The following is a 72089-nucleotide window of genomic DNA, read 5'->3' as shown; positions in this document are numbered from 1 at the left end:
ATTCACTAACTTTATGGTCGCTTTCAACAATAATTGTTGTTATACCCACCACATTGTCATTTTGTACTAAAAGTATATAAGGAAATCTCGTGTTAATTTATATCATTACGATTCCCACTGTACCCACAGTGTCATTTTGTCAAAACACAAAAAATTCATAATCGATACAAAAGGGAAATCTAATACCAATGCTTAACATTACAATTAGACTTTAAGCCTGTATGTTTTTGTCTATCTATTGTCGCTCACAATTAAAACTCAATCGCCCGATGTTTGTGTGTATGTGCTAGCATTCTTACCTTTACAGGGAACTTTGCATGCAAGTGTTAGCAATCTTATCCTTTTCAGGTGTTTGTGTATGTGTTAGCACTCCTACTTCTTTCCATTATTAGTAGAGGTGTGGGTGTTGGTGATTCAAGCTGCGTGTTGGTTAATACGGGTGGCTGATGGTCAGTTGATGAGTGGAATCTGGACAGGAAATATTGGTTGGCAATTGTAGGTGTTGATAGTTTAAATGGTGCGTCGGTTAATAGATTTATATGTTGGTCAGTTAAAGTAGTGTTAGTTAGTCCATGTAGGTGTTGGCCAGTCAATGCAGTTTTTACATTACCATTCCCCTTTTACCTATAATCTCAGTTTTATACCAAAATTATGAGAAGAAAAAAATAATGATTATGGGCACCAACGGGAATCACATGTTAATTTTTGACATTATCATTTCGCTTGTGCCCATAATCGTTGTTGTACTGAACAAATAAAATAAGGGCACAAAAGGAAATCCTATGTTAAGGTCTAGAAATCCTAAAATATAGATAGTCTTGGATTAGCTGTAACCTTGTTATAACTTTGTGTATTTAGCGTTCATGAAGATGACGTCTTTAAACTTCAAAATCACCTAGACCAGTGGTTCCCAAACTTTTTAGAGTCAACGCCCCTTTGGTTCAAGAAACGGACCCCCAACGCCCCCATCTACATCTATTCCTATATTATATATATGAAGTAATGTTTCATTGTAATTTAATCACATAGGCCTATTGGTATAGTCACATAGTGGTTATGAGCACAAGTAAGGAATGAAATAACTAATATACTGGGAAAATGAATGATTAACTGTTTTTAAACTCTGAGGAGTAAAATACAAAAACAAAATTATTTCAAATCAAATTTTAAAAACATATTTTGTCAGGATGTACTTTCTTCAAATGATCAATCAGTCTGGAAGGCTTCATCGCTTCATTAGAAAATACCTTTTCACAAACCAGACACACTGGCAGCTGCAAGTTCTTTGGTGATGGTATAAATCCATATTTCAGATAAGTTACATTACATTGTCTACATTTCTTCTTTGCTTTTTCATTTGTCGCCATGGCCAATCGAAAATTGATGATAAAATATAACGACTGTAAAAATATTACAACGTGCCAGTCTGGTATTGAGCCAGTCTACACTCTGCAGCCCTGCATCACAGGAAGTACTACCCCAGGACAATGATCTAGCGCGGAAGATTCCATTACAGGGGTAGGACAGGTCAATAAGGGTGCGCACAAAAGAGCACGGCTGATACAAGCGCGGGCTTATACTGGCTTTGATTCAAAAAACAACGCGGTTAATTAATGATAGCGCTGGTTTATAACGGCGAGCATAAAAAGCGTGTCAAACAGAAAAAATAAATGATCAAAAGGGCGAGCATAGAAGCTGTATGACTGAGAGCAAAGACGAAATGAGGTATTTCCACCACCAGGTTCACGTTTTTCTCTTTTTGCCCCTACCGTCCCTTTGCCTCGTAACGCCCCCCTGTCGCCCTCATACCTCGTACCGCCCCTTTATATAATCCCAACACCCCCAGGGGGGCGTTAACGCCCACTTTGGGAATCACTGACCTAGACGATTTGAAATCATACGTTTTGAAACCTAGAATCGTCTTAGAAATTAAAAAGAAACAATATTATCATTAGTAATATATCACCGTTGCTGGACTAAAACTGTAAATACCAATATGCGATTCAATTTATTTCCAGACCTCAATAATAATAATAATAATAATAATAACGATGACAAAAACGACGATGATAGTTATAGTCTCCATCTAACTTGTAACCACTTCATAACATGTACCTCTGAAATTATTTAAATGCATATGCATATTAATCAGGTAGTATTTATTTATTTGGCTTTATAACTTTCTTTTATTATCCGTTCTTTTTTGCCTGTAAATGCTTTTTTTTTCATTAATGTTGCTCGATTATATAGCCTTGTCCGATTAATTTATCCCCTGTACTTGTTTTGCACGGGTACGTCTATGCATCTAATTTCTCCCATGTACTCGTTTTGTACGCGTATCCCATGTACTCGTTTTGTACGCGTATGTCTGTGCATCGAATTTCTTCCATGTACTCGTTTTGTACGCGTATGTCTATGCATCTAATTTCTCACATGTACTCGTTTTGTACGCGTGTCTATGCATGTAATTTCTCCCCTGTACTCGTATGTCTATGCATCGAATTGACTTCATTCCTACTCTTTACTCGTTCGGTACGTGTATATGCATCTATCTATTTAACTTTATTTTCCAATTTCGAATGTTTTCCTTTATTTCATTATCAATTTAAAAGCAACTTACCCGATACTAAATCGATGACAATAAAGAGAGACGACAAGAAAAAATATGTACGGGTCCAAAACCTAGCGATCTCCATGATTCTGTCGATATATTTTCATCCTGACATGACGTCATTCGATCCTTTGAATGGCCAGTTCTCCTGTGCACTATACAGAGGTGAAATTCAAAATAAAGAAAATAGTCAATACAACACATGGAAAACAACTACATTTTAGCATAATATACACTTTTTTTTTTTGCAACTAGGAGAGGCATCGTTATGTTTATGAATAATAGTGTGGGGGTTCTAGAATAGTCTTTGTTGTCAATTTTGTCAGGCGTACATGTAACCAGTTTTGGTTTGTAAAAGTTGAAGAGTTGATATTCAATGTAAGATACTATAATGTCACTGCCAAACCTTTGACCGCAAACAATGGTGGGTTTCTTCTTTTTTTTTTTTTTTTCTTCTTTCTTGCTACGGACAATTTCGATATCAGCAATATTGAAGGGTTTCACACACGTCTCATTCTTTTTCCCCCGCAGAACCTAAGCCATGCTCGTCGTACAAAAGGGCGTACTATTTAAGTACTGAATTAACAAGGTTGGGAGGGACCTCTCCGGAGGCCTGAGTGGTTAGATCTTGCTCCTCGGATGTGGGAGATCGCAGGTTCGAACCCCAACCTGAGTCATACCAAAGACATAAAAATTGTACTAGCAGCTGCCTCGCTAGACAGTGTTAGGTCAGGACGGCCTGGTGCCAGGATAATGTTGTTTGGTGTGACATGATGCTACATGTCTGCGGCATCATGATCTATGCTAGACAGCATTATAAACTGTCACACTGCAGACATCGTAGCGACATGACTGAAGCATTGCAAAGGCTACGTTAAAATCCTAATCACTCACAAGGGTGGAAGGCTCAACCATGTCACTGGTTCACGTTTACCAAAAGTACAAAAGGAGGCATACTGCAAAATTTAGTAAACAAGATCGTTATCATCAAAATCGTTACAGTTTATTATCACGAGTCAACGAAGCATTTATATAAACATCCAATTGTTTAAAATAAGCTCTCGTGTGACTGAGTGACTTGTCTGCAAAAGGAAGACTTTTTGACACGGTTTTTTTTTCTCCTTGATATCTATGAGGCGCCGTAGCGGACAAAAGCTGGTCCACTGAGAAAGTTGCAATTGAAATTTCAATGTCGTATGTCGAGAAATCAATTATCACGTGTTGGATAAAACTGCATGTCCTTCAAGTTCCATTTTCTATATCGAGACTTTAGATTTTATATGTTGAATTATACAGTGGTGGTTTAAAGTTATATATCCTATGTCAACGTTTTACAGTGTATATTTTGCATTACACAGCGGTGATTGAAATTTCAGTGTCATATGTCGAGAATCCCTAATTCACACGTTTAATGTAACTGTGATGAAAGTTCCATTTCATTTGGCGAGCATTTAGACTTCATCTGTTGAATTTCACAGCAATGAGAAGCAGCATCCTTGTTTAAAAATAACGAGGTTCGTTCACGAGAGCGACCTCTAGCGAAGAAATTCATAATAATTCTCGACCTGTGAATGGTACGTTTCAAACTGTAACTGCGTGAAATGTAATGGCGCCTCATAATTGAATACACAAATGATGCATTTTAATACTCGATATCATTTTGAATTGTTCAAGTGGACATTGTGTAATATTACTTTTAACATCAACACATCATTTCACCATATAAAAATAACAATTCTGACAAGCACAATACAATGTCAAATCACCACTGTGTAATTCAACAACTGAAACCCTCGATATATGGCATCAAAATTTCAACAACCACCGTGTAATTCAGAAAATACAATCTAACACCTCGACATTGGACATCGAATTTTCAACCAGCGCTGTGTAATTCAACAGACGAAATCTAAATACTCAACATACGAAATGGAGCTTTTAACATAAACTCGTTGAATCAATACGTAAATTAGGAATTCTCGACGTATGATGCTGAATTTTCAACCACCGCCGTGTAATTCAAACGACACAATCCCAAACCTCGACATACAAAAATAAAACTGTCAACCACTACTGTTTAATTCATCAGATACAATCAAAAATCTCGACCAAAAAATGGAACTTTAAGGACGAGCATTTTTGAGACAACACGTGAAATTGGAACTCTGGACATACGACATTAAAATTTCGACGGCAATGTTTTGACTGGACCAGCTTTTGTCCATTACGGCGCCTCATATATATCGTTATCGCACATCTTTCATGTAAACCAAAGGCCAATGTCAGAATAGCACAACCATTCAATTAATTCTTAAAGACGACATTCCACATTTGCTACGTATGTAATGGTATAGCTTACGTCGTGGTTTATGGGAAAATTCAGGTTGCCTTATAAAGTCTCAACATTTTAAAAGGAGAAGGAAACGAAAATTTCTCCAAGAATAAAACAAAAACAAAAACACATTAATATTGGTTTTACAAAGATTGCCGATTATTTTCTAATGAACTGACGCGTTCAAAGCATGGTAACGAGAATAGCCTTCATCGCGATCATTTTCATTTTTTTCTGAACACCAGGCAATTCATAAAAGCTTCCAAGCTCGAGTTCTGATTCCAAAAGTTTTCACTTCAAATTTCAAATTGTGTTTAGTAAGCAAGCCATACATAGTTAAATAGATGATCATCAAGTTATCCTTTTCTTTAAATATTTTGAAAGGCTAGAAATAGGACACGAAGTTTGCATTACCCCAGATTATAAAAAACGACATTCCATAATCCTAGACTTTAATCTCTATTAGCAACAATGCTACATACTGCTTTAAATATTGTGACATATAATTATTTTATTGATTAAATAGAGATATAATACGATTCATTAATTTAGAATTCCCTGTTACTTGAATCTGCCACTGAGGTGGCTAAATAACTTTCTGCTCCAGATATATTTTATGTTGACAAGGTTTCTTCTTAACGTCGTTATCGTATTATCGGCCTGTAAAGTGAAGGTGATGGTCACCGAAAATTGCAAAAAAGGAACTGTACATTTTTTACACGACGAAAATCGACATTTAATATAAATATCACAGGTCATGTTCTATTTGGCTCACATCTGGCTCATGTAACAACGTAGTTTGCATGAAACTACCTTTTTAAAAAAGAAACAACCTTTATAAAATTTATTTGTCACAGCATTAACGAAGATCCCAATTGAATTGAAATTTGTAGGGCCTTTATGCGATGTGTACAGGGGAAATATTGATTTTGAACGTTTAAATTAAGCCATTGTCATTACCCATCGTCATCACAGCCATCATCAACACCACGTCCACAACACCATCAAGTTTTGCTGAATGTTGTAGAAAATATATTCAGATGCATGTATGATACACAACCACTCAGATGGCCCAAGTGGTTAGAGAGTTTGCCTCGTATGCGGGAGGTCGCGGTTGCGAACACCGACCGAGTCATACCCAAGATTTATAAAAATGGCACTAGCATCTGCCTCGCTTGGTGCTCATCATTAACAGGTGAATGTTAGGCCTGTTGTCATGACAATGTGACTGGGTGGGAATATCATGCCACGATAAATTGTTAAAGCTTAAGTTAAAAATCCAAATCTCACACTCACATATGCTACGCAAATTAGAAATGTGTTTTTGTGACCAACAAGACGAACACTATTCCTGTCGACTAAAAGGTACTCTTTTCTATTCATGGCAAGCAACACGAAAGCGATTCCAGTCGACTAAAGGTACTCTTTTCTATTCATGGCAAGCAACATGAAAGCGATTCCAGTCGACTAAAGGTACTCTTTTCTATTCATGGCAAGCAACACGAAAGCGATTCCAGTCGAATAGAAGTATCTTTTGGTTATAAATACCACTTCTGAAAAGCAAGTAGGACGTGAATCTTCAGAGAAGATTTGAACTTGAAATGACGGTTTATTTGCGAAACAATACGGGGCAGGACTTCTATACTTACGTCAGATTGACCTTAACAAACATTAGTATAGACCAGTTTCTTTTATTATCATCTTACCTTAATAAACTTGCGATAGTTCATTGCAGCCTTTTGCCAAAGGAAGAATGTGACAGATAACCATTTGTAGGGCCGTTAATTAAAGTCTCGTATATTTGATGAAAAAAACGCCCAGGGTATTTACTTGCATTTTCCAGAATACGGTAGTAATTTATACTAGTAGACAAAATTGATTAAAAAATAATAATACGGACAGGTTGTGAATAATAATAATAATGATAATAATAATAATAATAATAATAATAAGAAGAAGAAGAAGAAGAAGAAGAACAACAACAACAACAACAATAACAAAAGCAACAACAACAACAACAACAACACAATAATACTACTAGAAGCGGAACGAAAATCAACGTCTTTTGGATGACGATAACAACTATGACAACACAAAATTAACTTGAGATCGAAGCTATCGCCAGTAATATAAATTTTAATTACACAAAATTTGAAACTCCATCTGCCTGTAGGTGAAGTTAGATGACAATATAAGGATTATAATACATTTTATATAATAATTTATAATTTATATTAAAAAAAAGTCTGAAAATGTATTTGATCCTTGGTTATGTCCTTTTCCTTTACTATCATTATACATTTCGTTTCCTGACCCTCGTATTTCCTTCTTCTTTTACTCATTGGAAAAATACATATATTCTTTATTATCTCATTGATTAAAAACGATGCACGGATCTATATATTAACGATAACGATAAATACGACCGATCAAATTTTTTTTTAAAATGTTCAGTTTGAACCTAGTGTTTTTGGAAGAAGAAAAAAGATAGCCACGATATGTCCACACCGAACACCTCAAAAATTGGCAACGAATTTTTAGCTTGTATAAAAAAAAGACGATATGCATTAACATCGGAAAAAATCGAGTCTGCGGAATACGTACTATATAAACTAAATGACTGATTACTGACTATATGAACTGAGTGACTGATAATTGTTAACTTTAAGGGAGAATAGAGAAGGAAAGAAAAATGCATACATTTGTATAATCTGAAATGTTTTAAGTTTTTAAACTTTTCTGCACGATATAATATTTGTAAATCATTGTATATGCTGTTATTTTTTTATTCTTGTATTTTTGGTATGTGTATGTACGCGCGTGAGTGCATTTCTGTGTGTGCATTTATTAGCTGGAAAATGAACTATTAATGAGTTGTATTAAACAAAGTAGCCGACTAATAAAACTACTATAAGCAGCATCAGCAAATAAATAACAAATCTTGACAAAGTAACAAATCTTGACAATGCAAAGTAACAAATCTTCACAAAGTAACAAATCTTGACAATGTAAAGTAACAAATCTTGACAATGTAAAGTAATAAATCTTGACAATGTAAAGTAATCAATCTTGACAATGTAAAGTATTAAATTTTGATAATGTAAAGTAATAACTCTTGACCATGTAAAATAATAAATTTTGATAATGTAAAGTAATAAATCTTGACAATGTAAAGTAATGACTCTTGACAATGTAAAGTAATAAATGGTTTTTCAAAGTTAGAAGATATTAACACATCTCTGACTTTAAAACACATTAAAAATCAGTAGAATTTGATGATCATCACTTCCCATGTACCATAGCACGTGAAAATAAATAAATAAATAAATAAATAAATAAATAAATAAACCTGTCTTAAACTAATTAATGACAACAGTTTCAATAACTTCGCAAATTGCGAATAATTATATCAATGCATTCGCGTGTACGTGTTCGTCTTTCTATACTAACCTGGCAACCCACCAACCAACCTTCCTACATAAAAATCTATTTAATTAGCAGACAGTTACCGGAACGATTAATAAGCATTTGTCTAATTTTGAAGAATGTATCGTCCATATATAATATTTATTTGCACACAAAAATTATAAGAGGTATTTTAAAATGAAATTGAATACAATCACGTTTAAATATTGCTCGCCCATAATTGTTATAAATTATTGGATTCAACCAATATCTTTATTATTATACTTATATTATCATAAATCCCAGTAATACATTAATGGTCATTAGTTGTTTTTTTTACGTATATCAAAAAGTGATAAAATAAGGGGGAAAAGGAAAATGTAACCAACTGCATATTTTAAAAATGTACGCCAAGTAGTTCAACATTTTCTGCTTCACGGGTGCCGTTGGTTATTTTTCTAAGATCCAATGTAGAAATCGTTTAATATTTTTTTCTTCTTCTGGAGCTAAAGCCAGAAGAATAAACTAATATCAGTAAATATAAAAATATAAAAATGGAGACTATTATCAATAAGTATAAAAATGGAGATTTGTTCTTATTTTGACATCAAGAATAATTAACATATATCATACTTACATTTTATTCGATATACTGTCAATTCCACAGATTCAAATGTATAAAGTCGAATCTTTAATGCGACAAATTTTATGTCTGATCGGTTGTTAACAAATTTGACTACCGTATATGCTCGTACTTAGGCACACACGGCTACTAATAATGTAGGGTAAGACAAGTTATATCATAGTGTGCTTACATATCAGAGTCTATGCTGTTCCCGTCATTTATAATTTAAAGCGTTGTACTTGATCTGCAGGTGCGCTACGACAGGCCGATATTAGTTACTGCTAATCGCAGTTTGATGAGCGTGTAATTAGGTAAAACGGTGTATTATGTCATAATCATTTCGCTCAGGTAGTTTTCAATACTGACGAGAATACATTTAGATCAAAAGAATCAAGCTATGAATTGACAGCTGACATAGCAATTGATTGTTGGGAAACCCAGAATACCCCGACACCACGATCAAGTGATCCGATAGCGTGCACAGAACATGCAAAATAAGGAACGGTCAAAGCAGCGTGGCATCTGAGGTGTGGTGGGGATTATTTCATTTGATTCTTTATTACTTTAATGACACATTTCCATTCCATCTGTCGGAACTAGAGTTCAGACTCGGGTTCGAAGCGCTGCTAAGCGAGTACGTTACCACTGCACCTATTTTGAATTTCACTTCAATTTAAATTTAAATAACCTCACAACCACCGCCACTCTTCTGAAACACCAATTAACGATGAAGACAATGAATACGACAAAAACAAAGAATAAAAAGTCAGATTCTCAACTTGCTTGACAAATTTGCAACAGCACCAGGCGCTCATTCATGAGATTTGTAACGGTCACGTGACACCACTGTTCTAGAGCTAGATAGAAAATTGGACAACCTAGCAAATATCGGGTACCAATTAGTCTGGCGGTCGGAATTTGGCGGATTTTTAAAGACGTAAAATTTTTGGAGGCCTAAATTTTGATGGAGTTAACAAGATGCAAGATATTATTACAAGCCAGGAGTCTTGCCTGACCGAGCGGTGTCAAACCCTGGCGCGATTCCTGCTAAAAGTTTTAAGTTTAGCCCAAATTTCCATAGACTTCCATACAACTTCAGTTGTAAATTAGAAAGCCCGACATGTCCATTCTATACATAAATGTTACTCTAATCACTGAAAGACCACATATCTCACAACCTGTCAAATATATATCAACTGCACATGTGCATGTTTTCTCTTCGTTAGGTTTCCGTACCGCCAGCAGTTCGCGCCGTAGAAACTATACAACTGTCCCCATACACTGGAACTATTTTAGTTACGCCACCTTAAGCCAGTCAATCCACGGTTTCCAGGCACATTTCGCTAGTACAACTGCATCACATTTGCCACCACGGCGACATAATCGGTATCTTTTAAGTCCCTTCTTGTTGGTTCCATTGTGTAATTTACAGGTTTCCTACCGCAAACACTGCCACTGCAGTCACACCACTAATGTACACAACTAGATTTAAATAGGGACTTTGTTATTCCAGGGACACTCATTCGGTTTTGATCTGAATTCACTACTAGTGAACCACGGCATCATGGAAACTCACTAACACTTCATTCCGTGACGTTTGCTCCTAGTAATTGACTAATTATTTCGGGCAAAGGAATATTTCCATTGCACCGAACTCCAATAATCAGACAAGTAATTCACAAAGAATTCCTTAAAACGGGGCGCTATAACTTAATTTATTACAATATTTTTGCTGAGAACCATGCATGTGTGCATTATTTATACATCGTCATAAGCTATATATTAGTGGGACTGTTTACGTACTCTTTATGAATTATGACGTTAAAAGTTCAATGAAAAACGTGTAGACCGTACACAGATCCGAAAAGGTTGTACACTTTCTGTGTAGTCGAAGGTAGTAAAATGTATCATGATAAAATTACTGAAATCAATTCCTTACGAATGAAGTGATGATATACATTGCTTTTGACAACAGACGAATGTAAATGTTGATGAGTGTACATGTACATTAGCCGAGGGTCGGGTGGTCGGGGGGCAATCAGAAATAAATGAATTTGTAAATTTGATCAATGTTATGCATTCAGATGATTTGGGTTGAGAATTTACCTATACAGTACACACGATTTACCTATATACTACAAACGATCTGTGTATTATCTTTATATCCAGGATTGAGGAATGTACATGATGATTACACATAGTTCAATATCAATTAAAATCAAGTTTCTTCCAAATAACTAAATCCAATCACAGGCTTTTGACTACAGGTGAACATTATTATTTTGTATACAAGGATTCACATCCTGTATTGTTTCTTTCTTTCCTCTCCAAGTAACTACGTTAGGTATAGGGACACAATTTGTCATCTCTTTATAAAACAAACTCTGTTATGATTCAGATCATCAGTGTAATCAGCATAAAATGACAAGATTCCATTCGTGAAGATTTTTGCATCGAAGTATATGGTTCTCATACCTACCGTCGCTATAGCTATGAAGTTAGTGGGTTACATTACAGTGGAGACCATACGAAATATGCGTACAAACACTGGCTTAAACACTTTTCAACTAAAATGGCATGTACATTACTGAGACCCACCTCGACAGTCCTATTTCTTGTTAGGATATCCATGTTTTTCCATATCATTTCAAACGCGATTCATAACGTACGTAACGGTTTATGGGAGTAAAGTTCTTTCTGTATGTTGTGGGTAGACCTCGTATGCAAGTATCTGCTATAATTTGGTAAAATTAAGCGTAATGACACTAAAAAATTACCTACAAGCATGAAGAATGTTTTTGTGCACCCAAAAACCGTCAGCACGAGATTCTCGCCTGACTTGTTTTTATACTGATGATATATTTAACTGACCTCTCAGATGTTTTGTGTATCTATTAACATAAATATATTTTTCCCACCAGTGTCTCTTTCCTTGAAAAAATATAACAAAAAAGCAACAACAACAAAAAATAGCAAAGAAAATAATTAAAAACCTGATGAAGGTGACTGACAGAGGACTTTGGGGCCCCGAGTGGCCCAGTGGTCTAAAGCGCTCACCGTTGCGTATAACTGCTATTTCACCTCTGTCTGCGTGAGTTCGAGTCTCAGGCTCGGCTAACGTTGGTACGTGAGAAAGCCTGCCAGTAGCTTCTCGTGGGTCGGTGGTTCTTCCCGGGGTTTTCCAGGGTTCTTCCTCCACCAATTATACTGGCCGCCATGTATAGCCTATCTTGTGCTTAAAATGACGTTAAACCCTACAACAACAGAACTTTAACGTACGAATTGAAAAAAATCCCCACCCCCCTCCAACAAACGAAAAAATAATCAAGGTGATTGACAGATGAATTTAAAGTATCTGTTGGACAACTGGACGAGACTGATAAAGTTATAAACCTTTCAAATCGTATGTTATAAAGTAATGTGCAGTGATCTACTATTTTTGGCCAAGTGTATTTACGTTTTTCTTTTGATAATTTCGTAGAAAGATTAATGTTTGCCGTTAACTATTGTTACATTCTCATCAAGTCCGTGTAAGATTACTGGTGTGCAACTTTTAAAATGAACATTCGACTCAGCAAAGCCATCTTTATAGTATGAAATATTTTTAAAAGTCTTTAATTATAAATATAATACCCGAGTCCCCTTAACTTACCGAGCCTTACTCTTATATTAAAGATATTCCGTGTGAGAAAAGTAAAGAATGAACTGACGAATCGCCAGGATCAAGAGAATCCGAGTCTGTCTGCCAAAGAATATACGAAAACCTCATGATTTCTCTTTGAAAAGATTAACACTTTATTCGAGATGTATCTTCTGTTGTTTGGGAAACTTCTCGGCAATTTGAAGTTAAACATTAAATTTATATCTGTTATAAAGTGCCACTTGTCCAGGTGTATAAAATTTAAAGCGAAAGGAGTCGAATTAAGTACAACCGGTGTAATTACGTAACTGGTCATTGGTAAGCGGCCAGTTGCACTTTATAATAAACAACAATTTTGACACTTTGCAAAAATAGTGAGGAAGCATCTGAACCGTACACGATAGAAGTCACACAAAAAGCCGTACACGATAGAAGTCACACAAAAGCCGTACACGATAGAAGTTTCACACAAAAGCCGTATACGATATGTCACACACAAAAAAGCCTGTTTACTCGAACCGAAAAAAAAACAGAAGAAAAAAAACAAGGAAGGAAAAACAAGGGGAAAGATCCATAAAAGACAGTTTAAAAGTGAGAGATAAAGGGAGAGAGTGGAAGCACTCAAGCACACGCCATAAAAAACTAAGATAGACAATTACCATGTACTCGGTGTAAACCAACCAAACCAGGGTACAAAAAGATATAATGTTAGACAAGAGCGACATCTCAAACTACAGATCCCAGGGCAGGGGTCGCTCACAAATCGTCTTGACGGGACAATGGAGGGAAACTCGCTTAACAGACTTCTGTCTGAAGGAAGGGGAGTACTAAACTTGGATCCCAGAGCAAAAAACCTGACCCAGTAGGGAAAAAAAAAGAACCTCCACCAAATACTGACTTGTAAAATAGTGCGATAACGCCTTAATGTACTCATAAAGTTTGGAGGGGGCATCTGTAAAGTTCTAACCAACTATATATGCTGGAACGGACCAAGAGTTGCCCACAAACAAGAACATCATTGCCATCCAGTGCACTGAACATCATTGCCATCCAGTGCACAGAACATCATTGCCATCCAGTGCACAGAACATCATTGCCATCCAGTGCACGGAACAGCTGTGCAATCCAGTGCACGAAACAGTTGCGAAAGAAAAACGCAGATATTATTGGTTCCAGCATTACTGAGAAAAGTGTAACTCATATTTTTATTTTCCCGATATATTCAAGGACTGCATCCACTTTAAACCCTATTTTATCTGTCGATTTATTTTCAGAAATACCGAGTTTAGGTGAAGTTACGTTAGGGGCAAATACAATGGCAAAATATATATTTGATGCATGCCTTTCTAATTTCTAATTTAAATCTATTTCAAGAGACCAAAACTTTTAAAGGTTAAAGGTTAAAGGTTATATTTCACGCATTTAATTAAAAGTAAATATGCGACCAATCATGAATTTGTTCTCTCTCTCTCTCTCTCACACACACACACGGTTGTGTGACGGTTCACGGAATGAACCAAACAATACTTCGAGAGAAAGCAGGACATCATCCCCGACATTTCCGAAATCAGCCGAAAATGTTGCGATTGCAGTATTTGCATGGTGTTGTCGTGATCTGAATATTTGCCAGTCCTCTCTGATATAATTCTTCCCGTTGTCTAACCGAACCACAAAACATACTCATAATAAATTAAAACGCTTGGATACACCCTTAGTAAATTAAAAACGCTTCGATTCGCTCATCAAATGCGTGAACTGGCCGAGTAATAAGTTAAACAAATCGGTATAATTACATCTGGGTGTTTTAGGCGGTGTGCATTCAGTCCTTGGGCAAAATCCGATGTATTAGGTCATAAATAGTTAATGTAGCTTGAATTATACATGTCCTGTGAGGACAATGTTAGTATGTTATACTTACATAACTTAATTGGTTCATTACTTGCAATTTCATACTCGGTACACCTTACAATACAAAAATAAGTTTCACGTGGGTGTTCATTATCGTCTTACATCCAACATATATGTACGAACGATTTTTACTCCAGATAGAGGTAAATTTGATAAACACACAAAATATATAAATTGATTGAACAATAATTCATTAATGTTCGTGTCCAAGTACGTTTTAGTCCAACTGTCATACGGGCGAAAGAAGCTATCTATATCCAGTGTGCATAAAGGTGTTGTGATGATTTCCTGTGAAAATCATTGCCTTTTTTGTACGTATGCACTGACTTTTACACTACCTGAACATGATCGTCAGCATAAAATAGAATAATACGAAGAATGCGAGAGAGAGAGAGAGAGAGAGAGACAGTGTGTGTGTGTGTGTGTGTGTGTGTGTGTGTGTGTAAACCTTTTTCAATCGCATACTACTCATGGTGGAAAGTGTGTGGGAGAGTCACATCCGTGAAATCAATTAGCAGCGTATATCTGCTTCTTTTAAGACAATTATACAGACGAGTTGTGATGCATGAATTGAAATTATTTTTGACATGTGGAAACCGCAAAATTCAGTAGCCCTGACAGAAAGTACGTTTTACAGTACTTAATTAGAGAAGCCATTTGTTTTTAAACAATTAAAAAAATAAATGTTACTTAGTATTTAAATTAGACGGGATTTTCAGTCAAAAGCTGTCAAATGCAGCTGAAATTGGCCGTTAATCTTTATTCACAGCTTTTCACTGTAAAATACTGAAACCGTTATTAGATTATAACCATCTTCTCTTATTTGTTCTGGTATTGAATTCAAAGACGTTCCCAGTAACTGAAATAAAATAAAACACAATTAAAGTAGAAAAATGCACTAAAATTTGTTCTTTTACGACCACGAATCTACAATTAACACTACCACGATAAACATAAATCTAACAGGCAATCAAATGTTATATTCATAGAGTTACTGAACGATGAAAATATATACATTCACGCTATTACGCTATACATTCACGCTATTACGCTATGCACACAAGCTAGTACGCTATACATTCACGCTGTTACGCTATCCGTTCACGCTATTACTCTACATTCACGCTATTGCGATACACATTCACGCTATTACTCTACTTATTTAAGCTATTACGCTGTATATTCACGCTATTACGCTATACTTTCACGCTCTTATGCTACACATTCACGCTATTATACATTCACGCTATTACTCTACACATCCACGCTATTACGCTACACATTCACGCTATTACTCTACACATCCACGCTATTACGCTACACATTCACGCTATTACTCTACACATCCACGCTATTACGCTACACATTCACGCTATTACGCTACACATTCACGCTATTACTCTACACATCCACGCTATTACGCTACACATTCACGCTATTACGCTACATATTCACGCTATTACTCTACACATTCACGCTATTACGCAACACATTCACGCTATTACTCTACACATCCACGCTATTACGCTACACATTCACGCTATTACGCTACATATTCACGCTATTACTCTACACATTCACGCTATTACGCTACATATTCACACTATTACTCCACACATTCACGCTATTACTCTATACATTCACGCTATTACTCTACATATTCATGCTATTACGCTATACACTCACGCTATTACGCTACACATTCACGCTATTGTAGTGTTATACGATGTGTGTTTAAAAAGTTCTGAATATTAGTACACCGCAGGCCAAAGTTCATTATTAGTGAACAAGACGTCATCGCATTCTCTTAAAGTACTCTACATGTACCCCTGCACACGTCCTTAGTCTAATTAGCGAATGTCACTTTGTATTCATTTTTTGGTATGTTTTCTATTTAATGGAAAACAGCAATTCCAAATCGTCTGCCCCTCTGCGAATCTTTGATAATTCAGCCAGAATTCATTTGGTGCTCAATCAGGACTCTACAGACGATGTGGCAATGTTTGAATGCTGTGCTCCTTCAGGATGTCTGTCGCGAGGGGCAGATCAATACGCCATGATGTCTTCCGCGTACGGTATTATGTCTGTCGCGAGGGGCAGATCAATACGCTAGGATGTCTGTTGCAGGCCAGATCAATACGCCAGGATGTCTCTCGCGAGGGCAGATCAATACACCAGGATGTCTGTCGCGAGGGGCAGATCAATACGCCAAGATGTCTCTCGCGTAGGCTAGGATGTCTGTCGCGAGGGGCAGATCAATACGCTAGGATGTGTCACGAGGGGCAGATCAACACGCCAGGATGTCAGCCGCGTACGCTAGGATGTCTCTCGAGAGGGGCAGATCATTACGCTAGGATGTCTGTCACGAGGCCAGATCAATACGTCAGGATGTCTCTCGCGAGGGCAGACCAATACACCAGGATGTCTGTCGCGAGGGGCAGATCAATACGCTAGGATGTCTGTCGCGAGGCCAGATCAATACGCCAGGATGTCTCTCGCGAGGGCAGACCAATACACCAGGATGTCTGTCGCGAGGGCAGATCAAACGCTAGGATGTCTGTCGCGAGACCAGATCAATACGCTAGGATGTCTGTCGCGAGGGCAGATCACTACGCCAGGATGTATGTCGCAAGGGCAGATCAATACGCCAGTGCTTTCTTATGGAGTTGACGGATCTATTCGGTACTGGTACGCGGTCGTCTGGTTCGGTCGTGTTCACAATTGTTGGCGGCATACAAATCTTTGACACTAGCTGAATCAGGCATAGGTCTGGACGACAAGGCCTTCAGCACAATGCCCATAAAACTCTCTTGACAGTACAATGACGTCATGCGGTGTCAGCTCGTTTCCTCCGATGCAAACTTCATTATTTTATCCCAGGTTAAGTTATTAAAAAAAAGTGAACCTGTGTTTCATCACCTGTGAATATCTCTATCAAACGTCTGTGGTCACTCCTTCATATCTGGCGAATTGTTCTTGGAAGTTTTCAAATCGTTTTTTTTTTAATCAGCCATCATCAAATGCACAGTACCAGAATTGTTCTCTTTCTCCTTTTCATTGGCATTTACCTATGCTACGTCACAATCATATATCTGCAGGTTGAAAGAAACAAAGAATTATAACAAAATATTGTTTTTTTCAAATACCCCTCACAATGTCACATCATTACGCAACATAAAACTTTTTATTTTTTCTGTTTTGTTTGCTTGCTTGCTTCCATATGTGTATATGAAGGGAAACGTATCAAGAGAGAGAGAGAGAGAGAGAGAGAATTACCTGGGTCTATTGCACGGTCCTGAAACTCTCTGTTGATGATGCCATAGTTTCGGTCTTCTGGTGTGAACCCACCATCTTGACCCTGGGTTTCCTCGGCCGTGGAAGGACTATTTTGTGGGCGGGACCGTGACTCCCCGGAAATGTGGGAACTGCGAGGGGTGATGTTGTGTTGCAGGAGATTGTGCGACTGGGCCATGGGGATCGACCGATGATCCCTAGCGTAGCTGTCCCAGCAAGAGGGTTTTGATGAACCGGTGGGCTCTGGGAGTGCAACTTGTACCGATTTGAGTTGACCCTGAGGTCGGGGTTCATCACGAGCATCAGGTGGTGGTTTACTCTCCACATCCGACTGTAACTTTTCACCCTCTTTAGTATCTGGTTTCTCCAACGAATTCATTCCAATCATCATCTGAGGTCTCACTGATAGCTGCAAAAATCAATCGCCATTAATTTCTTTATCTTGTAGTAAAGGGATGTAATATTATAGTGTACCTTGTACGACAATTTGAAAACTCTTCTTCTGTCTTCTGATATTTCCTCATATCACTGGACAGATGGTACAGCGTTATATCAACAGAAATGTTATTGGCTGTTTGTTTCTTGTTTTAACGGCACTTTGAACAGGGCATATCATGCCAAAGAAATGGAAGCTATGTGCCTCTCCCAAGCAAGCACCGAGGCGGCCGACCTGGTATAGTATCGAACTTGCAAACGTTGGATTCAGATTTCAATGCTCAGCCAAGGGAACTAATGTATCTCCCTTATATCTTCAATAATCTGACAGCATTACCTTTGAACTCTGCACTGGAAACCACTTAGAAAATTTGATGGAATATTTTGTACATTTTAACAATGACAATCTTTACTAGAGTAACAATCTGCTCATATGCTGTAATATAAAAATTACGTATTCTACTTGCATCCACTTTTTATAACCGTTATATGTATTTAATTTCGCACTGTGTGCTTCATCTTTGACAGTGATTGAGGCTAAAGTTTTGGCCTACCAGACTTTTGTCATTTTTTAAAAAAAAGAAGTTTAATTGGATTTAAGATTAAGACCTGGTCTCTTTCTGTGAAATTCCACTGTCTACCTGATTTATTTCAAAAAGCTTTACTTTAATTTGTGTTCAAGACCCGACACTGTTTGTGAACTTAGGTTTCGGAAGCGACCATGTTTATGAATTGGATGGAATTTTCCACTGCAAATTACCCACATCAATGCATTTTGTTGTGCCATAGGTCAGGTGACACTCTGTATATAAAACAGACAAGGTACACAATTATTCATCTCTGTTTGAATATCAACATGCGGAATCACTTTTAGCCGTGTTCAGATATAGTTTGACAGGAATCATTCGGTGGAATTACAAAGTGCTCATTGAATTTTTGAACTAAAACTCTACTTTGGGATTACTGAGGACTCATTCAAAAACATACTGGATTATATCAGCATGGTACATTGAGGCTACTGGTACATGAACTCATTCAAAAACATACTGGATTATATCAGCATGGTACATTGAGACTACTGGTAGATGAACTCATTCAGAAACATACTGGATTATATCAGCACGGTACATTGAGGCTACTGGTATATGAACTCATCAAAGACTACTGGTATATCAGCACTATTCAAGACTATTAGGATTCATTCGGAACATCCTATACTTCTGGACTTGTGATAGAACATTTAGGATTATTTGGGATTTAATTCAAAGTACTGCGCCTTTTGAAATTCTACTATGTATTCCAAAAAAATAAATTATTTATTGATTTTACTAATCTTGGTTTTGCTTCTCTGTGTCATAGTTTAAGACCGCAGAGTCACAACACACCAAAGAAAAGAAAAAACTGACTCGTGTCTTATCGGTAAAAAATGTATTACCATCCTAAATCCAACTTTAATTAGGCTAATTATCAACATAATATTATTTATATTGACTATATATGTAAAATATACACGTCTAGAGATATTACTTACAAATCCAGACACCGGCAAAACCTCTGCCACAGAAATCGGGACTTTCGTATCTATAAGGAAGATGATGATAATGATAACTAACTTTATTTTGGTAAAGTCTCAAATACAGCAAGCATGGTTACTAATGAAATTTAGACTTTAATTTGGTGATGTTGTGAGCATGAATAGTCGATTGGATGGGGAAATGATTAGTGTACATATTGAGAATGCTAGAAAATAGTGTAAATAGACACTACACTCAAAATTTTTAACAATCAGAGTTAAACCAAACATCGTATGGCTTTGCAATCAGCGGAATGCATCATATATCAAGTATACAAAGATTAAATATATTATGTTTACAGTGTTATGAAAATGAACCTGTTTGGTATAGGTATATTGTGTTGAATTACAAATCAAAAGGTCTGTGGTTCGGATCTTGTTAGGGAGGATGTTTTTTCTCTTTCTGTTTATCACACCAGCTCGCCTTAGTCTATACGTCTTCAAGTATGACGGTATAATTTTTATGAATGGATCAAATGAAGGGGAGTATGACATCAAATCGGTACTAAGGGTATGAGTTGATATTACTTTAGATTAATGGGCATGTTAAACAGCAGTGCACCTTAAATCAATGGAGATGGTTTCACTATGCCCTCAGTTTACGCTGCATTCGAAGCTTCCAGCCTTTGACAACATAAGGGATCAATGGGGCGGGGGTAAATCCTAATTTTAAGTAAGAAAATATCCCCATTTATCGTACAAAAGTGACGAATCCTGTCTCTGGTGGGAGTACGTGCACCTAAAACATTAGAGATGGCTGTCCATAGGGACTGACAGATCAAGGAAAACAGATGGGCGTCTGCTAAAATTACACTAAAATAAATTTCTTATCACAAATATAACAAGAGTCCTTCGAAGTCACTGACGCTCTACTGGGTGAGAAGAATTTCCACAATTAAAGGTAAGACCATTTCTTCCTTATTTTCAAATTACAGTTGTGGTATAGATATTGGATGTCAGCTTATTTCCATTTTAATTAAGACGAAATCAGACTCCATCAGAAGTCTTTTGCTATAAACCCATCTCATAATGATGATGAAGGGATGAGCAACATTTCTAAGACAGTCGTCGTGGTAGCTATGTCAGATGTACGCCTGGCACCATTTTTGTTTGGAGCCAGGTAATTGTCATGAGAAATCTACTGGTGGAACCACATATTGATATTAGCCATCTATATGGAAAGGTGATGTTGCTGCTGCTGTATTTTTTTTTAAAGGTTTAACGCCATTTCTTATCACAAGATGGGCCATACATGGCGGCCATTAATATATGTCGAGAAAGAACCTGGGGAAACCCAGGTAAGAACCACCGACGCACTGGAAGCTACTGACAGCTTTCTCACATACGTACACTGGCCGATTACGAGACTCGAACCCATGCAGAGAGCTGTGAGATGACAGTGATCGGTAAAGGCGAGCGCTTTATACCACTAGGCCACCTGTGGCCCTATGGAAATGGTTAGAGATAACGCTATATTAAAGGGTTAGAGATAACGCTATATTAAAGGGTTAGAGATAATGCTATATTAAAGGGTTAGAGATAATGCTATATTAAAGGGTTAGAGATAACGCTATATTAAAGGGTTAGAAATAATGCTATATTAAAAATATGAATCTACAGTCAGGCGAGTAGCAATAGCAAGATTTTCGAGATGGCTAATATACTGGCCCAAGTGGACTTCAGATTAGCACCATTTGCATTTTTCTGGGAAAAATCCACTCGTCTAAATAACTTTCTGTTCAAGCAGAGTTGTGAAATAAAACACTTTTAAGATGACTGACATCGTAACCATATTGGATGTCAGATCGGCACCATTTATAACAGCTAGACATAACATGTCTAGTGGTTAGAGAATCCGCATAGGATGCGAGAGGTCGCAGATTCGAATCACGGCCGAGTCATATCAAAGACTTATAATAATGGTACAAACAGCTGCCTCACTAGGCGCTCATCATTAATAGGTTAGTGTTGGGACTGGTCAGCCATATTGGCATTCAGATTGGCACCAAACATCACAAGAAGTCTTTTAGTTAAACTCCAATGCCGATATGACCATCCAATAAAGAGTAGCGATAACATGATTCTAAAAATGGCCACTGTATAAACAGATCGAAGGACAACGGACAACAAACCAGTACAGCTATAAATTATTCAAATATACTAGAGATAAAATAAATTTAATGAACACTTAATACTTGGAATGCCAATATTAAAAAAAATATGATAAGAAATTACACTCCCATTTAGCATGCCTTCAAACTAGAAAAGACTTAAGATATTGTTTTAAGTACAAAGCCATTTCTCAGCGCAAGATAGGCTATACATGGTGGCCAGTAAAACTGGTGGAAGAAGAACCCGGGAAAACCACGGTAAGACCCACCGACCCACGGGAAGCTAATGACAGCTTTCTCACATCCCATAATGGCGAGCCTGAGACTCGACCTCACGCAGTCAGAGACGATGGCAGTCTTAGGTAAAGGCGAGCACTTTATACTACAAGGCCACCCAGGCCCTGACTTGAGATGTATGAATAGACAAAAATCTAACAGAATCTTAGAGATGTACGAATAGACAAATAGACAAAAATCTAACAGAATCTTAGAGATGTATGAATAGACAAAAATCTAAAAGAATCTTAGAGATGTATGAATAGACAAAAATCTAACAGAATCTTAGAGATCTATGAATAGACAAAAATCAAACAAAATCTTGGAGATTCGTCTAAAAATAAATATTAGTGAGTACAGAGTGTACAGCGACGACACTTAACATCTATACATTCTCAACTAAAACAGATTTATATATGAAGATCAACAGCAGAAAAATTCGACAGCATGTCGATTTACCTGAATGGATTATGGAAAAAAGCTTGAATCAACGTGAAAAACAACGATGGTAGATACGTCTTTCATATCGTGGAATCTGTAAACACACCAACTGATGATGTAAACGGACAATCAATATACAATGCTGTCATTGGTTTCATTTATCTGAAGATTTGAAAATGAATGACATACATCCGTAAATGTGTAAGAAATATTGGAAGATGCAGACTTCAGTGCAATATGCATCAGATGTACAAATTAGAGAGACTGCATTAAATTGGTTAAACTAGCTGAAATAGACACACAAAACATACTGACCCTGTTTTAGTGTGGTGATCCTAATGGCTATGCAGATGGAATAAATCACAATGTTGGAATAAAATACTTTAAGACTGGTAAAATCAGAGATAAACTGCTATCACAGACTGAAATAATGAAATATATCTGTGAAAATGCTTGAAATGGTATTGTCTAGTCTGGCAAAATTCATTTTCCCTATTGTAATAGCTGCTATGTATAGTGTACTTTAGACTAATTCAGGCTGATTTTTTTGCCATAAGGGAGCAGTCATTTTAGTTAGCAGTGTGCTTAAATCATGTAAAATTTCCAAAAGTACAATATCCAAAAAAATATCTTCCATATTACATTAATGTAGCATAGAGGTATGCCAACATTCTCTCCACTGTGCATGTTTTAAATGCCAACTACTTCACCTTACAAACGTCACTATCTCAAAAGTACGTATTAACTGGTGAGCGCCCCCATAAGAAAATTACCATAAAGCTATAACACAATGCAGTGAAATCCACTGATACAAAAAAATTATCAGAAAGCTATAACACAATGCAGTGAAATCCATAGATACAAGAAAATTATCAGAAAGCTATAACACAATGCAGTGAAATCCATAGAAATAGGCCTGAAGGCTCATGAGTAATAATTTTTAAAAAAGAAAAATATCAACATGAATTACTAGTTCTGTGGAGTATTTACTACGATTTTGCATATATTTATTACAACATAGGCTTAAAATCAACTACATATCCTGTAAAATAAAAACAGCCAAACAAATTTCCCTTAGGTTCTGCCTCTACCTTAAACTAATCCACACAAAACCAATAACTACTGAGGAACTGATTGCACTTAAGTGCTTTACAATACATTGAGTAAAATTGCAAAACTTGTGTATAGAGAATTCATACCAAAAAATGCAAACTCTCTCACATTCCTAATCATTTTCACTCCAACATATATACATTACAGGCATAAAAAAGGGAATAATTAGATACAAAGTCAGCAATTATGATCACTTAGCAAACAAATATAGACAACAGGCCTATAATAAATACAATCTGAATCACAAATATCCAGAATACGTTCATTCATTTAATAACTTATTCAGTTATGACAGTCATATGTTCATCAAGACACTGGTAAACAATGATCTGGACATACAGAATGTCAACAAGAATATACATCATTTAGCAATGATTACATAGTTGGTAAGTTTATGACAGAAGAAGTGACAATTAACAGAACAGTGTTTTTTCTTCTTAAATACTTAAATACTTCCACTGTCATCCCCTCTAACATTATGTTAATCAGCCCTTGCAATGTGTTAGCTTTCATGTGATTTCTTGAGGGAATATGGAAGTTGTTTTGGCATTTAAAGTTGCACTCATAATCTGCTAACTGCAAAGCATCGTTTCTAAAGGCTTGATGATGATTCATGCACTTAATATAGCATTTAAAGTTGAGGTTCTAAAGTTCTGACATCCGGTCGTCATGGAGTTATTTTTCTTGGAACTTCTGCATAAGTTGCAATACATTTTATTTTCATCTGAATCATATTCTAGCCAGACATACCAAAGTTTCTAGCCAGACATACCAAAGTTTCTAGCCAGACATACTACAGTTTCTAGCCAGACATACTAAAGTTTCTAGCCAGACATACTAAAGTTTCTAGCCACATATACTTAAGTTTCTAGCCAGACATACTAAAGTTTCTAGCCAGACATACTCAAGTTTCTGGCCTTCCTGGAACATGTTCATGAATTTGTTTCTTCTATTGTTCAGCATTTTGTTATCCAAATCTTCTTTGGAATTTTCAGTTTTGGTTAGTCTTTTATTTTGGCTTTTGTAGGTTTCTTTGCATTTCTCAGTTCAGTCAAGGTCTCTGTGGTCATTCTGAATACAATCACAATCTAAGCATGATACTGGTAAAAATAGATCTTGTTACTTGCCATTTCATAAAATTCCTTTTAAAAATGCCTTTTAATAATGCCATTTCATATATGCCTCTTAATAATGCCATTTCATAATGCCATTTAATAATGCCATTTCATATATGCCTTTTAATAATGCCATTTCATATATGCCTTTTAATAATGCCATTTCATATATGCCTTTAAATAAAAGTTTGCAAATCACACTATATCAAGGTTGCATCATGTGTCTGGAAGCATGTGACTACATAAATGGCATCGCATCATGTGACTGGAAGCACGTGACTACATAAATGGCAGAGACGTCAGATTTTCTTTGACAACAAATATAAATTAAACAGAGGTGTAACTTACATCAATATGTTCTTTTAATATTTTTATTGAGGATACTACTGTTCTAAGCCTAGGCTGGTTCCTTGCCTCTAGAAAAATATACTGGCATACCAAACAAATAGACATAGTACCGGTCTAATTCTAACCTGGAAATATTATGGGATATAATGAGTAACATGTTTATTTCTGGACAATCCTCAAAACTTTCGGTTCAGGTGAATGGAGCATAGGTGCAATCAGAAAAGATCACCAGATGGAATTTATTCATTTTCACTAAAGAATCATTTAGAAAATTAGGATATTTAATGATTGACTGGTGCAACATTATCAAATTAAAGATAAAATATAGGCCATGTTGGTTTTACCTGCGCCACTTTTGGTGCAATAAATTTCTTTTTTTGTGGGACATTGTCTCCATTTTGCATGAATCGTGTAAGAGTGTACCCTGGCTGAAACACTGCATTTACTATGCTTTGAAACTTGAACTGTTATTATATCAATTACAGTTATTTCATTTATGGAACTTTATTTTATATAAGGGTATAACAAATGACAGGTTATAAATGAGGCTAGATTTGGACAACTAACCATTCTTTTCTTTCTCCTTCACAGGTTCGCTCAATCCTGCGGCTCGTCTTATCTTTTCTTCTTTCAAGGAATCCACACTAAAATGAAATTAAAATAAACAAATACATAAATATTTTTGCTACGTCACATGACCCCCCCATAAAAAAACCTGCATTTTGGTATATATATATATATATATATATATATATATATATATATATATATATATATATACGTTTAAACTATGTATACAAGCCACTGAAATCATGATTTTTTATAATAAACATTTCACTAAAGATTGTCACACAAGTAAACAACTATTTCCTTTGATTTTATATCTTGTCTTTTTCTTTGAATTACTGCCAGTTTTTGCCCATAATGTGAATTTTAATGCTTACATTTTAATATTGTAAGAAACTATTAAAATCACAATTTAAAGTATTTAGCTAAATCTCCTTAATTTATTAATGTTTGAAAATATTTTATAAACCCTCAAAATCTTTTGACAGCTACTGTCTTTGCAAGCATATCAAAAAATTTCTATATTCCAAATATTTTTTGATGGTTTGTGCCCCTGAAATAAAGGTCATGTGACATAAGATTGGAGTGTGAATTTTAGGCCAAGATGTTGTCTATCAAAACATCCTAAACCCTCCTGAACCCTTGAAATACCCCAAACTCTCTTGTCACAAAACATATATGGCTATATAAACATATAAAAAAATACTACATTTTATTTATACAATTTACTGGAATTAATTGCTAAACCGATACTGTAATTTACATCTCCATCACAAATACAGTAGTCATTCCATTGCTGCGTTCTTATCTTCCATTTATACATCCAGAATGCTACCTGTTTTGCAGACAGACCAACAGACAGACAGACAGACAGACAGACAGATAGATAGATAGATAGATAATTTGCACAAGAATTGACAAATAATAAAAGTAAATACACAAAAAATATAACCAACGAACATAACTGAAATGAAGCTGAAAATCATATGAAAACTAAGGAATTGTTAGACATACGTCGCTAAAATGTGCCTAATTCAATCAATGGCGGTAAAGATTACGATTAAAGAAATTCAACAACACTGGTTATTATCAGTCAAGTTATCTGCTAGTCATTTTTAAGGCATCAATAGCCTGAGATATCAGTTTGCATACATAACTGATTAATCCTATAATGTTAATATGATGTTTGTTTAACAAGAAATCTTTGGCCACATCATTAATTAGTCGACAACTTCCCAAATGTATTTGCTCACTCAAAGCATTATATCCATTTATTGTTTGTTTAAACTGCCTGTTTGATCATTGTAATATACACCTATGTTATTACTGATGTGCCTTGAGAAATTAAACATCTGTATTATTTTGTAGCTCTTTAATGTTTTCAATAATCAGGTTTTTTTTCATGAGCAGTAGATAAACTTATGTAATTCAATTTTATTAGGATGTTAACAGTGTCGAATTGTTATGTCAGGATGTATTGGTAGGATTTTCCTAGATTGCGCCGTTGGCCTAGTGGTTAGAGCATCTGTCTGGATTCCTTACATATTCCATATTGGGGGCCCCGAGTGGCCAAGTGGTCTAAAGCACTCTCTGTTACAGATCACTACCATCTCACCTCTGTCTATGTGGGTTCAATTCTCGGATTCTGCTAATGCAGGTATGTGAGAAAGCTTGCCAGTAGCTTCTCGTGGGTCGGTGGTTCTTTCCGGGGTTTTCCCAGGTTCTTCCTCCACCATTAATACTGGCTGCCATGTATTGCCTATCGTCTGATGAAAAATGGCATAAAACCCTACAACAACAACAACATACTCCATATGGAAAATCTCATGGAATATGCAAATTAGCCCATAAGATCTGTAGGTTGTCCAAATTAAAATTAAAATTCCATATGGAATTTATGAATAATCCATATGGAATTTGGCAATACTCCATATGGAATTTGTGAATAGTCCATATGGAATTGGAAAATATACCATAAGCAATTTGTAAAACCATCTAAATGGTCCATATGGAATTTGTAAATAGTTCATATGGAATCTGGTAACAGTCCCTCCCATACAAAATTTTCCAGGTATACTTAAGGCAGATTTCAAATGGGCTTTTTAAGTGCTTTCTGCCTAAACCATATAAAATCTGCTTCAGATTTCTATTAAATTGCCTAATGATTCTTATACATTATTGGGAATCAATGATAACTATTCACAATAATTTTTAAAATGGATCATAAATTTTATTTTGACAGACATTATCAAATAAGATTTAGGTTTTTCTTGTCCTCATTTTCTTTCTAATGGATCATTGCCATCTCACCTCTGTCTGTGTGGGTTCGAGTCTAGGATTCGGCCAAAGTGGTTATGTGAGAAAGCTTGCCAGTAGCTTCGCGTGGGTCAGTGGTTCTTCCCGGGGTTTTTCCGGGTTCTTCCTCCACCATTAATACTGGCCGCCCTGCATAGCCTATCGTGTGCTGAAAAATGGCGTTAGTTAAACCCCACAACAACAGCAACTTTATTGCATACAAAACCTAATCCATGATGGCATCACTTAAGTCTTTTTCATTTCACTGAAAAGTTTGGTGAGATTTCACAAATATTTTGAACAAAACTTTCATTGAAATTGTGGTGAGATTTCACTAAACTTTCACTGAAATTGTGGTGAGATTTCACTAAAATTTTGATCGTTATATAGTATTTTTCTGAAGTTTCAGTAGTTTTTCAGAAGGTTTCAAATTAATAATGGATATGAATCAAACAGGACTTTATTAACGAAGGTGATATTTAAGTGTGCATGAAAACAATTATACAGATGTTGTAATTATATGACATCAAAGGCAAGAGATATGGGAGTTAATTATAATAATAATAATAATAATGACATTTTTTTTAGAGAAGGTAACTCAGTTAGTTACAGAACTAATCTACCTTGAGGCCTTCTATCTGTTATGTACAATATATACAGTATATACAACAAGATGTGAAGAATCTGGCTTGACACTAAATAATTAAGTGATTTTAAAAATCAAAGTATCAAGCCTGGAACATATGCACAGGCATCTGTGAACACATAAACATATATTTAAATATAAAATATTAATCTGCATTGAAAAATTCAACTGTGAAAATAATGCAAAATTACAAAAAAGCATCCATTTGAGACATTGAGTATGACAAGAAGAAATGCTAGAAGCCTGCCTTATGTCACTTGTACTGCAGATTTGATTTTTGATTAATGTACAAACTATGATGCTGTTGTGGTCTCTTGAATTAGTCCTTGTTCCATAAGCAGCCATGACAAACGTTTATCATGATATAATTACTCTTATTTTACACTGAATTCTAACACACCTAGAATATTTTGATAATATACACAATGCCTCATGATACTGAAAGATGTAGCTACTTGTGGGCGAAGAAAATTCCGTAAAGATATGACTATCTTTGATAAATATGGGTATTTGGCAACAATTCCCACCAGTGATCTATACATTGTTCCTCCTTAAATTCATTCTGGAAGTTAATCAGTTTTGAGTTATATAACTTCGAAATCATCCTGGTTCAATTCCTTGTCCTATTTAGCATGTTAGCCGCTACTGTAAAGCTCTTTATGGCACAAAAAGCAAAATGCTTGTACTGGCATTAAGTTTTCTTACAGATTGACCAATTACGTTCCCATCAATTTTGCTTTCAAGCTATTCTCATTGCCGCGCATTTTTCAAATGGTTATTCAATCGTGTATCCTGCTGAGAAATTTAAATTGCCTTGTTTAGCATGCATGCTCATTCCCATCAGTTTCCGTTATGCAACAATTCATTGGGCAAGTACAAAATTTTGACCAATCAGAAAGCTCTTTACAGCGATCATTTTTTAAATAATAAAAGGAACAATTACTTATTAGAAAGCTCATTGCAGAATGGGACCGGATAGAGTATTATTTGAAGAAATGTTTCGGAGATGATATTAAAAAAAGGTCTGTATCGAGGAAAACCAGATTCAGGTCAGGAGAAAAGTGAAATTCTGTTTTAAAACATAAAACAAGAAAACTTGTTTGAGGGCAGTTAAATCCATTTGAAGTTAAACAAAAATACAACAACAACAACAACAAATTTGAAAAAGAAATATAACAAGGAAAGATGAGGAAAGAAGTTCTTGTGCCCAAAATGAACAATGAAATTACAGCTATCAGAAACAGAAAATATAAATGCTGCTGAAAATCATTCAAATTGTACAAGAAACAAAAAATAAATTGTATTATATCTTATATATATTTTTTATTGAAATGTCAGTGATAAACTTAAAGACCTAATAATGTTTCCTACCTGAAATATTTTCAGCATGTTTTTTATGTTTTCTAATTTCATGGTGTTTATTTTTGTAATCATATCATATGTTTTTTTATCTTATAGGTGTTGTCTAATATTGTAAAGCGCTTAGAGCTTCTAAAGACTAGGTGCTATACAAAGTCCTCATTATTATTATTATATATTATTTTACAATCACAAAATATCACTATCTGTATATTTTCTGAATTTTCACCAAACTCTCAGTGAATATTCAATCACAAATTCCCACTGATATTTTCAAAAATATTGGCAGAGTCAGTGAAATTTCAATGACAAAATTTCACTGATAATTTCAGAAATTTGGGTAAAATCTCCTAAAATACCATACTTTTAGTGAAAAAGGACATTTGAGTGAATGTCAAAAATGTCCACTGATTTTGCTGAAATTTCAGTCACATTTTCACTAGAGTATGATTTTTGTAGAGCATATTTTAACAGGAAGCCAAAAAAAAATATTTTTTGGGCTTTATTATATTCAAATTAAAATTCAGATCAAGCCCAAAATACACCTTGCACCAAATTTTCTAAGTCCAAAGATTCATCTATGCTTGTACTACCAGATATTAATATTCTGATCATATTTACATTTTCTCTACTTTTTGGTCATGTCTTTGTTTGTTTTTAAACATCTATGAAAATAAAGAAAACTGACATGCGTTTTCTTCGAATTTATAGGAGTATATATTCATCCTTCCACATCAGCTACACTGACATATACATGTAATGTAACTCCCACCAATATTTCTATTTGAATCAGATAGTTTTAGTTATTAATTCTTCTGAGAGTATTTTCCATTATGCTATAATACATGAGCCTGCTTTCCATATGGAAAAAAGTACTTATAGATTAAAGTTTAAACTTTAATCCATATGAAATTTTCACTTGCTGTGAAGTACGTATGGAACTGATATAGAATAAAATGTCTGATTCCATAAGTTTTTCAGTCCATATCTCTTCCATATGGATTCCTGAAGTATTCCATACAGAATCCATGAGAAATTTCTGTACGGTCCGGTGCACCTTCTCAACTGTATGGGCTGATGCACCTTCTCAACTAACAATAATAATTAGATAAACACATATGTGGTTTTATATCCTGCATTTGGAGAAAACTTTGCAGTAGTTCCTAACTGAAAAAAAATAACAAAATAAAGGTAAAATAAAACGGTTTGCAATATGTATAATGCTACAGTACTGTTACTAAGAGATTGTTTTCACCTCACAAATGGCAGAAATTAGGTCACTAAGTGAGTGATGTCATGAAGACCAAACCTATTTAGTTCTACGTACATTTTTGTCAAGTGCTGCATATTTTTTACAGGTAAAGCACTATACCATAATTCCAGTAAATTATATACATGAAAGGTAGTATTTTTTTTAATGTCTTTATATATCTTATGTAAGAGTTATTAGAAGGTTTGAGTTGTTTTGAGATTTTGGACTTTCGATGGGTCAGGATGTAGATATCTTTCGTTTACAGTGTTTTATTATTTTAATTTCTATCTGCCTGTCTGGAATAAAACTGGGGAGTAACTATCTACCTGACGGTTGTGTATATTGTCTTTCCGACTCAGAATGACTATATACCCGACGATCGTGTGTAATAGCCAGTTTGTACAAATGAGACCACGAGTGTTGACCCGGACTACCTGACCATAGGGTATTTGGTCTTTTTCGTTAACTCTACTAGCGGCTGTGACCCTATTGACCAAGTCAGGATTTCAAAACAAGTGCACGAGGTGTTAAGAAAACATCTTGTACGAATCAAGAACGGGAATGAAGTTATAACGGTTGAGCCATATTGGTCGACAAGTTTCGACAGTTATCGAAATTAGGGAATATTCAAAACGGCGTTTGACACGCTTGATAATGTGACCAATATCTAGTTTTACTTAACCATTTGAATCTGCACGTTACCTATTCGATGTGTTGTTAGCACCCATTGCTCAATGTTTATATGTCATTGTGTTTAATTTGTGATTTTCTCTTCTTTCTTTGGCTTGCTTCCAGCCATGTTGATTTCCGTTGTCACGCGGTCTGCTTCGGTAACGTTCAAAGAGTGCGAGACTTCACTCAGCATCCAAAACTATTGCTATTAGTAACCCTTAGCAACAGCGGTAAACACGATTGTAGCCACTTAAGACAAAGTGATTTTATTTTTATCTGTGAAAAAAGAATTAAAGGTTAAAATGCGTAAAATATCAACTTGGTAATTTCTTTATACAAACCTGTGTGGACATTTATTAAATGTATTGTTACCACCGTAGCTCATGCTTGTTGGAAGAGTATATAGACTGACTCCAGTTCATTACGAATTGTACCCGACGTCCAAATAGCCTAGCTACGCCAAAGGATCCACATATCCGTATTAAGATTACATACGAGTTAAAGGTCTTTATTTTAATTTACAGAATGTCTGATTTCCACAATCTGTTCAATTTAATGAAAGTAGCTGCTGCATTGACAATCTTTGTTTTATTTCTGCCATAAGGTTCCCATCTCATGTTATCACGCTCTCCACCTAGGTGAAATTGTTGACTTTTCTACTTAATTGCCTTCTTTGTTGATCATCGAATCAGACTTGTGTTCCAGTTACCTTTTAGTCTGATGCACTGATCTTCAACACAGGTTGTTCAGCAGTATTTCCTACTTTGCAACTACTGGTACATGCAGAGCCGGTGGAAGGGTATTTGGCGCCCTAGGCGAATCTTCACATTGCGTCTCTTACCACTCTGGGATGTGTGGGTGTTCGGTTATTATAAACAGTTTATTAATATTAATACACGTTCGGATTGATAATTTATTAATTTCATTATTTAAACTACATATTTAATGATAATAAATGTTGATGTTGTTGTTGTGGGGTTTTGCAATAGCATGGCGGCTAGTATTAATGGTGGAGGAAGAACCCGGGAGAACCACCGACCCACGAGAAGCTACTGGCAAGCTTTCTCACCTACCCATACGCGCGCAATCCGAGACCCGAACCCACGCAGACAGAGGTGAGATGGCAGTGATCCGTAACGGAGAGCGCTTTAGACCACTCGGCCACCTGATAATAAATGAATAACCTGAGAGTGTATTTTGTTTTGGGCGCTCTGGGCGGCCGCCTAGTTCGTCTATTGCCGTATTGGGCTAAAACGGCCTAACCATGACAGACCGGTAGACACTGACCAGTATTCTGAAAAAAATTGAAGGTTACAATCTGTAAAATGTCACCAATGTCTACGTCAGTGGCTGGTACAGTGGTTGCTGTCATTTTCCACTTGACACTATAAAGAATGTTATTGTTGTAGAAGATAATGGAATTCACTTCGTTTTTAATTGAAATTCAAGGGTTGTTACCATTTTCGTCCTTTACTGTAATTGTTTTTATCAACACCGATGATGACAACAAAGGTGTTCCACAGTAGATTGGAAATAGAGATTCTGGGATATTTTTATTTATATACACCCCACAGCCCATGTTCCCCATACCTTTTGCTCATTTTAGCAAGCAAACCAAACACGTCGTGCAATCTGTGGACCATTATCATTAATAATCAACGAAAATGAAGTATCCAGAGCAAGTGGCCAGAGTCACTACTACTGTTTTATTGCCAATTGTACGGATATGCCTGATACTGCTGAATCTCCACTTCGGTTCTTATTTTATCTAAAACCTCTTCTGCTGTATGCCTGTCATCATCTTCTCCATATCGCTGTTTTAGATTATATTCTCTGAGTTTTATTACAAAGTGTGTGAATACTCCTGAAAGATTTGCAAGTCTGAAGAGTTTATCACAAACAGTCTTTTTCCGTATTTTCTTTTCTATTTCACTAGATACCAATATCATTAAAGATATATCATAACTTATAGTCGGTAGAGTTTCTTGTTCGAGGATTATAATATTTCAGCGATTTCCCACTGCTTCATAAATCGGCCGTTTTGATACGTATTCCTATATTGAGAATGGGATAGTCCAGTTAGGAATAGACTCGTCCGGTAACGTGACAAGTCACGTGGTACCAGTGAGTATAAAGGCCAAAGGCGAGCTGGGTCGAGGATTCTGATACATATCCCTCTCAGAAAAAGAAAAAAACTTTTGAGAGGTGATAAATTAAGAAGATAATAGTGAGACAGTTATTGTAATAAATACGCTCGAGGTGAAGTGCATAAAGAAAGCTTTCCACGAATCAAGCACTAATTAAGACGATAAAAGGAATCGTTGTTTGTATCTTCTTCGCGTAACAAGAGCTCGTGAAGATTTATGAGGCGCCGATACCAATCGCTGAGTAAAACAAAGTACGAATAGCAAGTGGGAAGTTTCGCTATCAAAGTTGTAAACATTAGTTTACGCACACTTACTTACTCGTCAAAATACTATTAATTATCAGCGGTCGATCTTTTGCACTGATATCAGATATTTTTACATTTGGCCGGTATTTAAGAGCATTCCATATCTGATATAAAATCTGGTTGAGCTTATTCCATATTGTTCATGGACTTTTTTGTGTGCAGGAACTGGAACATGCAGGTGTTGTATTTCCTTAATAGTTTGTGGTGGAAGGTCTACTTGTAATTCTGGCACATACATATGCACACACACATCTTTTCTTTGTCTTTAAAAGCAATCTAATCGATTTTTATTATAGCTAATCCGCCAAGCGCTTTCTTAGCTGTGCTCGGTGATTTTCCTTTTCCGCAAATAATCTCGAACTCGGACGCACTAATTAATTTATCCTCGATAGTGACCGAATACTGTCTGGCTAAACTTGTTGAGACTGCTTTGTGCCGCTGCAAACAATTCTGAATGTACCTGTACTCGTGAATGTAGTCGCATCGAAAATAATTTTCTAGCACCACCTGAGACACCGGTTACTATTGATATAACCCCTACAATAATTCTGATAGGTTGTTGTTGTTGTTGTGGGATTTAACGCCATTTTTCAGCACGATAAGCTATACATGGCGGCCAGTATTAATGGTGGAGGAAGAACCCGGAAAACCCCGGAAAGAACCACCGACCCACGAGAAGCTACTGGCAAGCTTTCTCACATGCCCAATTCTGATAGGTGGATCGATCATTGTTGTCGTGGTATCGTTTGAACCAGGAGTAATAGTTGTTGCCACAGCAAGCCCACAAGAAGAATCTACAACCAAACATGTGCGTTTATATTTTACGATCAACGCGGTTCTCTTGGTGATTTGATTTCGCAACTGTTTCTCCGCTTGGATATTTTATCACGTCTGTAACACTGAGAGTCAATCATAGTTCTTCTATTAATAATACAATCGCGCAGTACAATTGCACGATTGGAAAACCCTTTCCTGAGTCATCACGCCCAGGTTCAGTATGCACGCACGCACGCACACACACACACACACACACACACACACACAGCCAGTTACCCTTTACTACTGTCACAACTGTCGTATAATTATAGAAACTATCATCCTGGGGATATTAAAATTTATAAATTTCAAGCGATTGTGTGCTCTGGGGTCTAGAACTCGTTTCATTTAAAAACAGACCGATTACACCTGCGCACTTTGCATCTGACGATCTTCTTTACCCAACAACTGTTACCCTGGTCAGTAGCAAGAAATTGCCCACCTTCTAAGTCTCTGTGTGCATACAAATACTGTACAAACTTGTTTCTGAATGACTGTAACGGTGGTTGATTTTTGTCGAATATCATTGGCTGGTTTTAATCCGACTGTGCGTGTGAATTTGTTATTCAGTGCTGATATAACTACTGGAAGTCGTGTTACCCATTCATGAGGCCGCTCGGGGTGGGAGTGGGGTTAGGGTTTACCCCATGAGTGCTAGCGCTTTGGGTCCGAGACTGATCTGCACTCAGAGACCTCATTAACAATTCATGTGCGCACTAATGAACAAATAACCGGTCCACGAGTGTGCAATTAAGTCGTTCCACAATAGCATGGCCACGATGTACGTTAGCATGTCCAACACGAACTCGTACACGGTGTAGAAGAAATAGAAGATCATCTTGATGAACCTCGTTTATTGATTGGACATCAAACCAACCACGTGAAATCCTTCTTAGCACTAGTAGATACATTTGTCACATCACTTGTTCGGCCAACGATGCTCGAGTAACCCCATGAGTGACCTTTGCTGCGCTTGCTAACATTTCCACGACGGTTTCACCTTTCTACACGGACTGTATACTATTTTTGATAGTATCTGGCTTTTGTATCCATGTTTGTTTATATTAGTATAAATTAAAATTAACGATTGGATTTTATCCATGGATGGCTTTGCCTCCAAAAACATTTTTGGCGTTCATACTTCCTGTGATGTTCCAACTGGCGATTCGTTCTCCGTGGTTGGATTAATCGCATTCAGGTTATGGATAAGATCCATGTAGGATTAATCTCATTCAGGTCATGGATAAGATCCACGTAGGATTAATCTCATTCTGGTCATGGATAAGATCCACGTAGGATTAATCTCATTCTGGTCATGGATAAGATCCACGTAGGATTAATCGCATTCAGGTCATGGATAAGATCCACGTAGGATTAATCTCATTCAGGTCATGGATAAGATCCACGTAGGATTAATCGCATTCAGGTCATGGATAAGATCCACGTAGGATTAATCGCATTCAGGTCATGGATAAGATCCACGTAGGATTAATCTCATTCAAGTCATGGATAAGATCCACGTAGGATTAATCGCATTCAGGTCATGGATAAGATCCACGTAGGATTAATCTTATTCAGGTCATGGATAAGATCCATGTAGGGTTAATCTCATTCAGGTCATGTATAAGATCCACGTAGGATTAATCGCATTCAGGTCATGGATAAGATCCACGTAGGATTAATCCCATTCAGGTCATGGATAAGATCCATGTAGGGTTAAACTCATTCAGGTCATGGATAAGATCCATGTCGAAGTCTTGTCGTGCACGGATATCTGTTGTTTCTTGGTACGCAAAGGCATTGTCGGTAATAACATGCAGAATCGACACGATTTTCAGGTCCTTCACCGGGCCTTTGTTGGTTGGTAAAATCAAGTCGTATATCAAGCCGTGCACCAGGTCCACAGTAATTGTGTCAAAGATGTGTTTTTCACTAGGTCATCTACTCCATGGTGTCCCCAGTAACTTCGTCATTGCATGCAGCAGCGACATCACTGCCGACTTTTTTTTTTAAACCGGGACCATGCGTGTCCACAACTTTTTCCGGTGGAACTGGAAGTTTCTATAATCGTAATCTTCCACATCGAATACAAGTTACAGTAATTGCAGCTCGTCTATTACGTGTTTGAACTCGAAGTGGATTGCGGAAGGTGTTTTTTGCACGACATCGTACACAATATGAATACATGATTGAATTATATACTGTATTATTCAACAGCATCACGAAAAAGGCAACGATCTCAAAATGTTCAAGTTTCGAAAACTTTAGCGTTGAGAATAATCAAAGATTTTACCGTCATTGACTTTTCCGCGCAGGGAACACCTAAGCATTTCCAAACTCAGTTCATGCACTGATCACTGGTCCTGCTGAATCAGGAAAAACACAACTGTTGTTGAATATGAAGTATGAAGGTTTGTTTGCGTATTCTTGATTCATCGGCCGATGATCAACTCTGCAATGATGTTTTAAAAGATTTTCGAAAAGCGTTGAGTGACAAAGGATTGTCTACCACCGGTTTCTTTTCCACTATCGATAAAACACCAACCATTAACGATTCGGATTCAAACGAAAACAGTGTACGATGATGTGATGCTTGAACATCAATTGTCACGGAATTGTGTATGAGTTATATCAGTATGTATATGTTGTCAAAAATGTACTCGGGTTTCGTTGCCGCGTACAGCGTCACCAGAGGGTTGTATATTTTTTCGGCTTAGTTATTTCGAAATCCTGAGCGAAACTCAGACCATGCTACACGAACAAATTGCCTGCAGCGGGGAAACTAATTACCTAGCTGCGCCTATCTGTCACAGCAAGTGTCCTTATAGAGCAAATTCTCTATAACCAAATCACATTACGCCAAGTCTTGTCAGGAAGCTTACCCCTTTACGGAAGCAAATCTCCATCTGTAGAGGTAATGAAATTTTCTTTATTACTATTCGTTTATGACCGAATTGTTTTCATACTTTAGATGTTTTAGAACCTTAATTAATGTTTCAAAAAGACTTGTATCTGCAAACATATTCACTGAATGCAGTAGCTAACGAGCAGGAAACATATTTATTCTAAATTCTACGGAGAGTAAATACCTAGGTTACACAACGCTATATTATAAATACTTTAGTCTGGTTCGAGTTAGCTATTTGTTGCAACTGAACAGACAAATTGATATTTAATTATACGCTGCATGCTTTAAACGATTAATGGAAAGGGTAACGAATTCATGTGCGCCCATGCGCTACATATATCAATGCAGAAGTACTTAACAGTGTCATATGTACTATACGGTTTAGTTATCATTTTACTGCCTTATGCCATGTCTTGTATATGGTTTGATGTGGAGTCACCAGCTGTAGAGCTGCTTTATACATGCCTGCCATGCCTTATACATCGTTTGATGTGGAGTCACACAACTCTGACGTATACGCTGTGTTTTGGTGACGTTGTAACGGAAGAGTAGACTGGTTTTCTCGCTGCGAGGGACCAGGGATTCGCGACCAACGGGTCTGTGATGTGCGGGATCCTTCAACAGACTGAGAGGAGAGGACCATGCGTGGGTGCTTCTCTGGCCATTTACTAGAGCGCGTAGAGTTAACATCTTGGTCGTCAAATGGGCGCCACGATAGTTATAGTGTTCCATGTTATTTCCACAATTGCATTTCATAATGTCATTCATTTCTATTTGTCGTTATATGAACGATCGATAGGTTCATCATTTCATTCATTCCTATTTCAATATCGGTTTACGATCGATAGGTTCATAATCACACTTATGGCTATATCGTTATAGGAACGATCGATATGTTCATAATTTCATTCATCCCTATTGCTATATCGTTATGTGAACGATCGATAGGTTCGTAATTTCATTCATTCCTATCGTTATATGAACGATCGATAGGTTCGTAATTTCATTCATTCCTATCGTTATATGAACGATCGATAGGTTCGTAATTTACATTGCTTTTCAATATCGTTTTATGAACATACGTTAACATTTACCTGCTTTTCTAAATCGTTATTTGAACGATACATTCAAGACTCTTTATACTGGTGTGTAGGTCACTTTAATTTGTTGATCGGTGATAGGAATTCACGTTTTGTTTTGAAATTTCATTTGTTAAATTAATGTTTATAGTTTTTCCTCGTTGAGTTGATTGTTGATAGTTCCATGTTAGGGACTTTACAATTTTCCTTATCTTTTTGTTTATAATGGTGTCAGATTTGTTTATATTTAGATTGCGTTTATAAATAAACATCTTGTAAACGCAGTTGCTTTTGGTATCTTCCCTAATCCAGTCCCAACCCAGCTTCATCCTGTGACACCAATCCCATCCCACGCAAATATTTTCACGAGGTCGACACATATACACCGACGTGATTTATTTGACTCAACGATGCGCACAGGTGCCTGAGTAATCCATGAGAACTGTAACATTCTGGTGATATTTCGTGACATTGACGCAAATGGTTTTGCAAACATCCAGTGGACTTAGTGTGCCGATGACCACTCTTGGGGTGAATTTCGTGAAATGTCTGCACTAATTATAAAGGACCCGTATAGTTTTCTCACCATTAACTGGACCGGAATTTACAGTCGCGACGGTAAATATCTTGCGGGTCTGGACACGAGCGTGTCTTGTACGACAATTTAACGTTATAGAAGAGTATGTAAAGCCGCTCTTGAACACCAGGAACCGATTCGTAATGTTATAGAAGGCCTACAAAGTGTCCGAGATATGTTACAATCGCGAAAAACTGCAAGAGAAGACCCCACGGTGGGCTTTGAACAAACATTTGCATCAGTGATTAAACCAACAAGGAAACTGAGGCACGTGTTCAGGTTATTGAAAAGGCTACTAAAGCAACAGTGGAATAAGCGGAAGTGCTAGCGGGAACAGAAGAATTGGGTTGAATTCGTCAAAAAGCCAAGCGCATGGGAAGAACTCCAATTTTCCACACAGGAAGAACTACAGAGGTGGATGGGGCAACAACCAAAACAAGGAGAAGGCCTTGGTGGACTGTGTGAACTAACGACCTCACAGAATAGACGGAAACACTTGGAATTAATTCGTGCTGGCAACAACACACCTAGAAGTCATTAATGAAGCCACACTGTTTTTTCACCAATGATATGGACAAAAAAAGTCATGTGTTGATGCGCGAACTTGTTGAAAATATCGGTGATGTATACGACGACACCGATGATGAGTTCTGAAAAGATTGAGACGCTGCGCATGCTTCGTGAAATATATGCTGGGATACAAAAGTTTGTTGTAAATACAACCCAAATCTTTACCTCGTTGATCACAACTTGTTATACACCTGCTACTCCTGGGTAATCACGCACACTTGAGATCGCACTTGCGTCGCCGCGAGTTTATTATAGTTAGCCTAATATCCGATCATGACCATTTGGTGGTCTGCGCGCTTACAACACATTTCTATTTTCACAAGATCGTGGAGCAAGCTGGGGTATGGTAGAACTTCATTCAAGCGCGTACAACATTACCTCAATCAACGACTAGGTCCGGCAATGAATTTCAGTATTAACCGGTAAAGACTCTAAAATTTCTATACGTGAATAAGAGCCTACACTCAGCCTCGCCATCACAATTGAATCTAAGCAATATTTGGCTCACATTGGACAGTAGTTGTTGCGAACAATTTTTGGCTGACCTAAAACTTTCCGAAATTGAATAATCTATGCGTGCATGGCGTAAAGGAACTCTATATCATGTTTTACTTGACATAAATTTACCTCAACGACGCATATTAATTTAACCTGTGACGCCATCAGTGGTATTTATGAAATCGAGCCTGAAACAACAGGCGTAGGTTTTCAACTTCTGTGGAAACAGATCTGCTATCAGTTATGCTCGCAGTATCTGTATATCTTCAACACCATAATAATCGGTAAACAAATATTCGTTTAACATGTGGATAAAGAAGTATTTTATAGATCTTCGAGGTGAAATATTACGATACAACTGTACATTAGAGATTATTCATGCTAATAATCCATGGGTTGCACAACGTTTGTAGCTTGCTTGCTAAAATGGACAAATGTCACGGGGGGGGGGGGGCAGAGGCTGTGAAGTGTAGATAATTAAGGCTAAAATGGGCAAATGTCATGGGTGTGTGTATGTGCTGTGAAGTGTAGTTAACTAAGAGCCAAACCCCAATCTTATACTACTTCCACTGTCGGTCCTATCCGATAAACATGTATACACCGAATCAGCACACCGTATTGGCTACCATGAAGATAGAATTATTACTCTATTGTCAAAAGAAATAATATAATTATTACTTTATTGGAAACGAAATAATACAATTATTATCTATTGGAAACGAAATCATATAATTATTAGTCGATTGGAATTAAATGATATAATTATTAGTCAATTATAAAAGAAATAATGGAATTGAGTCTGTTGTAAAAGAAATAATGGAATTAAGTCTGTTGTAAAAGAAATAATGGAATTAAGTCTGTTGTAAAAGAAATAATGGAATTAAGTCTGTTGTAAAAGAAATAATGGAATTAAGTCTGTTGTAAATATAATTATTAGTCTATTGTAAAAGAAATAATCAGTATATCTTCAGTAATGGATCAATATTATTATCATTAATGTCATTATTATCTATGACAGTAAATGTCATGTAATCACTCACAGACAGCGTAATCATGCACTCTTTAGTGTAACACAATAACAATAATAAATACATATACAAAAGACTCGGAGTTACTGTGTGTAGAAACAGTAGTAGTGGTGGTAGCAGCAAAAGTAGTAGCACTTGTTTGTGTTGGCTTGTTCTTGTTGTTTTTGTTAAAGTTGTTGCCGTAGTCGTAGCAATAATAGTTGTAGTGGTAGAGGGCATGAAACCATACAGAAAAATGCGACGAAATATTGTAAATTAAATCCCTTGCCATGCAATCATTTGCCTGTCCACAACAATGCTTGCTTGGTAATAACACCCATGTCATACATACTGAATAAAAAAAGCCGACGCCAAGGAAAAGATGAAGATACTGTTCTTATTTCGGCTACTATCGGCATCTATCGTCGTCACTTGAACGACGTTAACACCGATGTGGGCGTTCTCAGATATAGCCACAGCAAAGTTCGCTGCTCGGAACACTAGAGATTTGTTGCTGGCGTAGTTAACATTGATAATCACTGTGCAAACGGATATACTGAATGGGCTACCGTTCTTCGTGGCGTGTACAATAAAATGAGTACGCTGTCTTTATTTAGTAGTTGACATTTGTAGTGAGAATTCCATTTGTTCAGTTTATTTATATATAAAAAAAAACAGGTTAAGGAATTCGTCACCAAACTGTTGCCACCACCAAACCGTTGACCTTAAAGTTCAAGGTATCAGTGCAACATTTTCATCCAGGTAATGTGTAGCATTATGTTGCGCCGTACTGGCGTTTTGGAATATAGGTACAGAAGTGCCATTCACAATTCAAGTGTCGCAAATGATACATACTTGTATTGAAAATAAAATTAAAAAAATAATACGAATTTAAAGCAGAAAGAAACTGGTGGCAAAATCATCGAATCAGACATGTTTGTTTATTTGTCATTGTTGGCTTTCCTATTCCACCCCATCTAAAATATGCTGGATAGAAAGAAAGCAGTAGTGAATGGGGGCGCTTTACGGACAATGGGAATTAGCATTAAAAACACCCCTGGGTCACTTTACGGACAAGGGAAATTTAACATGGAGAAAAATCGTGGGTCACTTTACGGACAAGGGAATTTAACATGGCAATAAATCGTGGGTCACTTTACGGACAAGAGAATTGAACATGGCAATAAATCGTGGGTCACTTTACGGACAAGGGGAATTGAACATGGCAATAAATCGTAGGTCACTTTACGGACAAGGGGAATTTAACATGGGATTTTTTTTTTTTAAAAATTTAAAAAAAAATTAAAAAAAGGGGTAGGCAATTCAAAGACTATCTCTTTTCGAGAAATATGGCTGGCCCTGAAAAGGGCCTTTGGGTTTTATGTTAATGTATTCATTAACATAAATGGCACCGCATTGGTCTTCTTCTTGTCCTTAGGCTGCGTCTTACTGTTGGTCCGTACATCAGCACTCTTTTCAGGCATCCTTGTCTTTCGACGTAGATCCTACGTATCCACAGGCTGGTGTTTGTCCTGTGGACAACGGTCCACTTGGATCGGACATACATGAGCAAGTCTGTCCGAAACATCATGGAAGACACAAGGGTGGATGACTCAACTGTAGTCCACATCTTGAAGCGACGAGAACAGGTGAATCAATGCATTGAACGGCGCTTATTTATAGGCGGAGGAAGGATTGAAACGGATTGAGTTCATTTACCAATCCGAACACGCGTTACAGAATTCAGTCAGCTCGCATCCAATCCGAAGAGAGCAGTCTGTGACGTCACGTAGTCAATATAGATTCGCTAGCGCTTGTGTGCATTCAGTCTATGCGACAGTGATTCAACATGACGGAAACTCAGAAAACGATCCATTGGGGTGCACCAACAGGGGAGACTGCCCAAGGGAACTCGGACTTACTTTCAGAAGAGGTGAATTGGGATTTTGTGGATTTTCTCTCCTCGCAAGAATTTGTTCCGGAACCTTCGTTACCTTCTTCATTACCGCAAGTGGAGAATTTTAGACAGAGACAGAAAGAAGAATTGGAGAAATTTATACAACGACAAAAGGAAGCGGAACAGGCTTTTCTCCTACAGCAACAGCAACAAGAAGAAGAGGTAAGAAAAAAACAACAGCAAGAAGAAGTAGCAGCAAAGAAACAAGAGGGTGAAAATCAAACGGTCACGGTACTGTTGGACATTTTAGCGGAGTTAAGAAGTCTGAAACAAATGTATCAGACTTCTTTATCACGACCGAAGAGAATACGACCTTCCCGAGCTAAACACGTCAACCCTGTGACTAAGCCTACCGTACCACCCTTAGTGATTTCAACCCAATCATTATCATCATCATCAACATTACGCAGTCCAGAAGTAGGCCTTGGCCGTGGCAAAGGCATAAGGCAGTTAAAGTTGATTGGTTAAACTCACCCCTTCACCATGAAGAAAAAAAGGCCCTTTTCAGGGCCACCCACATATCTCGAAAAGAAATACAATTTCAATTTGCCAATAACTCAAAAAAACTCACCCATTTTACCCTTATATTACGTGTCTTTGTATGAGTGCGTGAGTGTAGCTTCTTATTTTAAAATCAAAACTCAAAGACTCTTACCTTATATCATTCATTTATTCTTTTATCCATTTTTTACAATCCAATTCACAACACAACACTTTAATTTAAAGTTCATTGACTTCTTCTTTCTCCTTGTTTAGTCTCTCTGTTTTTTGAATTTCTTCACTGTCACACTCTTTTCCTCTTCTTCCTCCTCACTTTCTTCCCTTCTTCTTTTCTTCTCCTGTTTCTTTTTCTTCACCTGTCTTCTTTCTTCCTCTGAAGAATCCCTCTCTTCTTCTGAAGAATCCCTCTCTTCTTCTGAAGAATCCTTCTTTTCTTCTGACTCCTCTTGTTTCTTTTTTGGGCAATCTGGAGACCAATGTCCTTTTTCTTTACAATAATAACAGGTATCTTGACTTTTGTCTTTTTTATCCCCTGTTTTTTTTCTTTTTTGACGGTCTGGACACTCTGAAGACCAATGCCCTTTCTTCTGACAGATATAGCAAGTATCTTGACTTTTATCTCTAAAGGAAGGAGAGTAGTCCGTAGGCTGGTCTGAAGAGAATTTTCTAATGACCCCTCGCAAAGCTCTGACGAAACGTTCCATCTGGTCAGTCTCTTCCATCGTTGTGCTCGGCTTGAGAGTGAAATGAATAGTGAAAGGACAAGACACACACCCTTTTATATACGCTGGTCTGCTATGACTATAAAGTAGTTTATGGTGTTTGAACTTGAGTCATTTGACTTTTTGCTTTCAAGATGAAACGATCCCATTCATTCGAGAAGAAAGAAGAAAGAAGTAAGAGGCAGAAACGTGATCTATCGCCTCGTACCAGGGCTGAAATCTTGGCACAAATTCATGCCAGTGATTTTGAAGAGGACATGAGTGAACCAGAATCCGAACCCTCTAAACCAAGTTCATCACCCTTTGTCAACCCTGAAAAGTACTATTCCATTCGAGAGACGGAAAAGCGCTCCTCTAGAAAATTTAGAACCACGGCTTACAAATACACGGTGAAGTTTAAAGATTTCAAGGCTGAAGTGCCGTTAGAGAAAGCAGAAGTGTTCATCACTGAGGTGTGGGATTCTTTGCTCACTGCACTCAAGCGACAATGTCAACCCAAAGAAGACGATCGCTTGAGACTTTCCATACAACACGACGGTTTGAAATCCCCTGTTTGGATCGAGTTTAGCACCCCTGCAGAATTGACTGCTTCCAAAGTCATGGACAAGATTCAACACGTACAACAATCTAATGATCAGTTTGACATCACCGATGGTAAAGCCACACTGGACATGACCCACGTCTCTCCTCCTCAAGGGACAGGACGCAAAAAGATGTTATTGGTGGACGACCTTCGCAACACCAAAAAGAGTCTCGTCCGAATTAACAACCCTCATGACCAGATGTGTTTAGCCCGTGCCATCGTGGTGGGACGAACCTATGCCAACAAGAACGACACGGTAGAATGGAAAAGAACCTGGGACACTATTCAACGTTCCGATCGAGCCAAACAACGAAACGAAGCAGAACTCCTGTTACAACAAGCCGGACTGTCCAAAGACACACCCTGTGGCATTCCTGAGATGCAAAAATTGCAAGATGCCCTAGCTCCACGATACACCTTGAAAGTGCACCCTCAAGAAGTGCGCGGACCTCTGTTGTTTCGAGGCCAAAATTTTAAGGACGGAAAATACATTCACCTTTATCATCACGATGACCATTTCGATACCATTACCAGTATCACTGGATTCCTGAGATACTGTTATTATTGTGAGAAATGTGACCATGGTTATAACAATCGAGAGCAACACAAGCATTGTGGATCGAAATGCTCAGGATGTTTGGCCTCTTCACCCTGTCTGAGCGATGAACCAGTGCCTTGTTCAACTTGTCTGCGTACGTTTGTCAGCCCTACCTGTTACCAACAACATCTGAAAACGCAAGGTTCACAGAAGAAATGCGCTTGTCAACTCCTGAGATTGTGCCCTACGTGTGGACAAGGCATACGTACCAATAGTACCAAGGCACACGTATGTTCAGGAAAAAAGAAATGTCACATTTGTCATCACATCGTGGACTTGAAACACCAATGTTACGTGCAAAAATACCAACCCCCACCAGAGAAAGAGGACGGTCACAAGAAGAAAGGCAATTTCATCTTTTTCGATTTCGAATGCATGCAAGAAACCGGCATTCACATTCCTAATTTCTGCGTGGCTCATCGAGCGTGCGAGAAGTGCATTCAAGAACCTATCTTCAGTCATTGCCCTCACTGCAGCAAGATACCCGGAGGGCGTGAAAAAATCTTTCGGGGACCAAACACGTTAGCCGATTTTGCCCAATGGGTCTTAGACCCCGTCGACAAGACATGGAGCCAAGAGGACATCGAACGTTACCGAGATTGTCATCGCCATGCCACAGTGATGGCTCACAATTTCTCCGGATACGATGGACAGTTTCTTCTCAGATATTATACGGAACAAGGCACCGAGCGTCCTAAAGTGACTTTGAACGGAGCCAAAATCATTTTCATGCAAGTGGGACAAGTACAGTTTAAAGATTCGATGAGCTATTTGGCCATGCCTTTGAGTCGAATGCCTAAAACGTTTGGAATGACAGAAATGGCTAAAGGGTACTTTCCACACTTTTTCAATACGGAAGCCAATCAACATGCCGTTCTACCCCATTTGCCTGAGGCTCACTATTACGACCCCGACAACATGCGTACCGAACAACGAGAAGATTTCTACGCTTGGTACCAGATTCACGCCTCGGACCCCTTCGACTTTCAGGAAGAAATGCTAAAGTATTGTCGTTCCGACGTGGACATTTTACGGCGTTGCTGTGGAAAATTTCGAGAACTGTTCATGGAACACGGAGGGGTCGATCCTTTGAAAGAAGCTTGCACCATTGCCAAAGCGTGTTCCTTAGTGTATCGACAACGATTCATGCCTGAAAAGACCGTGGCTGTCATCAGTCCTCAAACGACCCACTTTGTCAAACGTCAATACTCGGTCAAAGCCCTACGTTGGTTACATTACTTGTGCGACAAGGAAGACAAGTGGATTCAGCATGCCCGCAACGGAGGGGGCGAAAAGACCATCGGAACGTATTCGGTCGATGGCTGGGACTTAGAAAACCCCAAGATCGTGTACGAGTTTAACGGTTGCTTATTTCACGGATGTCCCGTCTGTTACCCTGACCGTGGCACTAAAAATCAGTTTTTGCAACGAACCATGGAAGACTTGTACCAGGACACTTGTCAGCGACGCCTAAAGTTAGAACAGGAAGGATACCAAGTGGTGGAAATGTGGGAACACGAATACGATCACCGCTTGAAAACCGATCCCGAGTTTAAACGCCTCGTGGAAAGTTACCAGTTCATGGACCCGCTGAACCCGAGGGATAGTTTGTACGGAGGAAGGACCAATGCCACCTGTTTGCTGTACCAAGCCGACGAAGAGAAAGGAGAAGAAATCAAATACTTGGACGTGTGTTCGCTGTATCCCTACGTGTGCAAATATTGTCGCTTTCCTGTAGGGCACCCGCAATTGTTAACGGAACACATCGACCTGAAAAACATTCGACAATACGAAGGCTTGATCAAGTGTAAAGTTTTGCCTCCCACGAACCTATACCATCCCGTCTTACCTCACCATTGTCAAGGCAAATTGATGTTTCCCTTGTGCCGTACTTGTGCCGAAACGTGCAACCAAGACCAACCTTGTCAGCACAGCCAGGAAGAACGTGCCTTGACGGGAACCTGGGTCAGCGTAGAATTGTTCAAAGCTATGGACATGGGATACCAACTGTTAGAAGTGTACGAAATTTGCCACTTTCCCAAGACACAACAATACCGCAAGGGTGACCCTACTCAGAAAGGCATTTTCGCCGACTACGTGGATGCCTTTTTGAAACTGAAGCAAGAAGCCAGCGGCTATCCTTCCTGGTGTCACACTCCCGAAGACCAAATACAATTCAAAGAGAAATACTACGAACAAGAAGGCATCTCTTTAGACCACATCGAGAAAAACGAAGGCAGGAGATCGTTTGCCAAAGTGATGTTAAATTGCTTGTGGGGTAAAATGGCACAACGACCGTGTTTACCCAAGACGGAATATTTGACAGAACCTTCCCGTTACTTCCAGATGATTCACGACAAAACCAAATACATGAAACACGTGGACGTCGTTCGAGAGAATTTGATCTTGGTCAATTACGAAGAAGATCTGGACTTTGTACAAGACGACCCTTTTGGAAATGTCATCATTGCGGCTTACGTGACAGCCCATGCTCGCTTAAAATTGTACGAAGCTTTAGAACTGTTAGAAGAACGCGTCCTGTACTTTGACACGGACAGTTGCATTTACATCCATCACCCGATTCAACATCACCCTAACATCGAAGGAGACCGTTTAGGAGCCTGGACAGACGAGCATCCCGACGACAAGATTCTAAGTTTCGTCAGTGGCGGTCCCAAAAATTACGGCTACGAATACCGGGACAAACAAGGAGAAGTGCACACGACGTGCAAAGTGAAAGGACTGACTCTGAATTATCGTACCAGTCGAGTGGTCAACTTTGGGGTATTGAAAGAAGCCTTGCAATCGGGAGAGGATGGAAACTTTAAAGTGACCACTCACCAACCTAACAAGATTGTACGTTTACCCACTCACCACATCGTCAGTCGACCCTTGGAAAAAGTCTATCAAATCGTGTACCAGAAGCGAGTGCGACTTCCCAATCATTTCACCTTACCGTACGGTCACGTCGGTATTGGTCTGTATATAAAAAAGGAACCCTAGGCAAGATCGATAGTTCATTGGGACTACCAAGATCGAGCGAACAAGATGAATACTTTGAAAGAGACATCGTTCCAGTTTGGGGATTGTAAAAAAGTTGTATCTTCCTCTGGTGTGACTAATACTGGATGGATAAGACCCATGCATTGCGACGGAAAATGTCCGGAAGGAAACTGCGATTGTCCATGCGGTTACCATTGTAATTGCGTAACGGAGTTTGCAGACGAGTGCGATTGTGAGCCTTGCGATGTGTACGATGCTGTACGTTGTGACCTGAGCGATGCCGTAAAGCATCATGGGAACTTTGTTCTCACTACTCCTGTCATGGAAAGTGATGCTGTGCGTGTCAAACCTGTGGGATGCGAAAGCGATGCTGCTCGTCCTCTTGGACATTTTACTGGGTTTCGTTTTAAAGGGGAATGTCGACCTTCACGTTTACCTCCCTACGGATGTCATCCAGCCCTGAGCAAACTCCTGCCCATTTCACTCAACCCTCATCGAAACGAACCTGTGAAAAACGAATATTCGTTTCCTGTGCGTTTGTCGGAATACTGCGACTTTGAAAATCGTCTTCAATCGTTCAAAGGAAAATGGCCTAAGTATCTGGGAGGACCGACCCCCGAAGAATTAGCCAGAGCCGGATTTTTCTACTTGGGCGAAGGAGATAAAGTCAAGTGCTTCAGTTGCGATGTGTCACTTCACCACTGGGAACCGCAAGATTCGGCCTACGTAGAACATGCTCGATGGTCACCGAATTGTCATTACTTACCTTTAGTGGGACCGAGACATTGAAGTAACTTTTTATCATAATCATCTGTTCATGGATACTTTACAAGAGAACATTCGTGCTTTGCCTGTGGAGTTGAGACAACGCATTTATCGAGAACTGGTCAAAATACAAGTGAAACGTAAAGAACAATTGCATCCGATACGTCACCGGTGTTTGAACCACTGGTACCTGAAGGCTATACAAGGACTGATTCAATTGAAAGTGTTCCATTGGACAGACATTGATCAACGACCTCCTGGTTATAAAAAGGAATGGTTTGGTATGGACGATTTTATCTACTACATTGTAAACGTACTGCATCGAATTCCAGAGGAAGAGTTAACGAATTACCAACATCTTGAACACAATGTCAACTTGGTGAAAGAGGAAACTTCTGAACGAATTGTAATGTGTAGATTAGTGACTCAACGATTTAAATTCGACACTGAAGTGAAACCATGTTTGTGCAAAGAGTACATTTCTTGTGTCAGACCAAAGAGGATTTAGTATGACCTATTCATGGATACTTTACAAGAGAACATTCGTGCTTTGCCTGTGGAGTTGAGAGAACGCATTTACCGAGAGCTGGTCAAAATACAAGTCAAACGTAAAGAACAATTGCATCCGATACGTCACCAGATCTTTAACCACTGGTACCTGAATGGTATAAGAGAACTGATTCGTCAGAAATTCTTTCAATGGTCAGACATTGTTCAAAACTTTGAGGTCGCTAATGATCGACATGTTCATGATTATGGTTACTTCGAGATTCACCTAGTGCAACGCATTGAGGAAGACAAGTTAAAGGATTACAAACATATTTTACGTGGAATCTGCTTAGCGGAAGAGGAAACACCTAAACGAACTCTGACGTTTCGGTTACAGTATGCAAGATTTAGATTCCCTACTGGAGAACGAAGATCTCTGGCTAGAAAGTACGTGTATTGCATCCAAAAAAAAGAGAATATAAAAACAGGCTGCCATGCCACGGTTTATGTCACATGTCATCCAACAGATTCCGTGGAAGGAACTCAATGACCATATTCAAACCGTGGATCATTACCATCAATTATTACAAGAACTGTATCCATTCAATTTGGGACGACAAGTGGTGTGTGTCTTAGTGACTTGTTTTCTGGGATTTCGTTTACCAGCCGATTCTTTGTGGACTCTTTACGATCAGTACTTACCACCTCCATGGCCTTAAATGGTCACGAAAAACTCCTTTTGCTCAAAGCCTTGCGGTTTCATCTGGATACTTCTCGACCTCAACAGGAAAAAAAGATTCGTCAACTTTTAGCTACCCAAGACGTGTATGACGATGTGTGTGTAGCTTGTGACTTACACCCTCATTGGACAGATGTTCGTGACTGGAAAAAGGGGGGTTTTGAGGTTTGGACCCAAGAAGTGGCCCAGTATGCACAAGAGTTGTTCAAGGAAAAAAGTTACTTTTCAACCTGTGTTAGTGACGGTGCCAGAAGAACCCGTCACCGAGAACAACCACTCGCTTCAGGACAGGACTGTCATGGACATTCCTGAAAGGTCATTCCGGGAGGACACTTGTGTGACAATACCTCATGTAGAGACTGTAAGAACATTACACACTGTCCCTAGGACATCTTGGTTAACCAAAACATGTTGTACAGACACTTGTTTATATTCCACTTTGATCGCTTTGCTGTGTTTTATATTCCTGTACATCACTATTTGGGTTGTATGTATTTTTGTCTTTCGTGTTCATATTTGAAAAAAAACATTCAATAAACGTGTTCTGAAGAAAGTATATAAACTCTTGTCTTGTTTGTTTTTCGTGTCACAAGTGACATTTCTCACACCATGGCTACCTCTGCTGTCTCTGCTCCCTCTTCCTCTACTGTCAAAGTCATCGACGAACACTTAGATCGTGCCAGTTGGGAGGCTTTGTATCTTCGTCATCCCTTTAACATGCTCATTGCTGGACCTAGCGGTTCAGGCAAAACCGAATTCGTCAAACGTTTGATCGAACATAAACATTATTTGATCGATCGGCCCCCTCAACGGATCGTGTGGTGTTACAAAGAGTGGCAATCGGCGTACAACCTCTTGCGAGAAAGTCAAGGCGATTCCATCGTGTTTGTGGAAGGCATTCCTAAAGAAGACGATGGCATCGTCTCTGACTCCCGTCTAACCCATTTGGTCATTTTCGACGACATGTTAGGAGAAGACGAAGAAGAAATTAAATTGTGGTTCACGCGCAAAGGGCATCACCGTAATGCCAGTGTCGTTTACATCACCCAAAATTTGTTTCAACAAAGTAAAGCCCATCGCACCATCAGTCTCAATGCGCATTACGTAGTCTTGTTTAAAAGCCCTCGAGATAAATCGCAAGTGCAAGTCTTAGCCAAACAGTTAGGAACGCCTTGGCTGACTCAGGCGTACGACGATGCCACTCAAACTCCACACGCCTATTTACCCGTCGATTTGAAACCTACGACCCCCGAGGATTTGCGATTTCGTACCCACTTGTTTCACCACTGGTGCCAAGACGGAGGGCCTGTCCTGTACACGTCTCCGTCCTCGACTTCATTTCACTCCTCCCATGAAAAAAATCTATAAAAACCTCAGACCCTTTTTCGTCTGTCTCACACAGTGTGAACATGACGTCCCTTCAGTCGCATCTTCCCGTCAAATTGATTCGTGCCTTGTATGGCATCAGTCGAGAAAAAGATCCACAAACACGAGCCCGTGTCTTAGAAGCTAGTCTCAAAGAAGTCTTACGATGGTTCACGGTGACGGCACGTCAATTACTCCAAGGAATCATTCAGATTCCTCATCAAACCCAACGCTTTTTCGATCGAAACAAAGTCGCTTTGGTCCAACTGGCCGATCCCCGCATCGACACTCAAACCAAAAAACAAATCATTTTGAAACCTGGAGGGAGCGGTACTCTAGGAGGGGTCATCATTCGCTCACTCTTAAGATGGGATCCTAATGCCCCCAAAGTTATCCCTAAGACAAAAGTCCAACGAAGCCCCAAGAAGAAAAAGAAAAAGACCAAGTCCCCAAGAAGAATAACTTCTCCAGTGGCGGGACCCTCCTCTTACCAGACACCACCACCATCACCCCGGAAAAAGAAAAGAAGCCCCCAGAAAAAGAAACAGAGAAAAAGTCCTCAAAAAAAGAAAAGTCCACAGAAGAAGAAAACTAGTCGCAAGAGAGGCACTTCGGCCAGGACGCAACCTTACACTCGCAAGCCACGACCTGCCACAGCGTCTCCGGCAGCCTCACGTTTGTCCACTTCTCCGTTGATGTCACCAGGAACTGAAGAGTACTTGGAGACGTTGATTACACCAAGAACTTCTCCGTTGATGACCCCCAAAAGAACTTCCCCAGTGGCAGGACCTTCCCATTTAGCGGCAGTGGCTGCTGCTCACAAAGTACCTTCTCCCAAAATCAAAGTTCAAGAAAGATCGGGAATGTTACAAAGTTTACTGGATTTGTCCAAGCAAGAACTGGCTCGATTTAGTCCGTTACGTACCCCTGCACGACGTGTCATGCCTGTCCTCAAACTGATAAAACGTAAAGACAATCAGTGGCGACGCGTTCCAGTATAAAAAAGGCCTGTGACCGAGTAGGGTATCAGTGTTTTTAGGTGCTCCTAAAGACTCAAAGATGTCACCCTCCAGAAAACCCCAAGGAAAGAAAAGGAAAGGACTACCACCACGTTTAGCCAAACATGGGGACCTGTTATCTGTCCTGTCCAAAGCTTCTCCACCCCTACGAAAAAAACTCATTCAAACGGCCTCCAAAGAGGTCATCGATACCGTGTGCGAATGTTGTTTGAACGTTTTGAAAGGCACGATCCCTTTGTCCAAACACCAGAAACAATGCTTAGGCAAACATCGTCACGTTCTTCGGAAAATGGTTCAAAAGAAAATTCCCATTCGTCAAAAAAAGAAGATGTTGGTCCAACGTGGAGGCATTTTACCTCTCTTGTTAGGCCCCATACTGAAAGGAGTCTTGGGAACCATGTTGGGAGGACTGGTGGGAGCAAGATAAAAAGGCCTTCGGAAGTCCCAAGATCTCAGAATTCACCCCTGACAACCCCATGGAAGGACGAAAACTAGCTTTAGTGCCTTACAAACGATGGATGGAATACCATCGGTGGCAAGAACAACGCACCCCGCATTTACCTCCCAATCCCAATTTGAGCGAGATGTCCCAGTTACAACACGAATTGCAATCCTTGCTGGATCGCCAAGATTTGTCCGAAACAGAAAAATCGCAAAAGTACGGTCAACTCTTGCAACGACTGCAACTCTTTCACCAGAAAGCTTTAGACGAAACAGCTCTACCTACTCTGAAAGATTTTAAGACCTTGATGAAAAGTCCAGCACCATCACCAGTACCAGTACCAGTACCACCAGTACCCGTGACCAAGACAGAAAAAGGAAAAGAAGAAGAAGAAGAAGGGTTTCAAACTCCACCAGAAAAAGTACGCAAGTTAACAACACCACCTACCTCCAGAATTGGATGGATTAAAAAGATGATGGCCACCCCTTCTTCCTCACAAGAGAAAAAGAAGGTGAAGACAGAAGTGAAGACAGAAGTGAAACAAGAACCGATATCCCCCGCTCAGACATCCTCCTCCTCTTCGACACCTATTGCCGGTCGCACACGCAAAGCCTTGCAATCCAAGAAAATACCCCAAGAGAAAAAGAGTAGCCTCTTCCAAGAGTGGGTGCCTTATTAACACACCAATCAACACAAAAAATGGAAAAAGTCTTAGCTAGCATTTACTACGATCCCTCGCATCCTGCAGGTTACGCAGGAGTTCAAAAATTGTATCGTGCTGCCAAAACTCGACTGAAAAGTCTCCGTTTACCTCAAGTGCAACGATGGTTACAAGAACAAGCTACCTACACTTTACACAAACCCATTCGACGCAAGTTTGCCAGAAGTCGCACCCGAGTGGAAGGCATCGATCATCAATGGCAAGCCGATTTAGCCGATGTCTCTCATTTGGCCAGCTACAATCGTGGTTACAAATATTTGTTTTGTGTCATCGACGTCTTTTCCAAATTTGCCTGGGTCGTGCCTTTGACTTCCAAATCCAGCAGCGAGTTAGTGCGAGCCCTGCAACGGGTGTTAAAACAAAGCGGTCGTCGCCCTCTTCGATGGCAAACGGACAAAGGCACCGAATTTCTGAACCAAGCTTTCCAAAAAGAATTAAAGAAACGTGACATTCATTTTTTTACCACCGAGAATCCCGAAACCAAAGCCAGCATCGTGGAACGTTTTCAACGCACTTTGAAAGAACGCATGTGGAAATATTTTACGCATCACCACACTCTGAAGTACATCGACATCTTACCGCACCTGGTGCAAGCGTACAACCAATCTTACCATCGAAGCATCGGACGTGCCCCGCAAGACGTGACTCCCGACAACGAAGTGCTGGTGTTCGAGCGCCTGTTCGGTACGTCCCCGACGAGGGCTGTCCCCAAGAAAAGTGGAGAGTTGACCGTAGGAGATTGGGTGCAAAGGTTACTTACCTAACTGGACGACCGAACTGTTTCGCGTCACTGGACGAGTACATGGCCGTCATCCTGCCGTCTATAAATTGGAAGACATGAACGGAGAAGTACTCAAAGGAACGTTTTATTTGCCCGAGTTACAACGTGTCACCAAAAAAGAAGACGACGTGTACGACATCGAAAGCATTCTCGAACGCAGAACCCGTAAAGTGGGCAAACGACGTGTCAAAGAAGTCAAAGTACGTTGGAAAGGATATCCACCCAGTTTCGATTCTTGGATCGACGCTTCGCAAGTCATCGACTATAAAAAGAAGAAGTGACCATCATGCCCTTTCACACATCAGACACAGCTACGTCGACCAGTCCTTCTTCACCTAGTTCTTCTGTGCAAGATTTACAAAAACAACCCTTGTGGGTGTGGTGTGGAGAACGTGTGCCTAAAACACAAATCGTCTTTTTCTGCCAAATCTTCGTGGTGTATTGTGTCATCGGGGCAGCCATCGCCAATTTGAGTTTGCAACAAGGAGACAAACAATTGTGGACCATTTTATTGAGCAGTTGCATCGGTTACCTGCTTCCCAATCCCTCCCTGAAATTCTCCTCGAACGGGAACGTTGTGTCCAGTGCCAGTGCCAGTCACCACTCCAACAACCACAACCAGAACCCCATTTTGGGCGGAGACACGCCTCTGACATCCACTAACCCCTCGGACAGCCACAGAACTCTGGAATTATGAGTCACCAAAACCAATTTTACTTAACCTTACCCAGTGACAGTTCCATGGAGGTGTTTCCCAATAACACGTTGTGCTGTTACACGGCCAAATTACCTCAGGTCATCCCCTTAGATCACGAAGCCCATTGGGAAGTGGCTTTGGTAGAAATGATTCACCCGACCCAAGTCCTCAATGTCATTGACGATCAAAGTAAATTTACGGTGGAAGTTTATGACGAACCATTGAAAAAGTGGATGAATGACAATAGCAAATATCCCCATAAAAAACAAAACAAAGTCAATCCAAATTGGATGGACTATGAGTTGTTCATTCCCTCAGGCTATTATTTTAGTGGTCAACATTTGGTCAGCGCCATAGCCTCCAAGTTTAATGGCGTGTTTGGGGAAGCTTTTAAGAATGTCAAGAATCTCAAACCTGTCACCATGGAATACCACAAAACAGCTCGTCGCTTCCTGATGAAATTTCCTGAGGGGGAAAAAATCATGGGTTTCTATTTCTGTGATGAATTGTTTGACATGTTGGGTGGTAACGTAAAGATGAGGAAGAAAGTAGAACAAACACTAAAAGAAAAAACCGTCATTTACAGCAACGAGTCTTTTGGCCAGTATTTTCATACCCCGGTAGAACTGAACCAAGGACTGAATTTGATCTTTGTGTATTCCGATGTGGTGGAATACAACGTGGTGGGACACACCTCCGTACCGTTACTGCGTGTCATTCCTTTCAAAGTGGATTCTGCCGCAATCGCTGACGAGGAAGGTGGAAACACTTACCACGTCCACCGCGAATTTGTCCATCCTCACTATTTGCCGGTCAGCAAGTCGTATTTGGACACGGTCAACATTACTATAAAAGGAGATTTGGGACAAAATATTCCATTCACCAAAGGAAAAGTCACGGTGAAACTCCATTTTCGAAAACGGTTCTCTCACGACTCGTAAGTAAGTAAGTCATGTATCCAGTGTACCGAGGGGTTGCTCGACAGCGAGGACACGGTTTAGGAGACATGTTAAAATCGGCCTTTCGTTCGGTGGCTCCAGTCTTGAAACCGATGGTGACACGCGGATTGCACGCCTTGAAAGATGCGGCACTGACGCAAGGCAAAGAATTTCTCCAAAATGTCATCATCGACAAACAAAACCCTAAAGAAGCCTTCATGAGGGCAGGCAAAAATGTCTTGCTGCAAACGGGCAAAGACATTTTGGGTCGACGAGACACACCTATAAATGCCCTGCACGCTACCGAGTCAGGCATTCAGCAAGGACAAGGCAGAAAGAGACGACGAAGAAAACACCCTTTCACCAGACTTCAAGCGAGAAAGGCCAAAAAAAGAAGAACCGTTCGAGACTTAGACGTTTTCGATTATTGAGAAAAGAGACAAAAAAATGATGCACCGAGAGTCTTGCGCTTGTTCCAAGACGGAACTGGATCTGTTTGCCATGCCCCCCACGATGATGACCATGCAAGAATCCCAGTGGGTGGAATTTAATCCCATCTCCTCTTTGACCGATTCCGCTCCCATCGAATTTGAAATCAAAGGACAGCCCGAAGATTACATCGATCTGAATAGCAGTTACCTGTACTTGAAAGTCAAAGTAACCGAAGCGAACAACGTTGCCATAGACAATGATGATGTAGTAGCTCCCGTCAACAATTTCATGCATTCCTTGTTTAGCGAAGTGGACTTGTACTTGAATAACAAACTGGTCAGCAGCAACATGGATACTTACCCTTATCGAGCGTACCTGGAAAATCTCTTGACGTACGGAAAAGAAGCCAAGAACACTCATCTGGATGCTTGCGTGGTATGGAAACCTGACCAAGCGAATAGGTTTAACAAAGTTACAATTGTTGCTGGGGAGGATCCAAATACAACGGGATTTGTAGAACGACGAAAGAAAATTCATCTAAGTCGTAGTTTAGAACTGATGGATCGCTTGCATTTGGACATGTGGTTACAAGAGAAGTATTTGCTGAACGGGGTGGATGTCCGCCTGAGACTGAATCGCAGTAGTGCTGCTTTCCATTTGATGACTGGTACTGATGATGCCACTTACAAAACCTTCATCGAAGAAGCCAAACTTTACGTGCGTCGTGTGGAAGTGTTACCTAAAGTAGGTAACGACATCAGTCAGACATTGAGCAGAACAACCGCCAAGTATCCGATCCGACGTGTGGAAGTGAAAACGTTCACAATTGCCTCTGGACTCCGATCCAAGATCGAAGATCATCTGTTCCAAGGACAGTTACCCAAACGTTTGATTGTTGGCATCGTCAAGAATTCAGCTTTCAATGGTGACTATGAAGAAAATCCTTTTGAGTTTCAACATTACAGAGTGTCCAAGATCGAAGTCAGTCGCGATGGCAAGACCTTGTGTACCCGACCTTTCGAACCTGTCTTTCATGCCGTCGATAAGACTAAGTCGAATTACTTGAGATCGTACTTGTCCCTGTACGAAGCCACCGGACAGTTAGGAACCAACACCAGTCACGGCATTACGTACGACGAATATGCAGAAGGCTATGCTTTGTGGGCTTTCGATTTCACTCCTGACCAGGGCAGCGACGAGGGACATTTCCACCCTATAAAATCTGGCCAGATTCGTGTGGAACTTCAGTTTAAAGAACCACTGCCAGCGACAGTGAACGTCATCCTGTATGCAGAATTCGATAATACCATAGAAATCAACAGTTTGAGAGAAGTCATTCTAGATTATTAGAAAGCCATGGAAGACTGTTATCCCTCTTTACCTAGTGGAGAAACTTTGGAGATGGAATGTAAGGAGACCGTGGAAGGAGAATCCCAAGACAAAGACGAAGAAGATATCATAATGAAGTCGAGATGGCCAGAACAAGAAGCCCATTTAGTCTCCTGTTTTGCCAAACACTTGGTCGACAAAATTACGGAATTGATCAAGAAAAATTGCTATGGATGTCAAAACGATCATCCCAGTCAAATTCAACACGATAAATGCCTGATGTTAAGTCAAGAAGAAAAATTGGACGAGTATCTGGACGAAGCTTGGAGTCTCATCTCGAACAAAGACGTGTTGCACCAGTGGTATAAAGACTTGCGTGAACATTCTTGTCCACCATTAACCACTCAAGAGATCCATCGTATCGAAGCTCTCCTGAATCAGAGTGAGGAAACAGAACGAATAACCGTTTATTCGTCAGACATTTTCAAGCAAAAAGTCAGGATCGAATTGACGACTTATTATTACCTGTGAAGAAAAAAAACCACACAAAACAATGGATACCTGGGAACTTTATTACCTTTTGAACCACAGTTCGTATACAGCTTCTTGGAATCCTGTCGTCTGTGCTAAAGATGAACTCCCTCATCGCAAACCTAAAGACCATCAAGCTTACGTGATCAACACGGACGACAGTCATCTCCCAGGAACCCACTGGGTAGCCGTCTACTTTCCTCAAGAAGGATGTGTGGAATATTTCGATTCGTACGGATTGCCCCCTTTGGAAGACGATATCATCGACTTTATGAGAAGAAATGCTCAAACCACCCGATTCAATAATGTGAAATTACAAGGCACAGATTCCTTGGTGTGTGGACAGTACTGTGTGTATTTTCTGCATCATCGCAGCCTGGGCTATTCCTTAGAACATTTAGTGACTCATTTTGATCCTCGTTCTTCTGCTAGAAACGATGTGAAAGTAGATCGATGGTTTTGTGACCATTATGCTTATCTTTTGTCTCAAGCTAGGAAACGTAGTGTCCATCAATGGCCTAATGATTTCCAACAGTGGAAATCACAATTTCATTCACAACGTTGTCAGCCTTGTTTAAAGTAATTAGTAATTGAAGAAAAATGTTTGTCATTTGAAAAAAAATTGTTTGATGTTATAGTGTTGGATTATTGTTAAAAATGTTGTTGTTGATTAGTGTTAAGTGATTTTTGAATAAAAAATGTTGTGTTTAGAAAAAATGCCTTTGTCTTTTGTTTAGCTATAAGAATGTTGGATTGATGCTCATTCATTTCTTACTATCCCTCTCATGAACGTTGCGGCTCGAAAACCGTGTGGGGGATGTTTTCCTTCACGTCCGCGCTTTAACTTTAAGAACCGGGTTGTTCCCAGTCTAGCCATCCATTGTCGACTCATCCTCCTAAGAAGATGTGCTCCAAACTAGCTAAGCTCAACGAAGCCTACGTGAATTTGCATAGGGTCAGACACAGTCTGATACCGAAGCCAGAAGAAATAGAGAATGTGAGAATGTTAAAAATCACTGAAGACCTGATAGAAGAGCTCTTCAGAGAAGAAATGAACAGGGAGAAAGAAGAATGGACAGAGAAGTACAGACTTCAGAGACAGCAGCAACAGCAGCAACAACAGCAGCAACAGCAGCAACAGCAGCAACCTGAAGCTGACAGAGGCTTTGTCGATTGTCGTATCGACACCAAAGAATTCTTCTTCTCTTTCCGAAGAAGCAGACCAATCGCCAGAAAGTCTATCCTCAGAGGACATCGCATTCTTAGAAACTAAAAAAGAATGCCATAGCAAAAAAACAAAAAAAAACAGCCCTTTTCAGGGCTACCCAATACTCTAGAAAAGAAATAACTATTAATTTGCCAATGTATGTAGGTAGAGTAGTGTGAAAATAAACACTAACTCTTTATTAATAGTGGAAGTGTATGTGTTTGAGTGTTTGTGTTTGTAAGTGATAAAGTAGGTTGGTGTGGATAGTAGATTAAAATGATGTTTGGTTTTTTTGGGCTGATTGAGGTGTAGATTTTGGGTTAGATTGGATTGCTTTGAGTATGTGGATAGTCCATTGAAGTGATGGGTAGCATAAAAAAGTGAGCGAGTGTTTCTTTTAGGTCCGCGCGTTGTTGTTGTTTTTTGGTCATGATCTAGGTAAGATGAATTTTATGTTTTTAGGGGGATGTTTTCCTTCACGTCCGCGCTTTCAGTATAAATTGAAACTCGTTCGGCAGTCCAGCTACCCTTGTTGATTGATCAACACCAAAAAATGAACACGAGACTTGAGAAACTGTTGGAGCTTCATGTGCATCTGGAATATGCCAGGCGCATATTAAATGAACTGGCCGCGGAAGCCATTGTCGAGGAGGGAAGGATAAGAGAGGAGGAAAGAAGAAACAAAGAAGAGGAGAAGAGAAGATATAAAGAAGAAGAAAGAAGATATAAAGAGGAAAGAAGAAACAAAGAAGAGGAGGAGGAAAAGGAGAGAAGAAATTTCAAAATCCCAGAGAGCGAAAATTGGGATTCTGAAGCAACATATCCTGCCTCTGCTCTCTCCCCCCAAAAGGTAAAAAGTAACTGGGGGATAAGATGTGTATGTGGCGCCAGGCCTGGAAGGTGCCACCATTAACCAGGTGTCCATGAAGTTCCAGACAAAACAGCCCTTTTCAGGGCTACCCAATACTCTAGAAAAGAAATAACCATCAATTTGCCAATGTGTGTAGGTAGAGTAGTGTGAATATAAACATTAACTCTTTATTAATAGTGGAAGTGTATGTGATTGTGTGTTTGTGTTTGTGTTAGTAACTAATAAAGTAAGTTTGTGTGAATAGTAGATTATGGGTTTCTTTATTGTTTCTTAACGTATGTGGAGAGTATAGTTTGGGTTTGATTATATGAAATGAGAAAGTAGGGGGATGTTTTCCTTCACGTACGCGCGATGTTTGGTCATCATCTAGGTAAGATCCATTTTATGTTTTAGGGGGATGTTTTCCTTCACGTTCGCGCTTTTCGTATAAGAACCCACAGTATTCGTTGTTCAAACCATTCTGCAAAGAATACAAAGAATACAAAGAAGATGGCGTCAAACCAAATGGACAAATTGCAAACCTTGCAAGACGTTTTAGACAACTTAGGAATAATGGAACAGATGCTATTAAGACTGGTTGAAGACCATTATTCCTATAGTCCCCATCGTGTGAAGATGGAAATTAATAACTTAAGGAAAGCAAAGGACAAGATTAGCGGTGTCATGAAAGAGATCAAGGAGGAGAAGGAGGATGAAGAGGAAAGAATAAGAATACGCAATTGGAACGAAAAAATTGAAAAAGAAGAAGAAAATGAAAAGAAGAAGAAAGAGGAGGAAGAGAAGAAAGAAGAGGAGAAGAAAAAAAAGAAAGAGAAGAAGAGTGTAGGAGATAAAATAAGAACTTGGTGGAGGAAAAGAAGAAATTAGAAGAAAACCCAAAGGCCCTTTTCAGGGCCAGCCATATTTCTCGAAAAGAGATAGTCTTTGAATTGCCTACCCCTTTTTTTAATTTTTTTTTTAATTTTTAAAAAAAAAAAATCCCATGTTAAATTCCCCTTGTCCGTAAAGTGACCTACGATTTATTGCCATGTTCAATTCCCCTTGTCCGTAAAGTGACCCACGATTTATTGCCATGTTCAATTCCCTTGTCCGTAAAGTGACCCACGATTTATTGCCATGTTAAATTCCCTTGTCCGTAAAGTGACCCACGATTTTTCTCCATGTTAAATTTCCCTTGTCCGTAAAGTGACCCAGGGGTGTTTTTAATGCTAATTCCCATTGTCCGTAAAGCGCCCCCATTCACTACTGAAAGCAAACAAAATTGAATAGGGAAAGGACATAAAGGTAAAAATTTAAATGGTGATGGTAGCAGTTCATGGTTAAAACGTATTACTATTATTATTATTATTAACTGGGAAGTTTACATATTATAACCTTACGATTTTATTTGGCACATATAAGCTTAATCATTCAAAGTTGCCTGATAGTTTATGAAAGAGATGACTTGATATGCTTTAAGATTCTCTCTCTTCTTTCTCTCGTTTAAAGGAACGGGAGAGAGGTCTTTACCCGACCATGATGACTTACGATAGAACACGATACGATTGACATGTTAGTAGTTTACATCTCTGGACTGGCATGCAATCAGTATGATAGTTTGGAATATACATTATTGTTCATTCATTCATTCATTCATTCATTCATTCATTCATTCATGTTTTCTTTCGTTCCTTCTTTCTTACAAGCTACTATTAGTTTAAGATAATGGCGAGAAAGGTTTGTACTGAGGTATGACTTCATCCTAGTTCCGAACAAATTGAATCGTAGACGCGTCGTTGATACACTCGCGTGTAAATAGATCGGGTGCCAGATAAATGACGGCTACAAAACCTTAGATAAAGTTCGAATGCTAGCAGTTCGATGACATCAAGACAGATGAGATAGATACACGTGTCCTAAAGATAAAAATAGATCAGTATAGTTCACGAGACGTAACATGTAACATTTAAAAAGCGGTGCTTAAATGGGTAGGGAGGAGGTCAAGACATTTGGCGCCGGGTATGACATGGAGACCAAGGTGTAATACCAAATTCCGACAAACAGCAAAAGACCGATAGCTTTTAGGTTGTCAGAGTTAATCATACGATCCTCACGTCAAGCTATCTTGTCATGCACCCTTTGTTATTCGAATTTTAATTAAATTATGAATTCAAGAGGCATGCATAACAAGAACACGATACAGTTATTACCTGTCTGTAAATGGGACCGAGATTTAGATCTATCTTGCTTGCAGTTGGCGGTGCATTATACGAGGGTGGATATTTTTCTTTGACGCAAGTAGCATTGCAACCTAAACTATTCACATTTTAGTGCGTGTACTGCAATTTTCAGTGGTATGTTTTCGCATGAAAGAACTTAATTTGTAAACAAATTATTCATATGTAAGTATATCTCTTATTTATTAACTGGATTTATGACTGAAAGAGAAAAGAAAAGAAAGAAATAGACAGACAAAAGAAATATGCGGAAAAAATTAACGAACCATTGAATTTCTGCTGGTTTTCGGATATACGTGTGAATGTATATTTATTTATATCGCCCCATTTCTATGGGGACAACTCTAAAAAAAATTCAAAATTTCTAGCGTGCTAGTGCAAAAAACAAATTCGCTGTAAAGTGGTTCTGGCACAACTACAATTATCTATCAAAACAGTGTGAAATAAATCATAAAAGTCTGAAAATTTGATTTAAAAATGGCAATGTAGTGGATGAAATTAAAATGTAAGGGAGATTTTACAACAAAGACCTTAATTTTGAATATTTAAATAATGAACATGAGATACATTTAATCCATTGAGAAACCACAGAACCCTGGCACACATTAACACTGGAGGACTCCCGTCCAGAACCCTGGCACACATTAACATTGGAGGATTCCCGTCCAGAACCCTGGCTCATATTAACACTGGAGGACTTCTGTCCAGAACCCTGGCACATATTAATATTGGAGGATTCCCGTCCAGAACCCTGGTATATATTAACACTGGAGGACTCCCGTCCAGAACCCTGGCACATATTAACATTGGAGGACTCCCGTCCAGAGCTGTGGCACATATTAACATCCGTGAATTACATAATCTGCTTCTAATGTGCTCATTGTGCTAGAGGCTCATGGGCTTTCTGTGTCTGGTACGATGGAGTTAAGATTTAGAAAAAATAAAAAAAAGCTAGTACAAAACCGTACTCCTATCACGTGATTCCATTTAGTATAATTAACTGGTTAAGTCAACTTAGTCAAGTTATCGCACCAAATATATCGGACGAGACCAAAATTTACTACACCAAATATATTGGACGAGACCAAAATTTACTACACCAAATATATTGGACGAGACCAAAATTTACTACACCAAATATATCGGACGAGACCAAAATTTACTACACCAAATATATTGGACCAGACCAAAATTTACTACACGAAACAAATTTTGTTTTGGATATACAAGCCATTAAACGTTTTTGATGATTACAATTTGATATCGATGAATATCTTAACATAGCGATCGGTATTGTCAAATACCTCGGATATAGCCTTGATATATAGTAAAATACGCCTGACATATAGGCAAAACATAAATGAACCATCTACAAAAGCAAACATTTATCCACAGTATGAAGTAGACAAGAATGGGACATACTTTTTCCTCAGGTACTATGAACTATAACATGATATATGTAAATGAAACGCGCGCGCGCGCGCGTGTGTGTGTGTGTGTAATTTGGTTTTTTTAACGTAGCTTTCAAAATTTTTTTAGTCATATTGCTACGATGTCTGCAGTCTGGCAGTTTATAGTGATGTCTAGCACTGGGTATCCCACCCAGTCACATTATCCTAACACCAGACCGACCAGTCCTAAAACTAACCTCTTAATGCCGAGCGCCTAGCGAGGCAGCTGGTGGTTACTGTTGTACAAGTCTTTGGTATGACTCGGCCGGGGTTCGAACCATCGATCTTCCGCATCCAAGGCGGACGGTCTAACCACTAGACCATTAGAGCAATAGAAACCCTTGTAATTATTATAAACCTATTACGTAAACTGAATAAAGACAAAATTAACACACAACGCAACATTTATGATGAATATCAACTACTTTTAGTTACGAAATCCATGTTTGGTTGCAGACAGGTATCATTTCTACATATGAATGCCATGTAAACCAGGATGCTTCCGTCAAATTTGGTAAAACATTGAGGCAACTTTTTATTTGTTTTTTGGAGAAAAAAAGTTATTCAGTATTTTCTTTTAAATAAAAAAAATAGCAATGGCTATATTGGATAACAGATTAACACTCATTAAAATTCTTTAATGATGATGATACCAGAATACTTCCTGTAAAATCATGTGCAAATTCGTCAGGTGGTATTTGAGAAGAAGTTGTCAAAAGGAATTAGCAAAGGGAACACACATGTTGGAAGAACTAAAAAGTTATCACAAACGTTTCAGCACAATGTGAACTTATTATTTTATATTAAATTTCCAAGCAAATGGTTTAGTTAGCAAGAAGAAAAATACAAAATAATCTTTACTATTTTAACAATTGCCATTGATTTCTTTCTAACATATGCACACATATAGACAAATTTTACAAATTTTAATTTTGATTTTTAAAAGTTAGAACCTAATTACCAATTCTAAGCTTGTAAAGCTATTTCCAGCTATGTATTCAAACTGACATAAAATAAGGACATAAAACATTTAGTCTAAATTTGAAAAACATTTCAACTTATAAATTCTAATTTACATAAGAACGAAGTTTCGTACAATATTTTATATCGAGTGTCAACTGCGATTTTTGTTCATCACGAATGACATGTCGAAAAACACGCAAACAGCTTCAACTGGGAAAAAAAGTTTTTCAGATTGACACACTGCCAATCCAATCGAATTGAGTTGCCCTAAAACTGTGCAAGGGACAAATATGATGATGTTTGGTAAGAAACATTTTGACATAAACACCAGGTATCTAAATAAATCTATTTTCTTTATCAATTAGACTACGCCACTCCTTGTGCGCACGATTAAACGGTTAGAATAAGAAACAGGGGATCCTGTTCCAATCTTAGCACGGTTCACAGTTCGTTTGGTAGATAATAAACTAATTAACAAATGCATTGTCACATAATGCAGGGCAACTAAACACGATACTGATATCGAAGTTCAATGCGATAGTAGGGGAAGGGGGTCTACGGGTAAGGACCCCAGCATTTGTATTAGCTCAAACATTCGAGTGGGCGCTGAAGGTGGATATAATATCCCAAACTGTGGAAAGAGTGAAGTGGAGTGAGACGAGAAAGTGTCCGTAATAAGTAAAAGTGAAGGATAAGGCAAACATACAGACGTACAAAAATATGAATTGACCCAAAAGACGGCAAAAGTTATACAAACACCTATGTAGATGGACATACACATTCTTACAGACCAGGACACACCCATGCTGACCAACATCCACCCTGACATACCAATATACATCTTACAGGCGAGGGCACATCCACACAAACAAAACACCCATCCTAACAAACAAATGACATGGGAAGCTGGTGATGATAGTATCATGATCAAAGTTTATCCCATGAATACGACACTTACAAAAGCGATATCTCAATGGACGGTCAAATTTTGTTATCAGAAACAGCATTTATTTATTCTACGTGAGCGCGCACTTCTCACAAGCGGCTCGTGCTCATAGACTCGTATCAAACACCCTTGTCGTTCAATGTAGCTCTGGCAAATATGGCCATCTGTGTTCTTTCAATGACAGCCCACTTTGTCGTGATGTGAAAAGGAAAGGATGAATTAAGGTGAATGATGGAAATGGTTGTGGAACATAATAGACTGATCCACATGTTGCTTCATCGAGAATGCATAGTACGACTGGTGAAAACCCACACTTTAATATATCAACAACGGCACAATATATTCCACTAGACGGAACTCTATTCGTTTGCAAAGCCAGTAAAGATGATGACGATGCAAGGATCCCAATGGGCTGAATATCATCGATTATGGCCAATACTTTCATGCATTCATTGTTTAGTGACGTGAATTTTTAACTGGACCAAAAACTGTTCAGGAGCGATGATCACTGGTGGAACATAAGACGGTAAGACATGTGTTGCTTCGCCAAGAATGCATAGTTATACTGGTAAACCCATCGTCTTAAGCAACGACAGATTCTTCAAGTAGTTTTGGTACTCCCATTAAATGCATGAAAGACACAGCTTAATGCTTGTGCACTCTAATGTTGCAGAAAACAACGTTTTAGTGATTCAGTTTCAAATGTATTCGGGGACTTCAAGCTGTGCTGACGGAGGGAACACCAACCATGTAACCCAAGAATGTGCTTATCTGCACTATCTTCTCCTCAGAAACACCACATTTGTACAGTTTGAATATTGGGACACTAAAAAATCTGGGACAAAATATTTTATTCGCGAAAGGAAGTCACAATGAAACTTCATTTTCATAAACTGTTTTCGAGTGATTTATAGGAACAACTTATCCAACATTTGAAGGTCAACATACAGAATTTCAAACAGTCTTTTCTGAAAGCAGGGGAAAATGTAATGATCCAGATAGAGGAGCACGTGGAGAAACGTCAGTACTAACACACTGCTACTCGTGAAAGATTTCCTGACATCTACTAAAACCAACCGCAGATATTTTCTATTCATTACATATTTGTATATAAAGGTATTACACAAGAAGAGTTTAGAGCCCGGTGTCTTCACTCTGAGTGAATATTTTCACGATCTGAACCCATTTAAGTATCAAGTTTGCGTTGTATATCTGTGTCAATATACAAAATTGGCATTATTTTCGGCATGTTTTGGACCGATAAGAAGAAGGCACAAAAGGCACAGGTAACCGATAATAGACACAGTTGTCAAGCACTGTTGAAATCCTGCTCTTGTATGGGTTGACCATTCACACCGATTTACAGTGAAGGCATCTACTCATCAAGGGCAAATAAGTAATATTCTTCTTCGTCACAGCAAATATTTACCCGTCAGGATGAGAACGAGCAGTTTGCCTGAAATCTGTATACAATAAGAAAACTGACATATCGAAGCCAGCTACCCTTGATTTAGTATGTAGGTCACCGTCAGTACATTGTCCTGAAACAAGTGGTCAACAAGTGTGTATGTGTGTGTGGGGGGGGGGGGATGAGATTAGTAGCAGTAGATCATACTAAATACCTTGGTGTAGACATCAGTCGTAACTTGATCTGGAACCATTCTATACTAGGAATGATAACCAGTGCTAATTAGATTCTCGACTTTCACCGAAGGAACATCAAAACCGAACACGAATGAATGAGCCAGTCTACTTCTAAAATATCGGTTAGACCCCAGCTTCAATATACGTTGTCTGTCTGGAGACCCTAAAAAATCTGAGCACCCGAAAGATGTACAAAACTGCAAAGTATGAATGCTTACTGACTTAAAATATATACTCGCAACCTGCCAATATAACAGATATGCACAAGCAAAGTTTGGGATCCGTTCAGGACAGACGCTCGGGTGCTCGATTGATTTTGCTCTTGAAATCTGTACAAACACTCTTGGCACCAACCACCATGTGATTTTGTCAGCTACCACTTCCGCTTGTTCCATCACGCATGTTCTTTTTCGAGGCCTCGTTAATATTAAATCCAATAATGTGCCTCTTCATTATTGCATCAGAAAAACGGTTTTATTTTATAAAATAAAAGATGTCTTTACGGTTCAGCGATTTCTAGGTCAATAAAAATATTTTCCAGTATCCGCAACAAGTTGAAATAAACTATTTGAAATAATAAATTTAAAGGTTTAATTTCTGTAGAAACAGCCATGTAGAGTTTTAAAGGTTTAATTTCTGTAGAAACAGCCATGTAGAGTTTTAAAGGTTTAATTTCTGCAGAAACAGCCATGTAGAGTTTTGCAAACATAATCGTTTTTCTGTTTTATTTGTTTATCTTGTCTTTGTTTTGTATTTGCGTATGAAAAAGACTCATTAAGAGTCGAAAGCGCTCTGGCTGATTAGATACTAGTTTTGCATTGTTCGTTGTCAGTTTATTGCACACACACACACACACACACACACACACACATTATTATTATTACTATATATATATATATATAATACTATGTATAAAAAAACGCCGGTCTTGTCGCTATTAAAAAAAAATTACTTGACTGAAACCGAAGAACCATCACAACACCTAATTTTATACAACTATTATACCTTACACATTTTTTCCTTTTTGTACGCAAATAATCAAATTAGGTAAAAAAAAAGTAATACAAATTAAAATATATCGAACGGTCATTAGCAACAAATAACACGAACTTACATGATCAAATCAATACAGCATACACATATATCACAAAAAATACAATAGATTGATCCTTGGTCAAGATCACTAAAATTTAGGGACCATGATATAGAACCAGTCACCAGAATGAAGGATATGTCATAAAGAAATATACCAGGAAGGAAAACAAAGGGAACTGCTCCAGGGACATTGTGAGTACGACACATCGTAAAATAATAAAATGAAAAAAGTAATGAGCAACCCATGAACAAGAATGATAAATATTTTGTTTCTTCAAAATTCTTTTTGATTTGTTACAGGAAAACAAAAACCCACACTATGGGGGATACAGAAACTCGTTAAAGCCTTTAAAGTGCCAACAAATAAAACAATATACAGCTCACTGTTCGTAAAATAACTCTAATAAACGGTCCAGCTTGAGTGGAACGTGATCACTAGATTATAGATAGGTATGACTGAAAAACATAACGAAAAAATGGAACGCATTGGAAATGAAATAAACAATGGAAATTATTTTTGTTTTTAATATTTTCATTGAAAAAATCAAAAGAAGATTTTAATCATCAAATGCATACATATCTATTTGAGTTGCACAACAGAAAATATAATTCATTTTCAAAACTGACGATAATAATTGGTTGAAAAGTGCCCTTTTGAGAAAGTATGAAACTGTCGTTAGCAAATGGAAACTCACATTAAATAATGTTGATTGCCGAATTTATGTATAGTATAAAGCTTTAACACAATGGAAATAAAGTACGCAGTGGAAATTATTTATTTTAGTTTTAAGTGATTTCTTTAATTAAGGAATGTCAACCGAAGGATTTCATCATCAGGTGCATAGAACACAAATAATGTTACTGTATGCTCTCTACATTTGTTTCTCAATACTGACCTTTCCACTGTCTGACAATCAATACAAATCGTATGTTAATCTAAAATACATTCAAAGATGACTTCACGGTGAAGTTCTTGTCAAACGTTGACCTGCATTTTTTTGAGAGGCTAGACCGTCAACATAGCAGCATGTAAACTGATCACAGACTTCACTTCCGATCATCACCAAGGCCTTATTACTCACTGTGCACTGTCGCAAAAATACACAAGGAAAACCTCACCCTGAGCTCATATTCTCAAGAATAAACAATTACCTTTAAATCCATACCAAACATGCATAAATATGTCTCTTCTATCACCACCAAAATGAGAGGAAAATATGTTCTAAAAATAGACTAGAACTACATTCGTGGGTACTGAACTGCAAGTACTAATTGTGACCTGATTCCTGACACACCCTCCCAAGAAAATTAAATGGCCGATCCATAACATTTGCTTACAGGGACACAGCCTACCAATTTACTGCATTGCATTTAGGCCTGAATACCAGTCTTTGAAGTTTCATGCATGAGACTCGTGTACACAGCTGGTACACTTCTACATGGGTATGTTTTGCATATTAATTTGTGTAGAAAACTGGAAAATTGGCATGAGAAATGAAGCATTGACAATTATTACGATATCTCTGATTATATCAAAAACATTATTTATATTTTTGCTATTAATTTCAAAGGTATACAATAAAAAATATTACCTTTATGATTTCATTTCGCATAAAACTGCCAAATTTAGCTCCATGTCGCAAAACAAAACTAGATCGCGCATTTAATACCTAAACCACACCTAGGGTTTAAGACGCATTTAAAACCCAAACCACCTTCTTTGCCATCGGATACAAATCCGACGTAATCCCTTTCCATCATTTCATTGGGAGTGAGACATTTTGATACCAAGCACGTTCCCGAGTCATTTCGATCCCAAGACATTTCAACACCAGCCATGGGACAATTAGATGCATCTATAAAACAATAATTTTGCATGTAGTTCAAACCTTTCTTGAACCAAGAATGCACATCTCGGAAATGTGTCTTGAAATTATTTTGGTGGTGTCTAACATTCTCTCAGAGAATCGAATTTCAGCTCCAGAAATTCTTCATCCCTTGGGTATTCTTATTTTAACAAGAAATCTCTTTAATAGACCTTACGTGAAATTATGGCACACATCCGGTATCTGCTCAGATGCCAACATGAAAGTCTGAGCTCAAAACCTCCTGCTTTCCTTTTCTTAAAGTGCACAATGTCTTACTTCTCAAGGTGCGCT

At 38.4% G+C, this 72089-nt stretch overlaps 1 protein-coding gene across 2 annotated transcripts; it reads right to left on the bottom strand.

Annotated features, from left to right (window-relative positions):
• Nucleotides 1-15077: 15077 nt before the first annotated feature.
• LOC149803936 (uncharacterized) lies at nt 15078-32171 on the bottom strand. Of its 2 annotated transcripts, none has more exons than XM_089953747.1 (5): nt 32049-32171; nt 25795-25871; nt 19782-19831; nt 17798-18224; nt 15078-15380 (listed from the first exon to the last, which is right to left on the bottom strand). In XM_089953747.1, the coding sequence occupies exons 1-5, from the start codon at nt 32072-32074 to the stop codon at nt 15325-15327; spliced, it is 636 nt and encodes a 211-aa protein (XP_089809873.1). In that variant the 5' UTR covers nt 32075-32171; the 3' UTR covers nt 15078-15324. The 2 variants fall into 2 exon arrangements, with proteins under 2 accessions (XP_089809873.1, XP_089809874.1); XM_089953748.1 differs by lacking the exon at nt 15078-15380 and adding an exon at nt 15387-17613.
• Nucleotides 32172-72089: the final 39918 nt, after the last annotated feature.

The sequence above is a fragment of the Sinohyriopsis cumingii genome, chromosome 3 (assembly GCF_028554795.1).
Source record: "Sinohyriopsis cumingii isolate HCF-2022 chromosome 3, ASM2855479v2, whole genome shotgun sequence".
In the NCBI taxonomy this organism is placed as follows: Eukaryota; Metazoa; Mollusca; class Bivalvia; order Unionida; family Unionidae; genus Sinohyriopsis; species Sinohyriopsis cumingii.
Note: the sequence above shows the minus strand (reverse complement) of the source record. Positions and strands in the feature narration are given on the sequence as shown.

Excerpts from the sequence above, each read along its gene's own strand:
- LOC149803936 (XM_089953747.1), bottom strand. The coding sequence starts at position 32,074 with ATGGGTGCTAACAACACATCGAATAG. Across the intron at positions 25,872-32,048 it reads GCTAACAACACATCGAATAG|TGTGGATTCCTTGAAAGAAG; the intron begins GTAACGTGCAGA and ends ATTTCATTTTAG. Across the intron at positions 15,381-17,797 it reads GGACCGTGCAATAGACCCAG|TTACTGGGAACGTCTTTGAA; the intron begins GTAATTCTCTCT and ends ATTTTATTTCAG.